Source organism: Curcuma longa, chromosome 1, assembly GCF_044706935.1.
Source record: "Curcuma longa cultivar G26 ecotype Majalengka, Jawa Barat chromosome 1, ITB_CL_G26_1.1, whole genome shotgun sequence".
Classification (NCBI taxonomy): domain Eukaryota; kingdom Viridiplantae; phylum Streptophyta; class Magnoliopsida; order Zingiberales; family Zingiberaceae; genus Curcuma; species Curcuma longa.
The window spans coordinates 27,782,340-27,843,330 of NC_133861.1; the positions used below are offsets into that span (position 1 = coordinate 27,782,340).

Below are 60,991 nucleotides of genomic sequence, written 5' to 3' on the forward strand. Positions count from 1 at the left end.
AATAAACAACATTATGAACATACAGATCATTTACTACCCTTTGCGGAGGTAGATGTGGATATCGACGCCCATGAAGCACTATCGATCAAGGAGGAGGATGGGCTTGACGGCCTTCAGGTGGAGGATCTCTGGCTTCACTAGCTCGATAGGGACAGCATTCACCTTGATCAGTCCATGTCTATGCTTGTAGTGCGTCACTGCCACTATTGTTGCATCATTTTATAATACATCATTTTAGGTCAAATGACGATGTAGGAAACTTATCGGGATGGAGATGAAGAAGAATGATTGAGTGATTAGGATTTTTTTAGGGGAAAAGAAAAAAGTGATTTGGGTTTTTTTTTTTTTTTTTTTTGGTTTGGATGAGCACTCGGAAAGGAGGGATATAACGGAAAAAAGGTATGCGATTTTGAAAAGTTGAAACTTTGATACATGAAATGGATAATAGCGAAAGTTTATCACTCGACTTAATAAATGCCGAAATAATTAAATATTTATTTTTATTTTTTTATTTGATTTGTTTCAGTTTGATTCAGTTCTAATAAAAAAATTAATATATTTTTTTACTTTGATTTAAGACTGAAAGATAGAAATGATATTATCAAAAATAAATTCGACGTTCTTTGATAAATATAAACGTTAGGTAAAGATAATTCGACAATTTTAAGTTTATCTTATAAAGGTATAACGATCGTTATATTATTGTCAAATATAGCGGTTGTTATATTATTTATATCGTTTTTTTATATGCCGGACGGTGGAGATATTTCTTCCTCTCCGAAAGAATCGAGTAGGGAACCAGATGGCTCTCACCGTTAGCTGCTGCCTCCCCTCGGCTCCAAGAAAAATCTCCACCTTCACCGGCAGCCCCAGCAAGCATGGCAAGCCCCTCCTTCCCTGTGTTTCTATGTGCGCGCGCGGCGGTCTAGGTGTTCTTTTCTACTAACCTATCAACTTTCGAGTTTCTTCTCACTGTAAAAGACACTTACTATTCGATTCCGTTTTCACGTCGGTTCTAATTGGTTTCCCCCTTCGTACCAGGAAAGAAAACGAACGAATTGACCGTCGAGTTGCCCAGAGCGTCACATTCCTTTTTGTCGGCAGTTGTGGCATGTAATTTGCTCATTCTTGCGCTTTTTAGTTATGCCTTATTGAACATGGAACCTATTTGAGATAGTTCATCTGCTATATTTTTGTAATTCCTTCTTATCGATGTGGTTTTCTGCAGTAGGGAGCTTGGTTGTTGCAGATACTGCTAGTGCCTTGCCTGAAAAATTCTTGGTAAAAGAACTTGTTTACTCATTCATGAGATACGTCTCCTTCCATTTAACTATGTCTAACGATGGTGTTTTTAGTTTCATCATAATGTAACTTCATTGGTTTCATTGTTGTGGTTGATTAGATAATCCTGATGGCTGTAAAAATTATTTGCTTTCATCCATAAAATTGTATGTGGTATTTGATTCTGTTGAAAAAAATGGTTATCGGTGGGTTGGAGATGGTCATCTCAATTGACAATCCCAAAGTGTGCAACCACTTAAAGCTTAATTCACTTCTACCGGTAGTGTAGAATATAACAAAGAGGCAAGGTACTACCTTAATAAATAAGCAATGAACAATTGATATGCCACCATGCACTCATAGCAACCTCCCTTCTTAAGAAATATATAATGAAAAGAAATAGTACACATGTGTTATGTATAAAGAGTATATGCCCCAATTCTTATCTTCCACGAGATCCTACACGTCATGCTTTCATCAGGTAATAAGTGTTAGATCTTGCATGTCATGCTCTCCACACTCCTCTACACAAGATATCCTGCACATCATGCCCTTATTGCAAGTTGACATAAGAGATCTTGCACATCATTCTTTCGATGCCATTCTAAGCGTGAGATCCACAAGCATGAGATCCAAATAGTGCCTTCAACACTAACCACTATATGGACTTTGTCTTAGCTTGAGCAAGACTTGGATTGTTTCACTCAAGCTAAGACAAAGTCCCCTCTTTGGGCCCCACAATTTAGGAGTCATTCTTCCATTTGGGAACCCCGTAGTAACGCTTCTCTCCCCATTGAGAACTCATAAATTGTCAAAAATACTATTTGGGACAGCCTCACTTCCCAAAAGAACATTAGCACAATGGCACCCACTCTTTGATTTTTCACATCCCTACAAATTTCTTTAAAATATAAACAGTTAGCCTACTTAAAAACAAGACATTGTTGTGACGAGGATGCTTCACAATTAGTCTAGAGTTCAACTTTAGCGACTCTATACAAAAGAGTCCGAATTAAAGCCTCTACATCTCCAATCACTCAAAGGGGGCTCTACTCCGAAGGGATACTTACCACAAGTTGTAAACCCTTTCCTCGACATTGTGAATTCTAAAATCTTTCTCCAAGTTGCTTCCATAAAACATTCAACATTAAATCTTAGCCTCAAAGGTTAGTGATCAAGCTTATTCTCTAAAACATCACTTAGGGAACCTCCATGAAAAGAGACTTCTAGCTAGAAGGAGAAGATGAAGATTCCTTAAATTGAAGAGGGACAACACCCTAATCATTTCCCTTTCTTGGTCCAACACCCAATGGAGATGCTCCTAGCCCTAGAGAGGGGAGGAGAAGGATGTCATCTTAGTGCACGGCTTAGAGAAGGGAAAACCTAGAGGTTCTTTAGGCATTAAGAAGTTGGGAGGAAGAAGAAGGGTAACACAATCATGGAGGACCTTATGCATATAGGGAGATGATGGCACCAAGGTTTGAAATTTCGAGCCGTATCGCGTGATACTACCGAAATTTCTCGTTCCGTCGACGCACCGGCACATCACCGGCACCAGCAATTCCGGCTGGGAGACGTCATGCGGCCATGGCGACGCCTCCGGAGGCATCGCGCGGGCCCGACGACGCCACCGGAGGTGCCGCCCGAGTCCGGCGACGCCACCGGAGGCGCTGCCCGAGTCCGGCGACGCCACTGGAGGCGCCACCCGAGCCCGGTGACGCCACCGGAGGCATCGTGCGGGCCCGGCGATGCCTCCGCGCGCGGGCACGGGCGCGAGCGTGGCACTGTAGTTGTGACTCGACTCGCGGTTTTTTTTTTTAATTTTTAACTTAGGGTTTAATTGAGATTTAATAATCAATTCCTGGCTATAGTTGGGGATAATTTAAATAGGCTTTATTAAAACCTATAAAATTATCTTATTATTTTTTTAAAAAATATTTTATTTTTATTTTTAAATATTTAGATTAAATTTTTTATTTTAATTAATATATTTTATATTTTAAAAATACAGAAACTATACCGGCACGGTACGATATGGTACCGAAACTGTATCGTTCCGGTCTGGGACCGAAACCTCGGCACGGCTCGATATTTTAAATCTTGGATGACACTCCTTAACGATACCTCATATCTAAATTTAACCTTGTCTCCTTTTAACCAAACCAAAATCCTACCATACATCTACCATGTAAAAATTTTATGTTTAAAACAACCATAAAAATTTCTTAATAAATCAAATAAATATCAATTATTAAATTTATAAAAATTGAAAATATTACACAATGCCTCCCAAATCTCAAGCCTAAATAAATAATTTATAACATAACTTTGAAGGTTGTGACTTTCTTAATTTATTTAATGATTTGACCAAGAGTTATGCCACCCAACAAAGTGTTTAGCGACATAATCGTCTTTCTCAATTTAGTTTAAGTCCGACATAATCGTCTTTCTCAATTTAGTTTAAGTTATGTATGTGAATTTTATATATTTAGAAAGTCCAATGTCTTAGACAACAATAACGATAACCAAGCATTTATCTCACTAGGTGGGGTTGGCTAATATATGTTTTTGAGACTTTAGTCAAAAGAGTGGAATATTGCTACTAATATTTAAATGTAGATTGAGATGATATAGAGATGTTCAAGGTGACTGATTGATTGTATAGGTAAAGACTATTGAATCAATTAAAATGGAAGATCTAAATGTACAAGGGAGCCTAAAGAAATTATTCATGTAATTGAAAATAATTTACCTAGACTTGAATATTGCTAATGATATATTTTTGCATAGAGATCAATGAAGGATTAAATACATGTATTCAACCCCAAACAGTTGGGACAAACATGCCTAAATAATGATTGGATGTATGCCTTAGAAACCTTGTTCTATAAATGGTTTAAACCATCTCTTGTGTATGGCAAGGTGATGTGATGTATGTCTTCGAAGTAATATCTCTTAGTACGGCCATGGTTGTAGGCCATCTTATCAGACCACATATACTCTTTGCTTCTCTTGTAAATCTTTCTTTTCTTTCATTTTTGTGCTTTCTCTTCTTCACATCTTTCTTGCTTGTCTCAGCATCTGCATTTGTGTTTGATTCTGAACTTGATGGAGTTTCTTGTGTTTTGTCATCTTTGATATCTTGCTGAAAAGTCTAACACTACTATAGAGCTTGGGAATCTTGTTCTAGATTCAGGAGTTATGTCTATGACTCCTTAGCTTTAAACATACCGCTTTATCAGCTTTAAAGAAATCTACATCATGGCATAGTTGATTAAATTAGTTATTATGTGTCATTACCTTTTGAACTGAGCTTTCTTTTCTGTTTCAGGATTTAACATCTCCAGCCTTTCTTGCTGAAATGAACCTGGGAGACTGGCTTGGAGATCTACTTTATTCAGCTGGACAGCAGGCTAATGAAGCTGTGCAGAGTCAATTGTCAGCTGTCAGTTTTACAAGGTTGCTGTTTTTTACTAAAGACTGCAAATCTACATATTGATCGCCATATCTAAATCTATTTTCACTTTTTTTTTTCAATTTCTTTCATGGCAGCCTGGCAGTAATTTTTGGTGCAGGTCTTGTAACCAGTCTTTCACCCTGCACGCTTAGTGTTTTGCCATTAACTCTGGGATACATTGGTAAGGTTTTGGTCATTAGTCTCTCATGTACATTATTAGTATCGTGGGAAAGAGGATTTAGCAACTTCATATTTACTTCTGTTATCATTTTGTCTAGGAAACTAGAGATAAAGCTCTTTCCATCCTATATGCAAGACATCTTGATCACATTAAAAGAGGTTGACAAACAATGAAGATTTAAGTTGAGGAACATTTTAACATACTCATCAAGCCTGCCTTTGTCTGTTCAAAATTATGTGTCCATGTAGCTGATTAACAGCTTCCTTTTTCACCTTGGTTTCTATCATAACTTAATTGCCTCATGACCTATTTAGCAGTTAGAGAACTGAAATTATTATTTACAAGCTACATTTAAGCCTGTTCTTCCTTTCTTCTCATACAGAAATTGTCCTGAATATTATTATTATTCTGCCCACTCGAGCAGTGTTTTACTGTTTCCTCTTTGTTCTTTTTCTCTAGTATGTATTGAATATTATCATTGAAGAAAAGGAAGTTACAAATCATTTTATTGCTCATATTTGCATTCTATGTTGCTGTTCAGGGGCTTTTGGTTCTGGAAAAAGTCAAGCTGAGGTGATACTTTGTCTTGAAGATTATTAAAAGAGTTTTATTCTTCAAAATTGATAGAATATACTCATTGAAAAGATAGAATGCTGACAGAAAATTGATGACAGTATATATGTCTTAAGTCTTGTTAATTAGGAATTCTTACCTAAAATTTCAAACTACTCATCCATATTAAAAGTAGATGATTCACCACAAATTTTGGCACAAATAGGTGTTATTTGCTGCTTAAGATAGTTGCCATTTTTTTCTTAGATTATCTGGAATTCAGTTTCTTTTTCGTTGGGTCTGGCAACAACATTATCCATTCTTGGTATTGGTGCTTCTTTTGCTGGAAAGGCATATGGGCAGATAGGCCAAGGTCTTCCACTGGCTGCTTCAGGTTTGGCTATCTTAATGGGTCTAAATCTTTTGGAGGTACTCCATTTATTTATTTGCTTTCTCTAGAAAAGAGTTGTTTTTGTGTACACTTGCATCAGAGTAGGATTATGAAAGCATTTTATTTGCTTGAAGCTGATAACAGATGATTTGGATGATAGGAAACTGTTTTATCTTTATTTGCAGTAGCATATGATCTCAAGAGATAATTCTTTATTTTTTCATAACACTATCTATGTTTTGATAGTGAATGTATGGATTTTTGATGTAAAAGAATCAGTAGATACAAATGTTCTTCAAGAGGATCTCCAAAAAGAAGCCTTTTTATGATCATGAATTCATTATACCAGCCAAAGTACAATGGGCAGCATACGCTAATTAACTGATGCTATCATCTTTAAATGAAAATAATTAGTCACAGGGATTGTTAGTTAATGGTTAATATATGACTATTCAAAAGTAGAACTTGACAAACTAATTGTATTATCATCCATATGGTAATGTTTTCGAGTGCTTATTTATAAGATTATTTCTTTGTATGATTATGTGAAACTATTCTATATCATTTCAATTTTCATGTCAATATCAAAGTAAGTTTAGATGATTCAACATCAATTAAGGCCAAGGTATAAAATTTTGAGCTGTGTCAGTCGACACGGACGAAATTTATCATTTTGCCCATCGACTTGTACGACATCGAGCCTAGAACCGTGAGGTTGTGGAGGCCTCGCGGTGGGTCGCTGAGGCCCTGCGATTGTTGTTCCTTTTTAAAAAAATTTCCCTTCTTTTTTTTTTTTACTCCCAAGTTCCATTTTTTTTATTTTTTTTCACATATAATTCTTTTTCGTTTATTAATTTCTTTTCCTTTGTTAATTTTTTTCCTCCATCCATCTATTAATTTTTTTCCTCCATCCATTAATTTTTTTCCTCCATCCCTCAATGGTTAATTCATCCATCCAAGAGAAAAAAACCTCGTTAAGGAGGAAAGATACATATTATTAGGAAAGATAAAAAATTAAATATAATATACTTTCTAACCTTATAAAATATGTAACTACTAATAATTAAATTATTATATATATACATTTAGTTTAATTTTAATTTGATTAAAATAAATTCAAATTAAATCTAGTTTAGACCTACTTATGTCATGTTTATTTGGTGAACTTCAATTAATCTTAAATCGACTTTTACTCAATAGGTATTAAATATTTTACGAGATAATATCAAATCTAGCTCAATAGTGAATATCTAGACCAATCAAATATTAATAAAAATATTTTTAATACTATTTATAAAAGTATCGAAATCGTATCGGCATGACATGATATGGTACTGAAAGCTTATCGGTCTAGTCATAAATTGAAACTTCACATGGCATGAAATTTTAAACCTTGGTTAAGGCTTCCTAAAAGGTTAATTCCTAGTCTATAAATTATAAAATGTGAGTTTAGTCAAATTCCTAAAAAATCAAAACTATTTTGATTAAAATACTATTCATGTCAATTTTATAATCATCATATTCATGTCAATCTCATGATATGTTGTCTTTTACTTATGCCTAGGATTCCAATTGCCCACTTACTCCATTATCTTTTCTTGCAGATTGTTGAATTGCAACTCCCCTCATTCTTTAGTAATTTTGACCCTCGTTCTGCAGCAGCTAATTTCCCTGCTGGTAACTAGTATCATCCAAGCATTCAGATTCCGTTTTTAATTGAAATAAGATCTTTTTTAAGTATTATTGGTACTTTTGTAATTGTTTTAATCTTAGGTGTGCAAGCATACCTAGCTGGTCTTACATTTGCCTTAGCTGCATCACCATGCAGTACTCCAGTTCTTGCCACTCTTCTAGGCTATGTGGCGACATCCAAGGTATTAGAATTTGAAACAAATTATTTCAGGATTTCATAGCTTCAAATTCTAGATTCCATAGAACTTTCTAGTTTGAACATAGTTGGTGACTGAGGAATCCACTTAATAACTTGCTATTTATTATCATCCATGGTTGTAAATTACTACCATCACATTTGTAAAACAATAAAATTCTTCAAAACTTTATATTGGATTGTTCAATTTAATCTTCGATAGAACTTTCTAGTTTGAACATAGTTGGTGACTGAGGAATCCTCTTAATAACTTGGTATTTATTATCATCCATGGTTGTAAATTACTATCGTCACATTTGTTAAAAAAAATAAAATTCTTCAAACCTTTATATTGGATTGTTCAATTTAATCTTATGAAGGTTGCTGCTGCTTGTTTTTTTCCTATCCTACTGTTGTTTTATTGCAGTTCATATATTCAATTTGGGTTGAGTAACTTGATCTTTGAAGCATGTGATACTGATTGACTTAGTTGCAGTAAGATTTTTGACAAGAAAAACCTTGTAGAAATATATTTGCAGAAAATTTTGTACAGTCTTTATTCATTGTGGTCTTTAGAGGGCATAATTCCTAGGAATTCTTGGATCTCACAATAATGGATGTCAAGTTTAATCAATGAAGACTGTCTGCTTGCCTCTTAGTTTAGTAAAGGTCGAGTGCTAGAAGTTATGAATTTCATAAACTATGTAGTTATCACTTTCGAGCCTTGGTGCAATATAGTATTCTATTGACCTTGGTGCAATATATTTATTCTATTGACCTGGGTGACCAGTGTAGGCATTACAGAATAATCTTATTTGCAACTCAAGGATCATAATGACCCTCCCCAGACCCTCCCAGACCCTGCATTGGCAAGAGACTTGTTCTGGGAGGAAGTACACTTTTTGTGAACTTATCATTATCATGTAGACATCCTGAGAAGTTTGATTGGCATGACATAAATAAGCCAAAGGTGTTTTTCTTCATATTGGTTTATAATTTTTCATTCTTCTCAGTGTTTTTTCCTCATTCTGTCCAAAATACAAGGATTCTTTCTGTTTGATTAGATGTAATTGCTTATTTTTAAAAGTGGGACACAATTATTCCCTCACTCAAGGAATCTTCAAGGAATTTTCCCTTCCATTGATTCAAAGGTGTGAAAATAGTGGATGCAATTGTAAAAGTATATTCGTTGTATTGCAAGATAACAACAATGATTTCTCTTGGTTCTATCATTATATCTGCTGTTAGTAGAAGCCCTAGAGCCAATTATGTGATGATTGACTAAGGATTTTTTGTATCATATTCTATTATTAATAAAGGTATGGTTTTTGGTTATTATACTTACTTTGTATTAGTGCCAAATAACTAAGTATAATAATGTCCTTGGGTAGCTAGTTCTAATTATCATATCGATTATTTGAATCGATAGTGAGATGATATAGAGAACACTACTCTTAATCATTCCTATTCAAACATTAATTTTCAGGGACGATGTTAATGCGTTGAGACTAGCATGTAGGTCAATTGGATGACTTAATCTTACAAGTCATTGATATGGGATATCGAGTTGACACATGAGTATACATTAGAGAATGTATACTGAATTGACCCGCCATGAGAAAGTTTCATGGATCGTTATATGAGTGTCATAAACTTTCACATGTGACTATTGGTATGGATAATCTTTAGACCTGAAGTCACTACGGTTCCTTACATAAAGAGTTATGTACTTTGATATCGTCAAACGTCACCCGTAACTGGGTGGACTATAAAGGCGATCAGTGGGTATGTAACAAATTATGCGGAGGGATGTGAGTGATGTAGATGGGATCTATCCCTCTCATATAACGGGAGTGATATCTTACGGCCTCTTGATAGAGTAGGACCACGAAATGCATGACCATGCTCAAATGAGTCAATATGAGATGTTGAGCTCATTTGCTTGAGTGAGTCTACTTGGGGATCAAGAAATATAAAGATTGATAAGAGGATGATACGGTCTATGCCTCATTGATCAATCTAGATATCGAGGATAGAAGGACATGATCATATATTATCATAGTCACGGAGGTTATGTCGGATCTCGACATTCTTGTCACTTAGGTAGCAATGATTCATTGCTAGATGCCGCTCATTGCTTATGTTTCTAAAATAAGTTTTAGAAACATTGCCAACGTTACAAGAACCTATTGGGTCACACACAAATAATACTCTATTTGGAGATGAGTTCATTTTAGTTTGACTAAAAGAATAATTAAGCTTATTGGATGACCTAGACTTGAGTTAGACTCAAGTTGGTTGAATTTGAGTTAGACTCAAATTAAACCAAGATGAATTTTGATTCATTATGCATGATTAATGTGGATTAATCATGCAATTAAGAAGAGGAAGTTACATGCATGAAAGTTATCATGCATGAGTTGAATTTGAGTTAGACTCAAATTGGATTTGATTTATCATGCACGATTAATGTGGATTAATCATGCAATGAAGAGGAGGAGGTTACATGCATGAGAGTTATCATGCTTAATTAATAGGATTAATCATGCATTGATAAGAAATACCAAAAGCCTAAAACCTTTGGTATTCATGGCATGAGTATAAAAGAGTTTTCTCTTGCAAAAACTTTTGGTTGGTTCATTTTCTTCCTCCTTCTCTCATTGTGCACGAAATTCCTCTTCCCCCTCTTGGCCAAAATCCACAAAAGTTGCTAGCACAATTACCTTTCTCCAATAGTGAGTGTTCGTGTGAATACACATAGAGACACGGACATTTGAACGTGCTAGAGATCCGACGACCTTTGGACGAGCGGGATAAGCGAAGGACACGCATCAAAGGTATACCCTATTAGATAGGACCTTATTTTATAGTTTTAACTTGTACGAATTTTTCGCTTGGATCGCTCGAGGGATCCTATTTCCGCTGCGATTTTATTTTTATCGCATAGGATTCTCAACATCTGCATCATTGCTACCTAAAGATATGCATTCATTTCCTACAGCATACAAGATTCTATTAGAAAAAAAATGATAATCCCAGTTAGTCGCATTGACTCAATCCTTGGGGGTGACCGGCCCGGTCCCACGGAATACAAGATTCTATTAGAGCTCTATCTCTAGGATTAATCTGCTACCAATTGTAATCATCTGCTATAAGACTGACCCAAGGTTTAAAATATCAAGCTGTATCGAGGTTTCGATCCCGGATCGAAATGATACAGTTTCGGTATTGTAACGTACCATGCCAATATAGTTTCAGTATTTTTAAAATATAAAATATATTAACTAAAATAAAAAGTTTAATTTAAATATTTAAAAATAAGAAATAAAATAATTTAAAAAATAATAAGATAATTTTATGGATTTTAATAAAGTCTATTTAAATTATCCCCAACTATATCTAGGAATTGATTATTAAAATCTTATTAAAACTAAGTTAAAAAAAAATAAAACAAAAACAAAAGGAACCTAAGTTATTGCTCTTTCCAACTGAAGAATCTTTTTAGCCTCATAAATTATTTTTTTGATAATTACAATGCTCATATCATCCAAGGTCATGAGAGTTATTTGATAATATAAAATCTTTGGGCATGTAGTAGATATCTTGGCCATAGATCATCTTAGGCTAGATATATCATCCGAAAACATCTTAATGTCAAACAACTTTCATATGATTTGATGCAAATTAAAGCTATTTATATCTCCTTCAACTTGAGAGGGTGTTAAAGGTAAGAGATTATTTTGTAATTTTTTTTTCATTTTGAACCAACTTCACTTCAAAACATTTCTAATTGTATACCAATTTACCTACAATATTCTTCCAATTTACATTGATATATATTTCTATTTAGCATATTGCCTCATATGTATTTCCCTTAAAGTTATGTAGTAATCTATGTAAACGATCAGATTATCCACTTTTACTCTAGCAAATGAAAAAAATAGAAGGGTGAAACATTAAAGGAATAAATAACTTGTATGTTCCACCTCCTCAACTTATCCTGCATGTCTAGATTACTAAAGTTGATGGGTTTGTTTGAACTATTTGAACCACCCGACTCATCCAAAACATGCATAGCTTTTTGGAGTGACCAAATTACCCCTTTCACACTCAACTTGCCTGCCTTGCTAAGCCATGGGTGCCTGACCTGCTTGTCCTGATTGACCCTATCAACTAGATTGCCCTGCCCACGGCATAATCAAGCCACATAGATTGATTACCATCTAGCTTGATCAACCGACTCAACCCATTTGACCCATTTCGTTAGTTTAGCTCCTTTACATCACCAACCTGCTTTACCCGATTAGCCTGACCAGTTAGAATTGGTACTCACGAGTTCAATGTTGGAGTTTGATGATCTTGTATCTGCCAGTTTGTGTTTCGTAGTCACAAATGAGTATTATTTCATAAGAAATCAGGTAGATGCTATCTTATAAGGAGTTACGGATGGACATGTTTTGAAGGCGAATTTTGGCCAAATTTGGATGGAACCAAAATGGTGAATTAAAAAGATCTCTTCACATCGTTTTTTAATTATTTTCCATGTAATCAATAGCAAGGATTTTTTGTTTTTTTGAAAATCATCATATATAGTTTATCCTCCCAATTTTCCATTCAAGTAATCAAGCTCTAAAACTTATATTGAATGAAGAATGATTTTCCAATAATTTTTTCCCATTTAATTATAAAGTCTAGGTATGCCCTTTACTTTCTGTTATGTTGTTTTCTCTTAATAGAATCTTACTATGTTTCTGTATAGTTTACCCGTTGCTTATCCAAAATGTGTTCTACTAGGATCCTTTGATAGGTGGAGGCTTACTATTAACATACACAACGGGTTATGTGGCTCCTCTCCTTATTGCAGCTTCTTTTGCCGGTGCATTACAGGTTTTCAACTGACATTGAATTCTATTTCTTTCTTCTCAATTTGTCTTAAGAGCAGGTTATATATATTTGTCTATGTGCCCTTGGGCCAATTTATGATATAAGATAATGTGATTATGATGTTATGAATCAATGAGCAATAGTTGACATCATAATTGAGGGGCATAAAACTTTGCTAGCCAACTTGTGAGAAGTTTCTGAATAGAAACTTGAGGCTTGATTCCTCCTTTTAACAAAGAAGTTCGTTAAAGTAATATTTTATCAAACTTAAGAAATTTTTTGCCTTTTTAATCATCTTTATGAATATTTTAGTTGTCATTGCAATCATGTGATAGTTTACAACAGTTCTACTTCTGTTCTATATATTTTTTGGAAATATGAAATTTCCATTTCAATTTTCTTGCTAGTGGATCTCTAATTACCTATTATTGAAAACCTTATGGAACCCTTGTTGTGGGAAAACAATCACGTTGATTTATATGTCATTAAAAATAACATTTAGGACTTTTTATCTGTGATTATTAATTAGTTCAATTTAAGTAATAGTCATGGTATAAAATATTGTGTTGCACTTATCAGCATGGGTGGAATTTTCCTTTCCGCTTGCGAACTAGCACCAACACGATTCTCTGCACCACCATGGTCCTTTGCGATATCGCGGCGTCCTCCATTTTATTTATTTATTTATTTATTTATTTATTATTTATTATTTTTTAATTGTTAATTTAAATTCCTTCCCTTATTCTTTTCTCTTAATTTGTTTCCTTCTTCATTGTTAATTTTTTCCTTCCATTTGTCTACGAGGGTAAACAGAGAGAAAAAACATCTTTACCTCTTTATCGATGTTTTTTTTTCTCCATCCATCTATGAGTTAAACTGAGAAAAAAATCCCTCTTAAAGGATGGATAATTTTTTTCTCTCCAATTATTCACAAGTAAATAGAAAAAAATAAACCTCTTTAAATCGGAGGGAATATATTGTTAGAATAAATAAAAAATTAAATATAATATAATTTTTACCTTTATAAAATACACTTCTCTGAATTAAATTATTACATATATAAACTTAGTTTAATTTTAAACTGGTCAAAATAAATTTAAATTAAATCTACTTGATCTTGCCATATCTACTTAGTGTTCGAGATAGCTCCTCCCCTTGCTTCTCTAGCTTCTCGCAGGTCGCCTCCGCCTCTCGCTCCAATGCAGCCAGCTTGCCTTGTACCTCCAGAAGGTCTGCTCGGAGCTGGATGACCTCTTCATCATTTTTTGAAGCGTTGGCCCGCGCCTCGTCGCGCTCCCGGAGCAACTCGGAACCTTGGGCTTTCAGTTTTTCTAACTCCGCCTTCACGGCCACGAATTGGCGGTTCAGACGGTTCATCCTGTGATGCACTTCCAGGTGCTCAGCCCACGACTGTGACCAAAAAGAAAGGTTAGTGTAGTTCCATAGTTAACACCGAACGGGTCACGAAGTACTTACCCGGAAGAAGTGAAAATTGTAGCGATAGCTGAGCTCCGCGGTTGTAGCCCCGGCAAAGGACTCAGTACCGAGTCCGGCCCGTATCAGGTTCATCACGCCCAATACAACGTCGGGCGAAAGCGGCTCGTCGGCAGGCACATGCGTCAGTTGCATGTCCCGAAACTCTCGTCGAGAGGAAGATGCCTGCCCTCCCTCCGAGGATCTGGTCGGACTGGGTCCGGACGGTCCTCGAGCAATCGGAGCCGACGGTACTTCCACCTGATCGACTTCAGCTTCTGATTCCGGGGGAGATGTCCTCCCAATCTCTTCCGGGAGGTTGGCCGACTCCATTAACGACGTCTCCAGCTCAGGTGGGGGAGCCAGTACTGCCTCCTCCGTAGGCTATGGTTGAACCTCCTCACCACCCATAGCCTGTGTCTGCCGAGCCGGCTCCCCCGTCTGCTCGACCTCAGATGGCGCCAGCTCTTCTCCCCGAGAATGCCGCGCCGACTTGCTGCCCTTTGGCGCCTCCGGCTTCTTGGAGCGCTTGGCCCGGTCTTCTTCCGAGGAGCGGTGGTGGTGTCTCTTCTTGGGATGAGACTTCGAGGATTTGTGAGAACGGTCCTCCTCCCTCCGCTTCTGTCGCGACTCCGACACCGACCGAGCCGGGTGGCTTTCCTTAGCGATCACCGGGGTCTCAGATGCGGTAGCTCCCGTCGCCACGACCGTTGTTGGATCCTCTCAGGGAACCGCCACAGTTGAAGTCCCTGCACTGGCGCTAGGCGTCAGGAACGCCCCGAGCACGGCTCGGTTCCACTTCAGGTGCTTGTTCAAGGAAGCGTCCATCCAGATGTCAGCTGCAGGCAAATAAAAACATTCAGTTAGTTATTACAAACGAACTAGGATGCTCGTTTCTTACCGAAGGGCCGTGTCAGCTCGGCAGCAATCGGGCTCAAACACCCCGATAGAGCTGGCCTTCCTCGGCCAACAGCTTCTGGGCATCGAATCGTAAGCCCTTCACCAAGTCAGTTATTGCCTGGACTTCCGGATCGACTTTGAGGAGTCAGAGCCGAGGCGGAGAGGGGAGCTCGCCTTGCCATTCGGTAGGAAAAGGAATAGAGCTCGGGAAGTGAACGAAGAAGAACTTCTTCTTCCATCCCTTATGCGAGGTTGGGCAATTATCCAGAAATTTGATACCCGGCTTGACGTTGAAGTAAAATACACCATCTTCTTTCTTCTTCGGATAAAAGAATAAGTGGAAGAAAGGAGGACGCAAGGAGATCTGATACAAGCGAAAGATCAGAGCCACCCCACAAAGGAGGCGAAGAGTTGGGAGCGAGCTGGTTGATAGGAATGTGGAAGTAGGTCGAGATGGCCGTGAAGAATTCCGGAATCAGAAATCGAAGACCACCTTCAAGTTGACCATAAAAGAAGGCTACACTACCGGGAGGAGGCAAACTAGGTCTCTGGTCTGGGCTGGGAGCCAAAATCCTAAGGTTGGCAGGGATCTCATACGTTAACCTAATGGTGGGGATGGTGGCCTGATGGAAGGTGGACTACATTGACTCATACCAGGGAACTACAGGGGTTTCTGAAGTGCTATCTGAAGACATTTCTGCAGAAGAAGAAAAGGAAGCAGCACTTATGTGGTTTGAAAGAGAAGGGGACGAACGGAGGAATCGTCGGAGGAGAAGAAGAAGAAGACGAAGAACAGACGAAGACAAGAGACGAGGAAGAGAAAATCGCGTGGCCGCCACACGAATGACGGGCTAGGCTATATATCTGATACCCTAACCTCGCAGGACCGTCCAATCAGGCGGCGGAGCGAGAGCGGGAATGCTTAGCTGCCGTTCGATGGGCTCAATTCCCTAAACCGATTTTTGACGCCATGATGACGATTTACCCGTCCCATCGGACATCTCGCTAGCACGCTCTCATTAATGGCATATTGGGAAACGATCCGCCACATCATCAATGCATCAGACCGTTACGGGCTCGACGAACCATGTAGATCTCTACGCATGCGTCTCCCCGAGGACAGAGATTACCCAAGAAGAACTGAGGTTATCGCACGCGAGCCCATTGCCACACTGGTCTAGTCAGTCCAAATCCCTTCTCCTTCGACTAGACTAGAGGGGAGACTTGTGTTATGGGTGTATAGGTCAAGCCCTGTTAGTCGAATCAGACGGAAGGGGTCGGGTGCGAGGCCTCGGGACTGGATGTAGGGACCGAACCGAGTCCTACGAACCCACCGAGTCGAGTCCTCATCCCGAGACCGGACGTAGGGACCGAACCGAGTCCTATGAAACCATCAGGTCGCACCCACCTTAAGCACCGAGCCGAGCCCTCATGCGAGATGCGCTGTCAGGACGCTGGTGTCGAATGTCAGGACGCTGGTGCCGAACGGCCACCAGCTCACTCGGCTCGGATACTGATACCCGTCCCTTCACATTAATTAAGCAAGATCACTTCGGCCCTCACTCTCGAAGCAAAGACGCCACCTTGTGCGTCGAGGGGATCCAGGCGGCTCGGCCCCCTCTGCCTAGGACATTTCCTCCTTACCCGAGTGGGCCCGCTCGGCTCGGGCAAGGAGCCTAAGGCTGAGCCGAGTAGCTTGTCCGAAGACCCCTCCACGTCACTAGCCTATTCTAATCCTGGAAAAGACCACTCCCCTATCGTACGGTTATGAATGTTCCTCTGACATTCCTACGTATCATTATGGCAAATCTTCAGTAGATAGCGAAACCTACTCTCTTAAATACTAATCAGCGATGAGACATTAATGTTGACCATACCCTATTTTCTGACATATTCATAACGACGAAAGGACTTGGGCCATGTCTTGATGTGACTCCACGTCGCCCAACTATATAAAAGGTCAGTTGGTTGTTTGAAGGAGGTATGCAATCTCACATCTCCTGCTCCTTTTTCTAGTTTTCTCTCCTCTCCCTCAAACACTGACTTAAGCATCGGAGTGGTCGTGCTAGGACACTCCTGGCCTTCCCTCTCACGTTCTTCTTGTCTGCAGGCTCTTCTCCCCCAGTTCTCCCAAGCCTTCTGAGGTCCTGGTGCTGAGAAAGACAGTCGAAGCTTCCTGAGGTAAATCTCAACAGGAACATCAGTATTAATCATTTTATGAATCTTTTGCTAATGAATAAAACTAGAATTCAATGAGAGTGGGATTGTAATCAATCCATGTTTACATATCGAGAGCAAGAATAGTAGTGAGTGTGGGAATGAAGTTTTTCAGCTTATTATATTGAATGATGCATAAGTGGTCTTTTCGCTTATTGTTTTTCCATAGTTTACTTGTACTACTATGAAGTCTAATTGGTCACTCAATATATGGCTGCAATAACATCCATGGACTGGAAAAAAAGGTGAGATGATCCTTCAACAACAAGCAATGATCAATGACCAAAGATAGATGAAGTTACATAGAAACATCCAAAGAAAAAAAAAAATTAAACAACAATGGATGACAATGTTATAACAAAGGTTTGTTTCCTTGAAAATTCATCGAAATAGTATGAAAAGAATTTTAAATTGAATAGTAGATCGACAGCATAGCGGAAAACAGGCATGCCTAATGTGTTAGCTAGTGGTTAAAAATGTAGCAGTTCAGCAGAGCAGATGAACTAACAAGGCAAAGTGAAAACTAAAAGGAAAGAAACTTAAGTTAAGATTCAACCAAACTCACCTTTCCACGCTGTCATCCACATTTCCAGCATGATCTGCAATGGCATAGAACACACTCCTACCTTCAACTTTGTGCAATGGAGTAGAAAAAGAATCTAATGACTGCAAGAACAACAAGAATCAAACTTTCTTTTAATACATTTGCAGTTAGAAAGGATGGCTTTCTTAGTAACTACATGTAATATGAGATTTGGAAACTAAAAAAAGACTAGAAACACTCTGAAAATTAACAAAAGGGAAACAACAATCATCCAAGGCAGTCAAAACATAAAAGAGCAAATTTTGTTACTATGATAGAAATTTTAAATCACATTGTGGTTAAATATGCAGAATATAGTCCTTGATATTGGAAACGAATTATAGGGCAAGCCATATATCATTAAAAAGTCATGGATGTCTAATTTCTAATAAAAATGGTGCTCAAAAATAATATTCCTACAAGAAGTTATGATCATTTTGACTGAAGTCTATTAGGTTGGACATGATATTCGAGAAAAATTTATAATAGTGCTCAGGAAAGGTTCAAAATGGTGCACAGGAAAGTGTGCTTGATGGTGCTTGGGGAAGATTAAAATGGTGTTGGGAAAGATTAATCTACTCAAGAAAGATGAGTCTACTCGAGAATTTAACATGCTACTCAAGAATTTGAAAGGTTCAATCAACTTTTGGTATTCTTGATGATTTTCTTCTTGGTACTTGCAATGGCGGAGCCAGATTTATACCTGTGTCCGGGCTAAAATGGTTTAACGAAAAATCTACCTGGGCTATAATTGAAATTATTATTACTTTTTTAATTTTTTCACTTGCATCCTCTCTTTCATATAATAGTACGCCCTTGGGTACTTGAAAGTTGATGAGTCTTTAATACCTTTGCATGCTTGTTCATTGTTAAACTCAATTTTCATTCTCAAGGCCTTGGTAAATAGAAATTTCATTTAATGTATTTTCACTTATCTTGGAGGGTTGTTCCAAGTCTTGCCTATAAAGGCTATCATTTGTATTGTACGCAAAGTTTTTGAGTTTAAAATATATTCTGAGCTTTTAAGATTGTTAGAAGATTTATCTTATTATTATTTCTCTAAACTCTTCGGTGAATTCCCTAGAGTGGTGAGGATTGAGTTTACCTTGTATTACCTCATATTTCTCCTACACTTTCTAGTGTCAAGTTGGTATTAGAGTTTTGGTTCACAATGGATGGCCATAGAAGACAAAGGGCAAATGGTGATTGCCCTGTAGCTCATCAAAGAGACCTTCATGATGTCGAGTTGGATGACTTAAGGAGACAAGTGCAACAACTCGAGCAATGTCTTGCATGAGGCAAACCTTTGGAACATGATGTTGAGGATCATGATTCAGAGGCAAATTATGAGATGGGTTTTAATCCATTTTATGACAATAAAAATAATAATTCCAGTAATAATGCATCTCGGGGTCAAAGATATTGAAGGAATAATATTCGTGAGAAATTTTTTGATTTTAAAGTTGACATTCCAGATTTTGATGGGAGAAATGATCCTAATGAATTCATAGATAGACTCAACTCCATTAAAATAATCTTTGAATTTAAAGAAATTTTAGAAGACTGTAAAGTGAAATTTGTTGCTATCAAGTTGAAGAAAAATGCATCCATTTGGTGGGAGCAACTCAAGAAGCAATGAGCTCATGATAGAAAGCAAAAGATTCAAACGCGGGACAAGATGAAAAAGGAATTATGTAGGAAATTTTAGTTGGATAATTATCGTCAAGATATTTTTCTCAAATATCACAATCTCAAGCAAAAGGATCTATCCATTGAAGACTACATTGCTGAATTTGAGAATTTCATGATGAGATATGATATTGTAGAGTCGGAGGAATAGTCTATTGCTCAATTTCTTGGAGGACTTCAATATGAGATTGAAATGTTATCCAACTGCAACCATATTGGACTTATAATGATGCCTGTAAGTTGACTCTCAAGGTGGAAAAACATAAAAAAGAGTCCAGCCGATTTGGTGGGCATTTGTCTTCAAGTGGTGGTGCTTCTTGTTAATTCGAGAGGTGTCCTAAGGCAATCGCCTTACGGTTATACTATTTATTGGATAAATAGCAATTCACTAATTGAGTGCACATTCCTTATGTGTTTGAGTGGATCTTAAACTTGAATACTGAATGTCCGCAATACGATTCATACGTAAGAGAATTTGTGATTGGATCACAACTAGTGAGCATTTCTACTCGTGTAATTATGAATGTATTGGAATTATCCTTAGTCAAGGAATTGATGAGTACGGACGTCATCAATTTTGTCGAGACTAGTACGTTTTGAACTCCTTGGTTAGCCAAGCAGCTGATCTCACTGCTGGAGACATTCGATGTTGAGAGTTAAACGTGGATGATAGTTAAAAGTAACCAGTTCATTAGAGTGACCTGCCATGAGACTTCATATGGCTCGATTCATATGTTAATGAAGATCTCAATGCAGCTTAAGTGCGAGTTTATTTTGACTTGCGGTATTCAAGTCACCTTGGTCATGGAGGCTTATACTTTGACATCTTAAGCAAGCATCTCCGAGGAGGTGTGGACCCAAGATGATTGGGTATAAGACGAAGTGCCCGAAGGTGTTTGAATAGCCCACAGAGGATTCACCGCTCCTTAGAAAAGGAGACGTATACCTTGCGGTCGCTTGTCAGGATTGTTACTAAAAGTCTTTGGCCAAAGCATTACATGTTAAGAGTACGGTACTCTTGGATACGTGTACGAGTAACTTGAATCCACAGAACAAGAAAACAGCTTGGGCTAGGTGTGACGTAGTCAGCCTAGTGGGGACCAACACATAGAACATGTCCTGAACCAAGCGGGTATAAGACGATGAAAGGAACGAGGCACGATTCAGTGTAGCTGCTGAAGGGTTTAGAATTGTTCTGGAATCAATCGTTGATTTTTTGATCAATTAGGGATCATGATATACTACTAGGTGTCACTCATGATCGTTATATAATTAATGGTTAATTACGGACGACCAACATAGCCGGGAACCTATTGGGTCATACGCACTACAAGTTCTCCGAAGGACTTAAAACGAGTTTGAGAATTAGATTCTCAGAACAAGAGAGATAAAGTCTGGTTGGACCAGACAATGGACAAAATGATGAAATTCGTCTTATGAAGACAAAATGAATGAAATTGATTTCGTTCAAATCAGAGCTCGTTTAGTTAGTGAACCAAATGATTCAGTTTTGAACTGAGTTGAACCAACTTAGTTTGATCCACGATGGAAAAGATTTTGGCAGAATGAATGTGATGAAAAGATTCGTCTTGCGAAGATAAAATGAACAAAACTAATTTGGGTCAAATCGGAGTTCGTTTGGTTAGTGAACCAAGCGAACCAAAGTAAATCTGATTTGCTACAGTTCAAGCCATATCAACCAGTTCAACCAAGCCTAATTAGGTGGTCCGGTTCAGGCCATATTATCCGGTTCAGCTAAATCAAAGCTTAGGGCACTGTAGCTTCTTTTAAAAGCTTGATCGCGATTTTGGGTCTCTTCCTCTCCCTGTCTCGAGTCGACGGCTTCCTCTTGATGCAGCCACAACCTTTTCCTCCACCGCTACAAAGTCGGTGTTGGTTTCTCCCTCGCGCGATCGCCGAAGCTTGGTTTCTCCCTCGCGCGACCGTCGGAGCTGGATTCTCCTTCTCTCGCGACAAAACAGAGCAGGGAGCAGCGTCGCCGCTTGCGAACGCAATCAACCTCTCTTCTTCCCGAGCACCATCCACCGGAGAGAAGGGCAGCGCCAGCCCAAGCCCTAGCTCGCTGTTTCCCTCTCCCTCGCATTGCCTGCCGGAGAAACCTCAGCGCCGCCTGGGCTCTTCCTCTTCCTGATGTCGGGTTCTGCATCTTCTCCCTGAATCTGACGGTGGCTAACTGTGAGAACAGAGACACCGGTGTCACTCATGCTCTTCCCTATCTTCTCCGGCATCAGTCTCCTTAACGCGGTGGTTTCCCTACCTTAAGCATGATTCTCCGAGATTACGCTCCCTCCTTAGTGAGGATTCTCGGTGAGGAGCAAGTTGGGTTGCTGGCCAAAAGGAAATTGGAGTTCTGATACAGCATGTGAATTCTCCCTTGTGAAGAAATTGTGATTTTGGGAAATCAGTGTTTTCTATCATGCTGATGTTCTCCCGGTTAAAGTGAGAAGAGGAGTTCGTGTTTAGCTGCGCGGGAGAAGAAGGTTAATGGAGTATAGGACCGGATTGATCACCAGGAGCTTATGAAATTATTCCATCATTCCCGGAAAAGGTTTTCGGTTGTTTGTCCTAATTCGGCGGTCAAATATTGACCACCGAAGACTACATCGAGAATATGATTCTCGGTGATAGTTAGAAAGCCCCGAAAACGATCGTGACAAATATTGTTGCGTAGTTTTCAGAACAAGACTTCTCTCGATTCGATCGTCGTCGATCATAGGCTAGTACCGAAGACGATGACACGACTTGTGATTTCCGAAGTCGTCCAGATGGAGCTTGGCGTGGATCACCAGTAGAGGTGGGACTCCGACAAGGACCGCTCGATTGATGCCAACACCACTCAAACATCATTAAAGAGGTACGCTTAGAATAATTTTTTTTCTGTAAATTTAATTGTGCAAGTAGAATAATTTTATTATTCAACAAAAATTTTAAATTCCTGTCATGCCTTGTACATATTATTTCTTGCTTTGCATGTGTGTGTTGTTTAATAATTACTGTTAATTATTTATTTTATTTCCGCTGCGTACGTTTCCGAAATATGTAAACACGCGCATTGGACGATCCCAACACTTATAACCGAGGGAGTGCATCTACTTTAAAGAACATATCAACATCAAAAGAGGCAAATCAAAAGGTTGTTGCACACAAGGAGAACAATGCAGGTTTTGTTAAACCAATGGTCCTAAGAATCAAAAAATATGTTTCAAATGCAAAGATTTTGGACACAAGGACTTCTCACTCACCTCTAGGACCCTTGATCAAATTCCCTTACACATATTATTCAGACCATCAAAAACTTAGAGGTCAATTGCACCAACAATTACCTCATCATTTTGTGGGTCTAACTTGGACTTGGATCCATGGTATGACTCAGACTTGGCTACATCTTTTTTCGTCATTATAGCCATGAAACTCATTTGCTTCAGTTCCTCTATTTTTGAATCTTCTGAGGATTCATCCCACATGGCCGTCTTCTTCCTCTGCTTCTTGATTTCTTTTGAATTAGGGCATTCGGACTTGTAGTGACCCTTTTGATTGCATCTGTAGTAAGTTACCTCAGCCTTGGCTTTAGTAGTTTTGCTCGGACTCGCTTGTTGCCTTTATCTTGGATCACCTTCTTGATATCCCTCTTGGTGAAGTCCTTCTTCTTCTTGATCATTTTTCAGACTAGATTAATAATCTCCAAAGTTAGCTCCTCGTTATCTTGGTTTGAATTTGACTTATCTTTAGATTTCGGCTCCAGTCGAAACATAGACTTAGCCTTTTTACTTTTGGTTTGACTTGCAATCAAAGCAATACCTTTGTCAGCTTGACTTGAGTTAGTCTATTCATGCAATTCAAATTCATAAAATATCTCATCTAATTTAATTGTAGAAAGGTCCCAAGTAACTTTGTATGCATCTTTCAAAGATGTCCACAAAGTATTTCGAGGGAAAACCTTTAGTGTGTACCTTATTACTAATGGGAACATGAAATTTTGCTCCGTTGAATTCTTGCCGGATAAAATTTTTTTGGAAACAGAATCTTATCAAGTAGCCCTCATATTCGATCAACTGGGAGCTTGATCGATGCATTAAGATCATTGGACTCTTGTGTTTGGTATTCAGGATCCATATTTAAGAAGAGAAAATAATTTAAGCAACAAAATTAAATTGTACCTTGCTTCTTGTAGGAGATATTCACCTGAAGACCTCTTGATCTTCTGTTGTATTCTTCTCCTCTTCTTGGACATTGTGTGGGCAACGATCCTCCAAGATGAACCACCAAGCTTTTTTTCCTTCTATCTGATGGCAAGCAAGCTAGAATCCTTCTTCCTCTTTTTCCTTTTTCCTCTTCTTCTTCTTTCTCTTTTTGGCCACCGGCCCTAACAAAGAGGGAGACCTCTTATGTGCCGGCCCTAGCAAGGAAGGGAGGGGAGGAACCTTGGGCGAAGGATGGAGGAGGGATTTCCAAAAGGGGAGACGGCCCTAGCACTTGGAAGAGGGAAAGGAAGGTGTGCTGCCGGCCTTTAGAAGCAAGGAGGAGAGGCTTTATTTGTTGTGTCCTTTTCCTCTTGCAAACCTCCCCTTTTATAGCTAAGTCATCTTAGAAATTTTAGAAAAAAATCTAACAACCTTTCTTATCTAGATTTAGTTAGAAAAAATCTAATAAAATCTCTTGATAAGATTTTGTTAGTTTCTTAATAAATTTCCTTGTTTAAATTTTGTCTTTATCTTAATAAAATTTTATTAATTTCTTAATAAAATTTCTTAATTAAGAAATTTTATTTTCTGACAAAATATCTTAACAAAATTTTTATGAAAAAATCATAATAAATTTTATCTACGGAAGAAATAGAATTCTTAATAGAATTTCGTAACGAAAATTCTTAACAAAATTTCTTAACAGAATTTTCTCCTGAAAAAATTCTTAACAGAATTTTAAAAATTTCTAACAGAAATTCCTAACAGAATTTTTTTCTCCAGAAAACTTCTTAACAGAATTTCCTATCTTAAACTTTTACAGAATTCTCTTAGGTGGATTCGAAGCTTTATCCAGAGGCTACAGCAGGGACCTAGAGGAGGAATTGGTTATGACCTCCTGATGGGCTTGGGCTTCCTATGTTCTCCCTGAACACTCAACTCAAGTCCATCAATAATAACTCATATCACTAAAGGGTTATTATTGAACTACCGCACCAATCTCATATTATAATTTGGGCTCCTTCTTACCATGAGTGCATTAATCTCCCTGTGTTTAAGATATCGTATGTCCGTCAATTAATTGAATTACTGACAACTCAATTAATTAACTTCTGAGTCCGAGCCACTCAACCTTATTATCATGCGGAACTAAGTCCACCTGTAGGGTATACATGATAATCCTTATGAGCTCCTCAAGGGGACATCATCAACCTAGATTATAGGACACAGTTTCATTCTATAATCAATAACACACCATATACATAGCATTATCTTCCAACTCATCGGGCCTCTTGATTTAACGAGATAAATCTCATTCTTTGATGAATTAAAGAAATACATACTAAGTATATATGATTGTTATTATATCGGGATTAAGAGCATGCACACCCATGATAACTAAGGTCTAGTTCGATTATATAGTCAGTATAAATCGAATGATCTCAAACGGTCCTGCTTAATACACACAAAGTGTACTAGTGTAATTTAATAGTCAAGATAAACTAATACCAATTACACTACAACCACTCCAATGGTTTGTCCCTATCCATTTTAGTTGTGAGTTACTATTTATAATTTATAAGGAACCGATAACATGATCTTCTATGTGTGACACCACACACCATATTATCTACAATATATATAAATTAAGTGGACAACTGCATTACATAAGAAATGCAAACATTCTGATCAAGATGATTCTCATTTCAATATTATTGCAAAATAGATATTTATACAAAAAGCAAGACTTTATAGTATACATCCCAACAATTACCTCTCGATTTTTGATGAGTTGCTTGATGTAGTGAAATCCATTCAGGAAATCCTTGATCCTTACGTGTAGTTGGCTCACGGACTCACCATCCTGCATTTTATAGTTAAATTATCTATTCAAATATAAATCTCACTTCGTTATCTTTGAGTTGTTGGTTTTCTCATTGAGCTAGACATGTTTGTCTCAAAGATCCTTGGCACTGATGAATGATCTGACTTAGTTGTGTTCTTCTTTGGTTAGACTGCATTGTAAGGTTTGTGTAGTCTTGGCATCAGCTTCGATTTGTTTCTTGATGTCGGGGATCCATTTTTTACATCCTAGCTTTTCTCCAACTTCATTGACTAGTAATATGATCCTATCTTTATAATAATCAACATTTCAACTTGGGTCTTCATGTAGTATTTCATTAATCCCTTCTAGTAGTTAAAGTCATCACCACTGAATAGGGGAGGACGAATAGTGTTATATCCCTCTTGATGGGTTATTTAATTTCTTGCAAAAACAAGAACAAAAAAGAATGATCCAAGACTTTTGATGTCTTGGATAAGTAGTGCAAAAAAAAAACATATTTGACAAAAGCTTCAAAAAATTATTTAAAGAAAAGAAATAAGATTTTAAAACTCGAGTGGTGGATAAACCATTTTAGAATACCCCCGCTCTGATATCAATTGAAGAATCGTTGAAAGCGATAGGGGGGTGAATATTGCTCGTAAAATTATCATTTAAAAACTTTTCTTTTTGAGAGTTAGAACATAGCAGAAATAAGAAATAAAACACAACAAAAGAATACAAATTTTATTACTTGATTCACAACCCTCAAGATTGTTACTCCAAGGCCTGTGATCCGATCGTGGATCACTTATGAGTAGGCAAGCACTAACTTTCTCCTTTTCGAACAATTATGAGTAAGTCTCATAGTTACTTTCCGAACATCATATCCCTATGCCACCTCAGCTTCCGATCGATCGAACCTCACTGTTCGATCGTTCGAACCACTCAGTCATTCGAATTGTTCGATCGACTGAACTTACTTTTTGGTCTACTAAATCTTACAAAATAAAGTTAGCACAGAGTATAATAATTTATAAGATATGAATGTTCTAATTGAGATAGTTAAGTAATTATCTAATCTCGACTTCAATATTTGAATAGGATTCTTAGTCGGATCAACGCCTAAATTTGCCCCCTCAATGAGGACACGTCCTCACTATCCTTCTTTTTAGAAGGACCTATCTTCTCTAGGAATTACCTTTCTTATCATTTTGCCACATATCCGATCAACTAACCTATTTGGACTTCCTCTGTTTAGCGTCTAATCTCTTGATCCACGAGATCTTCCTTTGACTCGACGTTTGATCTTCTAACCCATCAAGTCCTTCCTATCAGATATCTGATCCTGCTGACTTATCTGGACTTCCTCTATCTGATATCTAGTTCTTTTGATTTGCTAGACTTCTGTTGTCTAGTATCTGGTACATCTGACCTACTAGGGTTTTCTTATTAAGTCATACACACTTAACACAGCTATCAGATTACAAAGGCTTAACTTTAAATCTCTGTTAACATTAAAATACAAGTTTGATTATCTAGTCTTCCATGCATCAACACCTAACAGTTGCAGCTCTGATATAAAGTTGTCAGTAACTACCACTAACAAGACCGACAATGACAGATAGGACTTGCAGCTGCCATCGGACGGTGTACCTCTAACACCAACATGGCCTTATACCCCTAGCAATTTGCAGGCGGACATGGTAGCCCATGTGGACATCGAGACTCGACAAGACGATATAAAAGGGTAGGTGAAGGTGGCCGAAGATAAGTATTTTTGCAAGCATAGAACTCTCATTGTGCTTTCAATTTTTCCTTCTTACGCTAATGTTGACTTGACCGTCGGAAGGATCACGCCGACCACGTCGGCACCCGTTGACGCATGTTGACATGCAGACATAGAAGTCACTTGGGTAAAAGGAAGTAGAGGTTCTACCAATCCGAACTCGCAAAGAAGGGTGATGTCAATATCTTTAATTGACAGTTACTCGATTAGACAACAAGGACTATCATAAAATTACAACCAAAATAGTCACAAAATATATATGTAATTTTAATATATCATGTCAGACATATTTGAACAACTAGATAGATAGCAAAGGAAGGCAAATAATTGTCTCCGCGAGTATGATACAGTAGTAAACCACTTAGGGGAACAAATAAGAAGATTAGAATTTGAATTTCAATACAGACGAATATTCTGGAGGTTGACCTCTGAGTGTGAATAAGTTGTGCTCTAAATTTATCCGATAGACAAATTAAGGGGGAAAGGTTATCCGATAGACGAATTAATCGAATGAAGTTTAGACATTTAGATTATAAAAAAATGACAAAAAATCAAGGAAAAAGGTATTTTAGAAAACGGGTGGATGAATTAATAATTTTAAAAATATAATATATGATTTAACTATTTAAAAAAATTAGAATTTTTTTCTACATTTTGAACCGCTGCCAAGACATCAATTATAGACTTGGCTCATCCAAGTTGTCTACCATGTCGGAATCAGTGTAAACCTCAAAAGCTGTCCTCTTACATATAAAGAAGAATGCAGGAATGTTTACTGGTTTTTAAATTTGGTAATGATTCTGAAGGGACAGTAAAGCTGCAAATTACGGTTAGAGTTGTTTTGCCAAATATTGAAAGCCTTGGTTTCTTAACTGATTCACTACGCTTCAGTTGCTACTAACCCTTTTTCCAGGAAGAGGGGGACGGATACATAATGACATCTAACGAAGATTTGCAAGAACATTGAAGTTCAAGTTACAACGTGACAGACATTATAAAAAACATGAGATTTTCTATGGAGTGGTATTCAACTTCTTCTCCAACAACTCAGAACAGATTTGTCCCATCATATCATAAAAGGAGAGAAACTCAGCCAATTGTTCTACTGACATGTTTTGCATTACCTTCCTGGCCATCGCTCCTCTCTCCTTGGTCATCTTCATCTTTTGCGCATAGGATGAGGAGTTCCTCACAGTTGCCCCCATTTGTTTCAACCTTACCTCTTGCTGCGAACTCAACGCCATGTTTGACTGATGCAAAAAAAAAAAAAAAAAAACTTCTCATTCTCATAGTAAGCCAAGAGGAATGTAAGCAAAAAAAAAATCATAATCAAACTTTATACAAATTAATATGAAATTTAATTCAAACTCATCAGTATTCCAATTTATTTATTTAATTATTGAATGAACATAAATGAGCATCGAACTTGTTTATTGATTTACAGTCTTGAAGAAAGGGTTATGCCATTCTCATATGATAGAAAACTGGTTGTGCAAAAAGCAATGGGATAGAAAGATACAAGAGAGATATAAACTTCATATATCATGATCAAGCAAAAGGACTAGTGAGACTAGGTATTAAGAGTATAAACTATACCGTGTGCATGCTTCACATGCTCTTTTATGAGTGAAGATATTTATCTCATCTTATAGCAACAAGCAAATGTGTTATCAAGAGGATTAAGTCAGTATTCCTATTATCTTAGCATCTTGTTGGATAAGTACCTCAAGGAAATCAGCTCCAGCTTCAAGATCTTGCTCTTTGGAAGGTGGCATATCGTGCCCAGCAGCATACAAGTTCTTCGCAAGCGAGAAACTCCTCATTATGATCTTCCTTTTCTTTTCCAGTTCTTGATTAATCTTTGGGGCATGGTTCAGATTTGCATAGCTATTGACCTTCGTTTGATATGCGACCACTGCCTTGACAAATTCCTATATAAAGAAATATCATTTTAAATGGATACAGGTCCTTTGCATAGAATTTCAGGATCAAATTTCCTACTTATAAACACGAAATACTTTCATTTCTATTTCATATATGCCTTTCTTACAGCATTGCTAACCAGCCGTTGTTAAGTTAATTCTAGCACCACAACAAAGCAGTACACTAAAACATTCAAACTGTAGACGTATAGCTTGTCCAATTCCTCAGAAAATGATACCAACACAATCGATACGTTCACCTGTTTAGAGCCCCATGATAAAATACTATATTCCAAACACAGCAATAAATAAACTTAAAATGATTTGAAAAGATTCATCCTACAAGCATTCAATGATAATATATATGTATATATAATAATTCATTTGTAGAAAGTGCGTCTGATGCAACAGTGAGACCCAGCAGGGCAGACCATTAGTGTAACCCAAATGAAAAAAAAAAAAAAGACATTCGGCCCCTTTATAGCAGGCCAGTCATCAGCGCACGGAGTGCGAGGTCAGAAGATGAGTATAGGCCTAAAGGGGAAGAGAAGAGAGAGTTCGGCGGTGGAGAGAGAGAGAAAGCAAGAGAGAGAGAGAGTGTGAAGAATGGAAAGAGAAGAAAAAGAGGCTTGCAAAACAGGACAGTGAACAGAAAGGAAGAGAAGTGGGAGCTGTTGAACTTGGAGAAAATTTTCTAGCATGGAGGGCAAGAAACCTGCATAGAACATTGGAAGAAGAAGAAGGAGAAGGAACTGGTGCAGTTGATAATTAGAGAAAGAAAAGAAGATGTATGAGATATTGAAGCATATCATGTTTAGTTTTAGAGGCGAAGTGAAGATGTTTCTTGGTACATTCAGAATGTATCCCTCTTAACTAACTATTTATTATAGATTTCAATTGAATATTGGCTTTATTTTGTAGCGCAAGATTAGTTAGGGATTCATTGGGAGATACTCGGGAAAATTTTCTGAATTTTTTTTTCTATAGAGCAAGAGACTAGTTTAACACAATATCATGATTTGATTAATACAAATGCTTATTTTATTGATTAACTAACTAAAATATTAAATAATGTATCTAGCGTGAAAGTATTATGTATTATTCATTAGTATTGGTTATTTTTAGTAATTTAAGTATTCAGTTCTTACAATCTGATTAATTCTAACGATCTGGTCCATAGAAATTTCCCATTAGTCACTAAGTAAATCAAAGAAATACTCGTGGAGGCCCATCTAAATGATCAACATTCTTAGATCTGTTTCTCATTGGAGGGAAACTCCCTTGTAATATATCACAGTTAAGATTCATAATTTAATGGAGGATTTAACTGCTTGTTTATTGAAATTAAAAAAAAATCGAAAACCTTTTTGTTTGATTATCTAGTTTCAACGTGCTATATATAAAGTCACCCACCTACCAATGGTTGATTCTATATTGGTCATGTCATACGTTATTCTACAGTTCTATATAATTAGTGCCAACTATCTACTAAATGACTTAGATTGTGGGGATTAGGTGAACGCATATTTTCTGAGTGATACCACTAGGAGCAATCACATCCATAACCTAAAGCTGAGCGAATATTTGATTAATGTTCTCCTCCGAATTGATGTTTATTAATTTACTTCTTTATAAATGATCATGAAGTCGATCGTGTGAAACCGCTAGTATGACAGATTCTATTTTTTACTGAAGAAGAGCGAATATTTGATTACTGTATTGAATTTGCGATATTATTTAGTTTGCCCCAACTGATTTATAGGGAATAATATAAACAAGTAGTACAATGGTTTCTTATTTGCTATGGTATTCTACTGCCTTATGATTGAAAAAGGTCATTGCAGAGTGTGGGTGAAGTGATGCATATATGATGACCAATAATAAAATTCTCTTTATCACGACTAATATTAACTATTTCATCTTGTTTGTCTGCCTACGTCTCATGTTGATAGTAGCATTTTCCTAAAAATTGTTAATCATGAAAACTATATGAGATATAAACCAGGAAAAGGGAAGTTGCAATCGATGTAAACAGATATAATTTACAAAATAATTGATGTACCTGATAAGCTTTAGGGCAACCAGGGTAATCGAACTCTTCGGATCCGGGCCGACGCATCCGCTCCGGGTGAAACTGCAAGCCCATGATGAATTTGCCCTCGTCCGGATTGTACGCATCGGGGTCATAGAAACCCTCCGCCAATCCGTCCGCCGCAAACGCCATCGGCACGAACCGCTCCGCCAGCCGCTTCACCCCCTGGTGGTGGTAGCTGTTCACCGCGATCGTCATCTCCTCCGGGCTCAGCGATTCCCTAAACCACTCGTGCAGTGGCGTCCCTTCCGCCACTTTCACCTCGTGCCGGTGTCCGTCGTAGTCGCCGTAGTTGATGTGCTCGACGACGGTCCCGACGCCGCTCTTCCTCTGGAGCTCCTTCTCCACGTCCTGGTACAGGGATCCGCCGCAAGCCACATTGAGGACCTGCGAACCGCGGCAGATGCCGAGAAAGGGGATATTGCGCTCGAGGCAGAGCTTGGCGAGACGGAGTTCGATGGAGTCCTTCTCGCGGTCGACGGTCGCATCGCTGGCGTGCAGGCTGCGGATCTCGTCGAGCTCCTCTGCAGATAATCCCCCGGAGGCGTCAGCCGCGTAGTGGGACGGGTCGATGTCCTCGCCCTCACACAGCAGCACGCCGTGGATCGGCTCGAAGCTCTCCAGGAGCGTGTGCACGCCCGCGACCCGCGGCACGATCACCGGCACCGCGCCGTATCCCACGATCAAATCCAAATGGTACTCCCCTGTTTCAAGATCGATCCATCTCAATCTTCTCATCGACTCTGGGCGAACAAAATGAGATCTGGAAAGCAGAATACTCACCGACGAAATCGACGAACTTGTTTTTGCGAACGCAACGGCGGGAGACGATGAGGACGCGTGGAAGGAGTTTGGAGAGATCGGAATCGGAGGAGGGCGCCATTATGATCCTACCCTGCTCTGCTGCGTCGCCTCGCCTATTTATTGCTTAATTATAACGAATCGCTTCTCGCTTGGTCTTCCATTGAGATTAGGGTTCGTATTTATAGGCTGAAGATGAACATTAGAATTTTCGTATTTAATTAATTAATAATAATTTTAAAATTCCACCTCCGGTTCTTCCCACGTCAAGCCGCCGCGTTACACACAAAAATCGAAGTTCTAATTTTGATTGCGAACCACGTGAAATGCGTGGATGCGGGATCACGGAATGCGCTGGAGAAAAGTCAAAACTGGAAACTGTTGTAGTTGGTAATTAAAGTGATTTCATTAATTGATAAGGACAGGGTGGATGCGATCAGGCTGGTGAGGAGATGCCACGTGGGTAGTCGTTATCCGGGGACGGTCAGACAGTTGATGCGCCACGGAAGATGCGGTTTGGGTCGCTCTTGGTGTTCGGTGAGTACGAAGGCAGTTGCCGCACATTGATCGCGCTAATCCATAAATAAAACGTGTTCAAACGACGTGTGCTCCAGTTCAGCCATGAGTTTCGTTCCTTTTAATCTCATTCGTTTATGAACGAACGACTGATATTAATTCTTCTCTTGATCGGACGGCTCCTGGCTTCTTCTCGCATAGGAAGCCAAACGCCAGCTAATAGGAGTGAATAAAAATTTAATTAAACTGAATAAATCAAACGAACTAATCCAATTTAAAATTTTAACTTGATTATTTTAAAATTTTAATTTTTTAAATAAAAATTATTTAATTTAGTTTGATTTTAATTTTAAAATTTTTTAATCGATTAAATTAAATAAACTGAATTAAAAAAATTTAAAAAATAATTTTTAAATTTTTAAATAAATAAATTTATAAATTTTTAAGTAAATAAATTTATAAATATGTAATGAATTGATAAATCTCTCGTAATATTAAAAAAATCAGTTATTTCGATTAATTCGATCAAAAATCGAATTAATTGATATTTATTATTCAATTTATTTATTTTTTTATTTAAAAATTTGATCGGTTCGGTTAATTAAAAAAATTCGATTCAATTTTAATTAATTTGATTCGATTTGATTCGATTTTAATCAAGTACTCATTTCTATTGGCTAATTTGATCTTTTTCTAAACCCAAATGTAATGGGATCGATTCATCGTATTGAATTTGAAACTTGACAAGGCAAAAGAACGATGCGCAATTGTTGTTGATTTATCATTAATCTTCGGATCAGATCCGTAAACAAAGGTGCAGATAATAATGACACAAGTGCAACAGATTAATGTTCCACATCAGACAGACATTTCTCCTATACTTATCTACACATTGAAGTTCGATAAACAACTCCTTTGGACATTAGGCCCTCGGCGAAGATAATCTATTATATTTTTGTAGAAAGTAACTAAAGATAATCTACACATTATTAATGATGTGACGGATCCTGAGTCATCCTGCATGGCAGTGAAAGTCAAGAAGCCAACGAAAGTCAAGAAGTCGGTCGATGTATCATGTCAGAAAGTCAATAGTTAATCTTAGATGGATTATCTCAACCATCTCAGTCACTCGTTTTCTCTCGATCATCCCGATCTCGACCATCTCAGTCACTCAGTCTTTCTTTCGACTATTCCGATCTCAACCATCTTGGTCACTCACTATCCCTCTCGGTCATTCCGATCTCGACTATCTCGGCCCCTCGGTTACCTTGACCTCAACCATCTCGCCCTCTCGGTCCCTCGATCACTCCGACCTCGACCATTTCGGCCTCTTGGTCTCTCGGCCACCCGACCCAGAAGTTGCCAAAATCTCTCAAGCGTGCAAGCCCCTGCCAAAGGATCAGGACGGTTACGAGGTTGGCAAACTTTGTCTCCCAAATGCTGCATGTCAAGGCCACATGACAGTGATTGATATAACTTATCCCCTCGGGCCCAACAGAGGTCTGTCCAAATCGACGTAGATATTCCTTCCTGTAAATATATAAATTCTCCCGCAGATATAAAACTTCATACACTTCTCTTTCTCCTTTCTTACTGACTTAAGCATCGGAATGACCTGTCAAGAATTTTCAGCATCTCGCTAATCTGTTCGTTCAGTTCCTCCTCAGGTTCCTTTGCTGGTGGGAGCAACAGAGTGTGAGTTGGCAGTTTGTTGACTGATAGTTTGACTGTCTATGACATCCGACCGGAATTATTAATATTACCATGATGTAGGAAACCAAGGCAATAAATAAATAATAAAGTGGTGATAATTTGTTTACCTTCAAACTATTATATGTTTAGTTTTATTGTTTATGCTGCTATTGAAAAAATAATTATACATGATTTTTTTTCATCTTTTATAAGTATAATCTTCCAAATGATTTTGGAACTGCTTCAACTAATTATTCTATTTAATTTAATGGACTTATAAAAAGAAGATTTGTCCGTTAACTCTTATCTCCAATTGACTCAGTACATCTTTAGTCAATTTAAAATTAGATTCAAAATTCATCAGTCAACTCGGATTGTGTATATATCTTTCAATTGATTGTAATTTCAATTAATTCAAAATACTTAGAGTGGACTCGAAACGAATTCAGTTAATTTAAAATTATCAATAAACTCAGGTGGTGGATAAGATCTACTCAAATAATTTAATTTTTTTAATTTAAATAATGAATCAGTCAATCAGTTAGTCAACTCAAATTATTTAAAGCAATTTTATTTTATTTTATAGAAAAGAATGAATGTGAAAGTTACTTATAAAAAAAAATCCAAATACACAGAGAATCTTGAATATCTATTTTAGACATGGCATTCGGTGTTCAAAATGAATATTATATATTTTTTTAGACTGATATAAATATCTTTACCTATCAATTTAGTTATCTCATGTGCAATTTTATAGTTTTCTTTTAATGTGCAATAATCCGGTTTGAGATCAAGAGATAGGATGACTCAGCAAAGTAATCATGATTGAGTAGTTTCGATCAGTTGGATACAAGTCGAATTGGTTTTCTTCAATAGATCAATTTCTTTCCAGTCGAGCTTTAGTAAATCGACTTCTTTTAGATCCTGCTTCTTTAAGTCACCTTTTAGAATGTTAGAGTAGCAAGGATGGTAGAGATCTTATGTGAAAAATCAAAAATAAATATAGTAAAAAACTCGATCCCTCTAGAGATGCATATGAATACAGTATACATATTTGTTATTAGTTATCACTTTTGTTGCATGTACATAACAATCTTGGTAGCAATTTTGATTCAGCAGATTTTAGCACGATCAAAATGGTCGCACCTCTTCGATATCCATATGAACATGTCCTTCGTTCGTCGGACGAATTCAACTTTCAGAGAAGAACCACCTTCATTATACTAGCAACTTGGATGATTTTGCCAAGAGGAGAAGAAGAGGAGACTTGAAAAAAAAAATCATTCGTGAAAATGCATCAAAAATAACTTTTGTACTCATCCAATGAATACAAAAGGTTTTTTGCCTTTTGCTCTCCTTTTCATTAATGTTCCATTAATCTCTATTAATGGACATTAATTCTCTTTAGTGTTTGATTCTAATCTAATGAATCTAATTCGAATTAGACTCAATCTAATAGTTGGATTTACTTGAGTCTAACTCGGATTAGACTTAACCCTATAATCATAGGGTTCATCATATTTAAGTCAAACTAAAGCTTCAAAGAAATCTAAACAAAAATTGAAACTTCAGGAATGAACTCAGAAATGCAGGAAATCGCATCCACGACTTCCTCTTCTTCATGTCTCCTCAGCTTGGTGTCAAACAAGCTGCCGGATAACCAATGTTGGCACCGAATATCCGTTTAGAAGCTGAACACAATCAATTGTCCCTCCTGCTCGGAACTAAGATTCTGATAAATTGAAGAAACCCTCCTCTATTTAATAGAGCCCTGTGTTCGAGTCGAATTCGATGTTTTAAACAGGAATGATGCTCCTCTCCTCGTGCCAATGAAGTTGTTGACACCTTGAGCTTGCTCCGCAACCTTCAGAGAACCCCTCTTCCAATTGCGAAGGCTGAAGATGCTGTGACTCATCGAAATGGCATCAAAATAGAGGATCCCAGTGGCGGAGAGACCCTCACCATCGCTTGCTGCCAGTCACCGATTTCCGTCCAACTGAGCTGTTCTAGCTTCCTCGAGGATCCAGCAGCACGAAGGAATCAAATTGGGTGGATGGGGCTTGGCCAGGAGTTACGCTCCTTCTCAGGGGAATCACGATCGGGAACGATGAACAGTGGCGCGCAGCCACTGTTCATCGCATTTCTGAATTCCTTTTATCCCAGCCGCTGATCTTGATCACAGTCGTCCATTTCTGATCCAGTGGAGGAGCTTGATCTGGGATTTTAGGAAAGCCTAGGGTTTGTAAAAAAAATAATGGATCTTGATCGGACTTAAGTTAGGTCATGTCCTAAATGTGGCTTGATCAATTTGGGCAAACATAGCTCGATTCGATCGTGGTTGAACTCGATCTGGGTCCAATTTGAGCCCTACAATCAATTAAACTCAATTAATACAAAATTTGCCAATAAAATTATGAAAATTATAATCCAATCTCAAATTATACGATATAACACAAATATGATCGAATCGATTCATTGTGCAATTTATTTTCATGCAAAAACTCAAAAATGAATCGATTAAAATGTATAAAACCCTAACTCATCACAGCTACAATGAGACGTGTCTCGTTCCTTTTATCATCTTATACCCGCTTGGTTTAGGACATGGTACTATGCCACTCTTAGCCCAAACTAGCTTTCTTGTCATGTGGATTCAAGTTACTTGTACATATGTCCAAGAGTGTCGTACACTTGACATGTAATGCTTTGGTCAAAGACTTTTAGTAACACTCCTAACAAACGATTGCAAAGTATACGTCTCCTTTTCAAAGGAGTGGTGAATCTTCTGTGGGATATTCAAGCACCTTCGGGTACTTCGATTTATACCTAATCATCCCGGGTCCATACCTCTTCGGAGATATTTGCTTAAGATGTCAAAGTATAAGCCTCCATGACCAAGGCTACTTGAATACTACAAGTCAAAGAAAACTCACACTTAAGCTGCATTGAGATCTTCATTGACATATGTATAGAACCATATGAAGTTTGAAGGCAGGTCACTCAAATGAATTGGTTATCTTTAACCAGCATCCATGTTTAACTCTCAACATCTAATATTTCCAGCTAGTGAGATTAGCTGCTTAGCTAACCAAGGAGTTTAAAACGTATTTGTCTTAACAGAATCGATGATGTCCGTAGTTATCAATTTCTCAACTAGGGATAGTTTCAATATATTCATAATTGCACATGTAGAGATCCTCACTGGTTGTGATCCAATCACAAATTCTCTCATGCTATGAATCATATTGCGGACATTCAATAAATGAATTTAAGATCCAATCAAACATATAAAAAATGTGCACTCATATAGTAAGTAGATATTTATCCAATAAATAATATATTTGTAATGCAATTACCTTAGGACAGCTCTCAAATTTAACAGTTTCAGTATCAATATACCATTTAGTAGATAAAAACTCCTAGTTTATCAAGAGTAGGCATGGACGAGAGCACTTTAGAATAAATATGTGAAATACTTGATTGTCTTAAAGTTGTAGGACCACCGACAAAATTTGTGTCAAATCGTCTAGGACATTGAGTACCAATATATCCAATTTTAAGATAAATTTGATATCTAGCTACTTCGAGTATTCTAAAAATAAAAAAATAAAAAATAAGGAGAAAAAGAAATAAACTACGATAAAGAAAGAGAAAAAATAATATGTGTACTTATAGCGGTGATAGAAGAAAAATCACTAAAACGATGATAAAATAAAAAAAAATAGAGAAATAGTATCTTTGATACTATGTTAGAGAAAGGTAATCGAACTAGAGAAATAAAAAGATCCAAGGAAATAAAATTTCTTCGTTAATAATTTATTCATGAGAGATATAATTTATAGAGATATTAGTGTTCGATCAATTGATCAATTGATAGATTGATAAAAAAATTATCAATTGACATATTACAAAAGAAAATTTTTTATTTAATAATTTTTTTTTTTTGTTAATCTCTTCTTATTTAACGTTGTGTGCAATAAGTGGAAGAAACCTTATATCAATGTTTATCCATGTAACTTACAAGTGGGAGGTGACTGGCCCATATAGTCTCACCTCCGCCCGAAGCCCAAGAACAAAGTCTCCTAGCCACGGCCGTTCAAGCTAATTGGATATCTTTATTGACACTGCCGGAAGACCAGTCAAACAGACAAACTTGGCGCAGTATATATGTCTATATATATAAAACCTAAACGACATTAGGTTTATTCTATTTTCGCCGCCAATAGTAAGAATCGAATATGACAAAGTATTACGTGCCCACCCGTGTTTAAACTTATCGACCTACGTAGTGGCAGGGGTGGCTCAAGTCTACACGGGTCCTAGGGGAATTTTTTTTTTACATAATTATTATTTTTAAAAAAAAAATCTTCTCACTCTTTTTTATTCGGATTTGAGACCGACAATGATGAGTTTAAATTTTTTTTAAAATAAATTAAAATATTAATTTTAAAAATAAAGTTTTTATATAAAATTAAATTTTCTCAAAATTATTAATTAAATTTTCATATTCAAATTTTAATAATAACTTTTTTTCAATTGATAACATTTCTAAATTATTTAATTTTTCTTGAGACATAGTTGAACGTAAATAAGACTTTATTAATTTTAATTTTAAAAAACTTCTTTCTGCTGAAGCTACATTAACAGGTATGGTCAGTAATATTCTATAAGTTATCCATGCATTAAGAAAAAAATTTAATTTTTTTATAAAATTTAATACTTCAAGTGCTGTTTTTAATTCTGGATTTATTATTTCATTTAAATTTTCAATTATATTATTTTCTGAGTTTTAATTTTTATTATTAATAACAAATTTATCAAGTGCGCATTTTTGAGATTCATTAAATTCTTCTAGTTTTCTTTTTTTTCATACGTTTTATATATTCAGAATTATATTTTTTAGCCATATTTATATTCAAATAATAATAATAAAAATATAATTTTCTACTATTTTATGGAAATAAAAGTATTTTAGAATTAAATAATAATACAATCTAATTTATGCGTAGCAAAAAGGAACAGATTCACAAAGGGAGTGCTTGGTGCTTACCACTTTTCTTCGGTCCTGCTCTTCTTCAACCGCGACGAGCCGACGAGGTCTAGCGAAGGGGCCTTAATTTTGTGTACTTTCTTTAGCTTCCATGTCTTAAAAAATAATCCCTCAAGACTTCCAACTTTCTAAAAACTTTTCACCCTAAAGAAACACATACATTAATCATTAATCAGATACATTAATTTTCACCCTAAAAAATTATTTAAGGGGCAGAAGAAAGATCAATTTATAATATTTTATTTACATATTCTATCAATATATATTTATTTCTTAATTCAATTCGTTCATGAACATGAAAACTATATTTTCATTCCATTTTTCAATCAGAATTATCTCGTCATTGATCAAATTAAATGAAGTAATTAGTCTGATTGTTTAATCATCAAAAGATGCCAGTAATTTAATGATGAAATAAATCATAATAATATAAGTCATTTGATAAAATAATAAAGATCATTTAATAAAAAAATCATTGCTCACCGGCAAAGGCGAGAAGGCCGAAGGGTTAGGGCGGGCGCGAAGGCGAAGGGCGCGCAGGGCCGGCTGAAGGCGAAGGGCGCGCAAGGCCGGCTGAAGGCGAAGGCGCGGCACTCGGCCGAAGGCGAAGGCGCACTGGCGCAGGGTCGGGGTCGTCGGGCGAAGGGTGCACAGGGCCGGGCAAAGCTGCGAAGCTGTGAAGGCGCAGGGCCGGCTAGCCGGGTGAAGGGTGCGCAGGGTCGGGTGAAGGCGAAGGCGACGGCGCAGGGCCAGGCGAAGGGCTCGTAAGGCAGGGCTAGGCGAAGGCGCAGGCCGCAGGGCGGGGCGAAGGCGAACGGCGACTTGGAAATTTCGGTTCAAATCGGGGATTCAGATTTCAGAGCGGAAAGAAGGTGAACGGTTTTTAGGATTTTCTGAGCGTTTTAAGGGGTTTTCGGGACTCTAATCGATTAAACCGATTAATAAATTTATTTTAATATTTTTTATTTTTTAATATATATATTGATATATTCAAAGTTGGGCCCTAATTAAAATGGGGCCCTAGGCATAGGCCTTAGTGGCCTATGCCTAGAGCCGGCCCTGCGTAGTGGTCGGGGCTGTTCTCCCAAAAGGTTTAACATTATATATCCGCTTGTAATCGAGTCATTTATTTTTAAAAATCTCTTACATTTTATTTGAAAGGAGGTGAGAGAAGGAGAGGGGAGAGTAAATAAGGGAAAAGAAAATTTACACCTTTGTTTAGGATGGAATGAGTTAAGAAGGAAAAGAGAATAGAAGGATAAACTTTTCCTTTCTATGCTTATAAATCGTTAGAATTTCTTACATTTTGATTTAGGATGTAAGGAAAGAGAAAGAAAACTCAAAAATATTTTATTTCAATTTTATCCCTATTTTAAAATATTAATTTATAATTTAACTCATCTATTTAGATATTTCATCTTTATATCATCGTTCCTTACACAATACGTGCCGTTATCGTCTAGTATTAAATCGCTTGCACTCCATGACGTCTGCTCTCGTCATAAATTTTTTCGTGGACAAGACTCAAGAAGACAAAGATAGATAACCCTAATCTTCTTCTTCTATTCCAATGATAAAAACTTATCTAAAAAACATGCATTGTTTATTTTAGAACTTTTATATTTTAATTTTTATATGCAATATTTACATAATTGTACAGTTTCCTATTATCCTCTATATATATTATCTTTTTTAAGGAATTGTATTTTTGTAACTTTATATATTTAATTTTTATTCCTCTTCTTTTCCTCCCAAATAAGATAACATTAATGAACCTTTCATCCCTTTCAAATAAAAAGAACATAAATACTTTTTTTACTTTCCTCCTTTATTCCTTCCCTCCCTTTTCTTATTTTTCCATTAATACATCTTCTCTCACCCCAATCAAGGGTAGAGTTAGGTTTGTCATTACCCAGGCTATAGCCCGAGAGGCAATGGCGTAGCCAGGATCTGTAACTGTCCTAGGCTAAATTATATATAAAAAAAATAATGCATACATGTATAAAAGAATTTTTTTCATCAAATCATATAAGTAGAGTTTTTATTAAATTTGGATTGTATTAGTGTTAATTGTTAGGTTGGATTGAGTTGTTATACTGAGCTAGATTGATTCCGTATACTTAGACTTTAATTATTGGATATATTGGCTCTTTGTGGAGTTGCACTGGGCTAGAGCCCAGTCCTGCCTACGCCACTGCCGAGAGGTCTGATGGCGACGAGAAAAAAAATAGATTTAAAAATGAGAGAAAAAAATTTAATAAATAACCCACCCGAGGATACACCGTCGATGTAATTCAAGAGTTCAGAGCAACCCGGATAAATCATCCAGTTGGTTCCGCCGTTGACCCCAATTAAACATAGCGTTAGAAATCATGCTGTTCATCCGTGCTAAGTTATCAATGATTGTTTATTTAGTTTCGTTAAAAATAAAAAGCATCCTACGAACGTGAAGAGATCCAGAAACTCAATTGCACTGTTCGGGAGATCGACTAACAACCAAGATGAAGGCCTAAACTACCGTCCTGTAGCCGTCACATGTGGTGTGCAGTATTGACAGATGCTAACGACAGTAGCCATCACCATGCAGCACATCGTAGAACAGTGGTCGTCCCTCTGCTACCTACAATACTGTACATCCACCCCCCATGTATTTATGACGGCACAAGAGACAACAATACAGCGGCGTGAACGAAGCAAACCTGGCGATCAGTACACTCCTCACATGCCCACTAAATCCCCTCCGCAGGGATCTCACTGAATTCTCAGCACATTTTCGCATTATTCTACTGGTCCTGCCTGCCTTTTTAGCTGGCAGGAGGAGGATTCCATCTCAGCTTCTGTAATTCTGCGATTCTTTTCTAGCCGCCTTCCCTTCTGTCTCAGTTTCAGTAAAAATAAAGTAGAATCATCCATCCATCACAAGCAACGTCCGACACCGAGGGCCCATGCTATAAATGCTCCAACCGCTGTATCTCATCTCCACCGTACCAGATATGCGTGAACACCGTCTTCTTGTCGCTCGTTCCACGAGTGGCACGTTGCATGAATGCTCAGAGTCGGTGCGATTTGTTTGGTCAAACAAATTTCGAACTGGAATTCATCAGAATTGAGAATGATAAAACGCTCCAAGATACAGAGCAAAATGCAGTAGAAATTGTTTTTATTTAATACCAAAATGAGACGTAGTAGAGCTACAATTCATAAGGACGGACAAATCCTGATACTGTCAGGAGCAGGGGAATCACTTCGACACGACGAGACGAGCAATCTCTTCATTCGATGTGATGGTGTCGCTGAGGAGCTTTAATGGGATTGATCGCGATGGATTTGGACTAAAATTAACTCGAGATAAAACAATGGAGTTCTGCGATATGTTTTACAGTCGACCGGTCAGGTGGCGTCGGAGGTGGAGACGGAATCCGATGCCGAGTTGTGAGAGGGCGAGAAGCCGCCGCCGCCGCCGCCGCCGCCGCCGCCGCTGCGAATTTCCTCGAGCATATTCACGACGTTGCACATTTTGGGTCGTTGGTCCGCCGCCACCACCGTGCAGCTAACCGCAATCTGCAGCATCGCCACCATTTCCCCCTCGATTCCCTTGTACCGCATCAGCTCCAGGTCGAACACCTCCGAAGTCCACTCCTCTCGTACCACCGACCGCACCCACCCCGGTAGATCGGCGCCCTCCACGACCCCGTCGCCGACCACCACTGCGGGCTTCCCCGTCAGCAACTCCAGCAGCACCACCCCAAAAGCATACACGTCCGCTCGCTGCGACGCCCACGAGCGCCGCCTGTCGACCGGCGCCTCGGGGGCCCGGTACCCGCCGGTGCGGCAAGCCGCCGATGATGGACCCAACGACGACAGTCCGGCGTCGGAAAGCCGCGCGTTGCCAGCATTGTCGAGGAGAATATTGGTGGACTTGATGTTGCCGTGGGCCAATTTAGGCGACCGAGTCGCCCCCTGGTGAAGGAACGCTAATCCCCTCGCCGCCCCTACTGCAATCCGCACTCTCGACGCCCAATCCAGCGTCATCCTGCCCGGCCCTCGGTTGCCTGCGATTAAAAATCAAATTTTTAGCACGAAATTCTCAATTCTCAAGGCAAATGGCAATGGCGGGGCGCGGCATTGACAGACCGTGGAGAAGAAAGAAAAGACTGCCATTGGGCATGTACTCGTAGACGAGGAGCTTCTCGTCGCGGGCATAGTAGTAAGCTTTGAGGGAAACAAGATTCGGATGCCGCAATTGGCCGAGAATCTCCAACTGGCTCTCCAAATCGCGTTTGTGGGTTTCACGGAGACGCTTCACGGCGACGACGGTGCCGTCGTCGAGCACCGCCCTGTAGGCCGTCCCATATCCTCCCTTCCCCAGTATCTCCGCCGAGGACCGTAAGAGGTCTTCCAGCAAGAACTGCTTCGTTCCTTCGAAAAAAATCATTTTTCCCCTCTGGAATCCGCCACCGGTGGTGGTGCCGGCGGCGCTGACGTGGGATGACGCGTAGGGGCTGGAGTAGACTATCTTTTCCCCCTCGCGAAGGCTGAGGGGCGCTCTTCCGGCGAACTTGCGCCAGAAGTAGCAGAAGAGGAGGCCGCAGACAAGGATGAGCACGATGAAGTCGCCCACGACGATGGTGACCACCACCACTTGATTCATCTTCATCCCCTGGCGATTAACGCCGCCCGCGGTTTGGCCAGGATTGACGAACTCAGGTTTGGCATGGGGAGCAGACGCCGCGGCGGCCGGGGGGACGGTGTCCACCACACCGGCGGTGGGGCGGCAAGGGAAGAGGGGCTTACCGCAGAGTGCCGGGTTCCCCCCGAAAGCGGCAGCGGGGAAGGCCGCAAATGAGGGGGGCACAGCGCCAGAGAGAAGATTCGACGAGAGGTTAAGGTCCTGGAGGCGAGGGAGGACGAGACCGGGAATGAAACCGGAGAGCCGGTTCCGTTCGAGGCGTAGAGTGAGGAGGCGGCCAAGCCGGGCCATCGAGGTGGGGATCGAACCAGTGAGGTTGTTGGAGGCGAGGTCGAGGCGGTAGAGGCGAACGAGTGAGGATATCGACGGCGGGATCGGACCGTAGAGCTGGTTGTGAGAGAGGAAGAGGAGTTTCAGGGAAGATAGCGGGGCGAGGTCGGGGATGGCGGAGGCGAGGCGGTTCGATTTGAGACTGAGGACGCGGAGCTGGTCGAGGCGGGTGACGGCAGGGAAGCACGCCGGGCCGGCGAGAGAGAGTCCCTCGAGGACGAGGCGGGTGACGCGGCCGCCGACGCAGGTGACCCCGTGCCACGACGCGCACGGCGACGGGTCGGAGGAGTTCCAACTCGCCAGCCTCCCGAAGGAGTCGCACGCCGCCTTCAACTCCAACAGAGCGCTCCGGTCTGCTTCCAAATTCCCCGAAGAAGAAGATGACGATGATGATGAAGACGAGACCACCAAAGACGGCATTTTGAGAAGAAGAAGCAGCAGTAGCAGTAGCAGAGCTGTTTGAGGTAAATGCAGGGAGGAAAACAACTTCTTCTTCTTCTTCTTGTTTTCCCCCATTTTCCACCGCCGTCTTCGAAGAGGAAGACAATGCAGAGAAAGAGAGAGAGCTAGGAGAGGAGTCTGGCAGGCCCAGCAGCAAACTTGTTTGCCATTTTATTGATCTTTCTCATTTCTACCTCCATCGCTGGCTCCGTGGCCGGTGTTCCATGGTCAATGTGCTTTTTACAAATGAAACAAAGAAGTTGTTGGCAGAAATTTCTCGGCTTGAGCTTTGACTGAGCCGAGCCCTTCAAGCGGCATTTACGCTTTGGGAGGAGGTGAAGGAAGGTGAGGGGAGGATGAATGAGGTGAAGAAAAATTTTAATCTTTGTTTTATTTGAAATGGAGAAAAGAGGGGAAAAGAGAGAGTAGGGTAAATTTTATCTTTTTATATTTGATCCGGGACATCCCTCATCCAGGGAGGGATATGAATAGAGAAGGGGTAGAAGCCCGGAAGGGTATTTACTGAAGACTAAGATAAGATAGGGAAGATCAACATTCCTTAACACAAAAGATACAAACCTCATGTGAACGACCTGGACCCTCTCTCTGCCATATCGAAAGTTATTTTCTGACAATAATACACCATTTCATAGGCCTACCTCCGGACCAGGTACTGGCACCCCTTGCCTACCTCCGGACCAAGTACGGGCACCGCTGGCCTACCTCCGGACCAGGTATCGGCATCACATGACTACCTCTGGACCAGGTATCGGCATCACACGCCTACCTCCGGATCAGGTATCGACATCATATGCCTACATCAGGACAAGGCTCCGGCACCGCAGACTTACCTCCGGATCAGGTATCGGCATCATATGCCTACCTCCGGACCAGGTATCGGCATCATATGCCTACCTCAGGACAAGGCCCCGGCACCGCAGACTTACCTCATAACCAGGTATCGGCGTCACCTGCCTACCTCCGGACCCGCTGCCAGCACCACCTACCTACCTCCTCGTAAGGTACAAATTCTGGTAGGCCCGCCTCACAACAGGATCAGAGCATCACAGCACATCCTACCGTCGAGCAAGACCCCAGCCAAGATCGCCGAGATCCCCTCGCTAAAACAAGGCCGCCAGTACATGGACACTCTAAGCACGCCTCCCCAAATCGGCCACTCCTGACCTTAGCCCGCAGTATGCATACTCACGGGGCACCCTCCCCAACCTCTCCACCATAATCGGCGGCTCACCTGTGAGAAGAAGAACATAGACCAAGTTCCCTACTTGGCCCGGTTTAATCCCAAGGAAGATACCCCACGTGGACGCAACCGTCGGTTAGGGATATACAAATCCAAGCCGTCAGCCTTCGAAGATTATCCTTACCACGTCAATAGGGGATTGATAGCCAATCACCGACACTTAGATCCTAAAATATCGCCCCCCCCCCCCCCCCCTCAACTCTACATAAGCTACACAGGTATGACAATGAACTCTGAATTCTTTTCGAATACACACTTCTTTACTCGTTGCCTGACTTGAGCGTCAGAGTGGCCACGCCGGGATCCACCGGCGCCCCGCTGACCCGTGCGTTCATTTGTCGTCCCCTCAGGACTTTTCTCCTCGACGTGGAAGTGCAGGTTGACACGGCCTCCTATTGCCTGGTGGTGAGGCTAATAGTCTTTTATATGTAATAATTTTTATTAAGCTAAATCGGTTTGATTTAATACAAGTAGTGTCATAATTGTTATAATATTACTAATAAAAGTAATTCTAGTATGAGAATTATATTGGGTATTATTTTATTTTTTTTTAAAAGTCATCTTTTTAATAAAAACATTAACAAGAGCGTCCTTTAATTTTTGTCCCCCTAAAAAATTTAACATTTTCTTAAATCTAATTTCTGTATTTTTTTTTAATATTTAGCATAACATTTTATATCGGCTAAATTTTTAACTATTAGTAATTAAAATAATGAGAGAGGATTTACTTTCAAAGTGTGATACCCATAGGAATCTAACCCTTATCCAATCCTACAAATCTACTTCTCATGAACCAACTATGTTAAGTCTTGGTAGCAACAAAGATTAAATAAAGATATCAACCCTTACTAAATCTTGCAAATCTACTTCTTGTGAACTAACTACGCTAAATCTTGATGGCAACAAAGATAGATGACGTTGAGGTGGAGATTATTTAACCCAACATGCATAAATTAAAAAGAGAGCACTAGAGTTATCAAACCTAGACCTACCAACATGCCGCAATATGATCGGGGCTACAAGAATAGTTGGTATGACTCGTAGTGTCAAGAGCAAGTAGAATGGAAGGTCATGTTTAGGTATGGTTCCAAACAGCCTCAAGAACATGGGACAGGGAGCTCAGAAAACTTGGAGAGAAGAACTCGACAAAAGAGAGCTCGATGGGAGTTTGTGTTGCAAAACTCAAGGAGTTATAAGTGCTTGAGGACCTTTGTGCATCTAGAGGAGGAGCTCAAGGAGCCTTGAAAAGTCGGAGTAGAGCTTGGGAAGCTCGGGAAGCTTTGAATAACTAGAGGAGAGCTCGAGTAGCTCCGTGGATGCTATCCATTAGATTTAAGATATGCTGACATGTAGAACTGTCAAACAGGTCAATTCATGACGAAGCGGACCAACCCACTAAAAACACATCATATGGCGGGGCAGAATGTACCTAACCCATCAATTTGACGAATTGAAAAATCAATCCAACCCAATCCAAGACAGGTTGCGGGTTAAATTGGCTAACCTACGGGCTTATCAAAAAAATTAAAAATTTTTAAAATTTTAAATTTGAATTACCGTTTAAATTGATCAAGTTAAAATTTTTAAATTTGAATTCTAATTTAGACGGATCAAACCCACTAAATCATTAAATTTTCTACTTTAATTTAAAATTTTAAAATAAATAAATAAATTTTTTCAACCTGGGAGCCAACTCAAATCTGTCCAGGCCTAAACAAGTAAATCCATTTGAACTCATCTTAAAATAGATTGATAAAATTTTAATCTAATCCCTCTAAATTGTTTGACAGAATGGACATACTGAATTACTGATATGTCAACCTGAAATGCGTAAAGTCAGCCTTTGATCACTTGCATTTCAGCTATACCAGGTCTTTGAACATATAAACAGTGAGTTGCCTGAAATACACTTGGATATGACTTGTTAATCCGAAGTTCGATCCATGTGAAGGTACGAGTCACTTTGCTCATTTCAGCTATAAGTTTTTTAAGGTTAAATTCGTGAAATTTTAATGGATGTTACATTTTAATATGATTTATAAATGTTTTGCTTTTCTACAGAGAAAAGTGATTATATTATTTTGTCATCATTTTAAGTTTCCTAGAACCAAATATTCTGTTAATTTCTAGCTTCTGTGATTAAAACAACTTGGATCACAGGCAATGAGTTCAAAGTTGGTTAATAAATGAGTTCAATGTATTAGTTGGAAGGAGCATTGCCATTTGTAGGCATCAATCCAGTTCACCACTATCACCAATCTATAACATAAAGCAACGACTAGGTAATTGCCAAACAAGTGCAAATCCACTCACAGCTACGCAAGAACAATTAAATATGAGGATATTAATCGAAACTAACATAAATGAGTTACAATAACAAGCTAATCCTTGCTACATCCAGCAGAGAGATTTATGACTAGCATCAGCATGCACCTAGAGTCAGTTGATTCAAACCACCAGTGTAGATCTTTATGCCTACCCAACATCTGTACAATTGAAATCTGAAAGCGTGGACATAATAAACTATAAATGTTGTGAACATTCTGTTTTGAACAATTTAAAAAAAAATGAGGCAATTTTTATTAACCAACTTGTATTACTAGATATTTCGGCTAAAAAAGGGACAAGAACTTACTATACAAATTTTCATTTGCACTCACTAAGCAGGTTCACCAACTGTACTACATGAACAAGAATGTGATGGGCACAAAATTTAATTGAATGCCCAATTACAATGCATAACTACAAAAGCATTTTGGCTTACAATGACAGGCATTTCTGTCCTGCATGCTACAGGCTTTTGATGGAGTTGCTGTGTGAAGCCTACATTTGAGAACGCAAAGATCAAATTGTACCTGTCCCTCAATAAACTGAACACAAAATAAGAATGAAAGAGCATAGGCAGCGTTCCTCATCCTTCACTACCTGCAAATCTACAAAATGGAGCAAATTTACCAGTCATTTAATTGATTCACGTAGCAGACAACTAAGATAAGCCAGTTTAGGTAATACTTGATTTATGTTAATTTAAAATCATACATAGTTGTCACATGTATGCTTGAATTAACTATACCATAAGTTTTTTTTTCCCCTGAAAGCCGCCAAAGTAATTAACTTCATAGGACAAACCAAGGACAGTCACTCATGGCAAATCTCCAAGTTAGTTAATCAACATTGATCAGAAAACATGCTAAACCAAGTTTTAAAGAATCCATAGGTATCTAGAAATATGGATGGACTGGTAATCCCTTTTCAAATGCATTCAGCATAATCTAGCAATATGGATGGACTAGTAAAAGTAAATCCTGCCTCAACTGATTCAGGTTCCCATGCACACAGCAAACCACTAACCATCTGTGAACAACCATTTCACTGATGTGTGCAGACCTCAATAAATCATGCTTAGTGTAGTCATGGATAATCAAGTACAGTATGAATTATACTGTCCATCAGCAGACAATTCTAATGAAAAGTATCACCCGAATACCCAATTAAACTGCACTGGATTGCCAATCTGGGCTGCCAGTGAGTTCAACAGCTAAGATGTAACAACAAAGCCAGAGGCAAGTCTAAGCATAATGTAGCATCCAAAATCAAATGAGTAACAAGAAAAATACCAAAGGGATGAACTAGTGGAATTCGCAAGAGCATGAACAGCAAACATTCTTATCACTGGAAAATGAGTTGGCATATTACCCATGATATTTAACAAGAAAAATATTTGCACTCGCCCAACAAAAGATGCACCTATTTGTGTAATTACTTTCTCCAATTATTTTCTATAATTGGATAAAGAAGTGTGAGGTATAAAGGAGGGATAAATTCTTAACAAAAAGAAATTCAATTACCCCACTGAGAACAAACAGCATGGCTTAGTATATAATATCTGTAGCCACAACCCAAAACAGTGAGGATGTATACTTATGATTAGCTGTATTATTTGAGTTCTTTACTTCTTTCACTATAACAAGTATACAAGATAATCCCATTAGTATTGGCTTAGGATTATTCATCTTCAGTTATCTGCTCCATCTGTTAGAACATTAACCTAAGAGGACTGAACTTCATGTTATGAGCATGAACTCCTGCATGGTTTAATCTATTATTGACTACCTAAATCAATAGGATGACCTACAATGTTTACCTGTACACTAGTGCTACATGAGGGTTGGAGATCGTCTTGGAAGGGATGGTCCAAGTACTAATACTCAATCACCCAGCTCCCAAATCTGAATTCCGAGGAAGCTGTTGCTCATGCTGCAGCTGAGGTTGATGTTTTAGTTGTTGCTGCTGCAACTGCTGCTGCTGCGGTCGCTGTCCCCCATTGGTATTACCATGCACTGACATATCTCCAGATAATTGATGTGATAAACCCTGACTTGAAGAAGGCACTAAAGGGTCACTGGCCATAACAGTTTCCTGTGCTGAGCTAACCACATACCTTGTTGGATTAAGTGCATCATCATCGTATAATGGCTCTGGATTCCACCGAGTTGACAACGAAACCACAGCAGAAGTTGAATCAGTACACTGAACACTTGTAACCACCTGAGCAACTGAACCCTGATCAGTTGATGCATGTGTCCTATCAGAGTTGATGTGACGATTTTGCTGAACTGATATTCTCTGAATGCCGGGTTGAGATTGATTCAAGTAGCGATGCTGAGGTTGTTGATGTTGTTTAACTAGAGAAACAGATGGTGCAGGAGCTTGCTGAGGCATTAACATGCTATGGCTAGGTGAATTTTGAGTTGAGCCTTGATTGCTTGTATCAGAAACTGGTGATGGTTGCTTCGTAGATTGTGGAAGTGGATGAAGGTAGATATTTGCTTGATTTCCAGGTTGGTTCGAAGTTGGGTTCAAACCTGAGCTAGCAGGGAAAAAACCTTGGCTTTGTTGCAAGATGTTTTTATCAGAAAGTTGATTCTTTGAAGCTGTTGAAAAGCCACTTACATGAGAGGAATCTGCTGATAAGTTATGGTTAATTAGCATGCCTCCTCTGCCTAGCCCTTTCATAAGTTTGGCCTGCTGTTGTGAGGGTTGTCTTTGCTGTTGTTGTTGTTGTTGTCTTGGCTGATTTTGTTGAACCTGTTGCCTTTGCCTTTGGTTTATCTGATTTGATATTCCAGATGATGGATTCCTTGATATGTTTTGCTGTTTCTGTTGACCTTGTGAAGAGACTGGAATCACAGGAGAAGATGACTGTGACTGAGATTGGACTTGCGCATTAGTTTGAGTAGGCGGTACTAAATTTGGTCCAGAGATATGACGTTGCAGTTGAGGTATCATCCGTTGATGTAGTTGCCTTTCTTTCGCAGCTCGCATGGCATATGCCTGTTGATGAGAGCTTGAATGGTTTGTGCCTTGGATGAGGGTGAGGGTGAGGGTGAGGGTTACCAAGCATGTGGGGTTGTTGCTGCATCATTTGATGAGGCTGTTGGTGTTGCTGAACTGGAAATGTTTGAGCTGAAGCAGGAACTGTTGTTGGATTAGGGAAGGAGGCACTAATACCATTGAAAGGAGATACAGGCTGCCCATTTGTCTGTGAGGATTGCATCTGCATTTCTTGCATCATCATCTGTCTGTGTTCATCAGGACTTTGACCGGGCTACACAAAAGAAAATTGTAATAGTCAGGCTAATCACCATCAATCAATAAATAAATGAATCTCTACAAAAAAAAAAGGTTAATGATATTTCTGGAACATTTTCTACGTATATTGAGATGCCAAATTTGGTCATTATCTTGGAGGACTAGTTATTCACTGTTTTGCACATTTATTATCCTTATACAGTAAAGGAAATGGTTCAAATTAAAAAGTCGTAAGATGAATCTGAGTTATGATGACAAGTAAAATATTGCAACTAATTCTTGAGCTAGCATAAAACCAAGTCATCATGATGCGCATACCTAATTCACAACATTAATAGTACAACAAATATGTTTCAAGTTGTATCTTCGCATACATTGCTTTATATAGCCTTGATCATTTTCTTAACTTGTTGAAACCACAAAAAATCCTGTATCGACACTACACAATTATGCATCAATTTTATATAATCTCATAATTATTTTATATAATATTATTTGTTTTATTTCTTTTTCTTACTTTATATGCAGATCTAAATGAACACAGATTAGTAAAGGCTATTACAATTTACTGTTATGTACAATCCAACCGTGTGCAGCATATCATTCCTATATATATATATGTATATATATATAATAAAATTTTTATTTATTTATTTATCAATCTCATTTTTTATATTTTAAAAAATTTTAAATTAATATATTTTATATTTAAAAAATATCGAAACCATATTGACACGATACAATATGGTACCAAAATCATATCGTTCCGGTTATAAACCAAAATTCCGATACATATCAAGATTTTAAACCATGCTCCACGTGTCATCTGCGGCTCAACCTTACTTAGCAACAAAGGATACCCAAAAATTTAAAAGCGAAGAATATTGAGAGTTCCTTGTTTCAGTTTTGCCTTTATAAAGATTCCTGAAGAATTATCTAATTTGCAAGTTAGAATATGAAGTACTGCAATTATATGGGCTTAAGTGTAGCATTATCTTTAATGTATTTCAATGAAACACAGACTATGACGATCTGTATGGCAACCAGATGCAAAACTGTCTGAAATTTCCATTAATTTTTTTATAAAATGAAGGTATGCATAAATAAACAAGTGATAATACGATGGTGTTTAATAGTCAGCATGATTGCAGCATAATTAGAGACCTAAATTTGATGATGTTCAATAATCCACACGATTAAGCATAATTAGAAACCTAAATTTAATAACTATGATCACTAATTGAATAATGGAACAGAAAATAACTTGTTGAATGTATACCACTCAAATCAAATTTTAAACTGAAAAATTGTGTTATGTCTACTAAAAGAGTAATCTTAAAACCTGTTTGTCCTTTTTCTTATTTTTCGATTTTGCTTTGTTTCCTGTGAGAAAACAGAAGTCTTTTCAGGACAATAAATCATGTCCAATAGAAATATGAATTTAAAATGATGAACAGAATAACTATAAAGTCGACACAGAAAAGCATTATATTTGACTGGAGATTGCCATTCATATTGGAAACCAGTTGTTTTTGTCAAATAAGTCTTTGGAAAGGGTGTAAGCAACCGACAGTGTAGAAATGCAAGTAATACTAAAACTCCACCTGAGATAAATGGAGAAAGCCATAATGGAAAATCTCACCCGTATCATTTGCAAAGGATCCCGTGGCCGCATCGTTGAGTTTCCTTGGGTAGATACAGCACTTGGATGAACATTGACTGAGTTTTGAATTCCATGTGAACCACTTGAAATCATGTTTCCACTCGTGACCATGTTCAGCATGCCAGGGGAAGTTATTCCTTGAAATGTTGGCCTTGGCATTGGAATTCCTCTCCCAGACATCAGCCCCATACCACCAGGAACAGGCAACATCCGAACACCACGGTCAACTCCCATTGGTAAAGTCCCAGGTAACACATTAGGTTGCTGATGATTTCTTCCTGGAATCATTTGGCTATACTGCTGCATTCTTTGCGGATCATCAACAGAAACTGCAGATGGTCTTGGCACACCAAATCTCTGGGGTTCCCTATAGCAACAAATATAATATGATAAGTACCAGAAGTACAGATGAATGCACATAAAACTCAAAAGAGTTCATAAGCACAAAAACAATTCTAATTTTCATTACCTAGAAGAGGGATTCGATGGAGCAGATGCTAAAGGTAAGCTACTACTTAGGACAAGACCAGTAGACCCTTGTAACATTGTATTAGCACTTGATGTGGCAAGGACAGAAGTAACAGGACCCTGATGGCTTGGGACCGTTAAGCTACCAGTGTGAGTCCCCTGATATGCAAGTGAAAAGACTTCTGGGCTTGAAGACATTGATTCACAGAAATCAAGTGGCCTATACACAAAAAAAAAACAGAAAAGAAAAAAGAGATCTAAGAAATGATTGAACAAACAAATATCCAGATAAAAAGACTGAATAACATCTAGCAAAAAATGACAACCATAAAGGCAGATAAAGAAATTAGCTTACGTTAAGATCCCTCCATTCAAGTTGTTTGGGCATACTTGGGAAAGAGCAACTACATGAGAACTATGAGCTGCAGTAGTTTGTTTCGTTTCCTGATTACCAATTTTCAAACAAAAACATAATATTTAGATAGAATGCTTTTGCAAAGTAATAGTTCTATTGAGAAGATGAACATAAAATTGGAGAGTTTGCTATCAGGTTTTATAAATACAAAAAATCAGAAAAAACACTTCAAACAGTAACTCATCACCACTTTTACAATCCAAGTTGCAATAACTTGGGAGAATACTAAGGAAATCTCATTACATAACCAGTTAAAAAGGGAAACAAATGTCTAAGTTATTGATACAAAAATTAAAATGTGATGAATCAATATAAAGACCTGGCGACTACAGGAAGAAAGTTTCTGCCTGTGTGAAATAATCTTCTCAAAATGTGTCTTCAATATATCCTCTTCCATTGGTCCCTGAAGACGCTGAAACAATTGCCGTGCACTTCCCTGATACACATTGTAAAAATTAATAATGTACTGTCTGGGGAAAACAGAAACATATGAAAGGATAAGCAACCATAAGCCTGCCTTTGGAATGCCTGGCAGAGTGGATGGATAAGGTTGTGATGAGCCAGAATCTTCTGCAGAATCAGCTCCATCACCTGCACTTTTGTCCATCAAAAATTTGTGTCGTTCTTTGCATTCTTTGGGTTTCCGGAATATACACTGATACATAAAAGCATGAGTATCATCAATACAGTGAATAAGGTGGGCAGATTAAATATTCCAAATGAAAAAATTTTCACCGAGTAAAATGAATTAACCAAACAAAGTGCTCATATGGCTCGAGCAACATATGGCTCAACCTACCACAAAGTGGCAGATTGCAGAACTCATTGCAGTAAGAAAAAATACGCATACACCATAAAAAGGTAATCAGGCAAGAAATAAATAGAACAAATGGAAAGTTTCAAGATATATATATATATATATATATATATATATATATATATATATATCTGGTTCTTGGTTAGGAAGAACTTAAAGCAATACCAGCAAATAAGCACAGAACAGAAATAATAACTGTAATAGCAAGAGTATAGGCCCATGAAAGTTATTCCAAGCAAGGAACATAATTAATGACTACACCTTGAACTGGAGGGTGCTGTTCATTGCATCACTGACTAGCTCCCAATTTGGACCCAAATCATGGACAAGGACAACAAGTGCCTGTAACGGGCATGAATTATGTACTGTTCAAGAAAAAGGAACAACATTGTTACAAGTAGAAATGACAATTCAAATAAACAAATAGCAACCTGATCCTCAAAATTTGACCATGGACTTCCAGGTCCAGATTGTCCAGCAGCCATCTGCCTCATGGAAACAGTTAGTTTTTTAGTAACAACAAAATGCTGATGTCAGAATAAATATGAATGTACACATAACTTCAAGGCATATCTCTAAGTAACTCTTAGAAAATTAGATACCCAGGGAAACAATTTCAAAGAACTGATGAAACCAAAGATAGCTAACGAGCTTCCAAAAAACAACTTATATATAATAAAAATACTCAGAGTTCCCTAATGATCTAACTATACTATATTTCAAGTAGAGCTCGCTAAAAAGATCAAAAAAAGAAAATATTGTACCTTTAATGTGGTACTCTTTCTTGCACGATCCCGACTAGCTATGATTTTGATAAGCTTATTTGAGTTGGACATATTACTCATCTGGGAAGCAACCGGTGAAGGCAATGACCCAGCAAAAGGGACAAGGCCATCAGGAGATCCCTCAATCATTTGCTTCAATACTTTAGATTTCTTAGCAGCATGTTGCCCAAAAACTATTGCAATCATGAAATAGTAAATATCTTTTATGGAAATTCACATTCCAAAATTTTAAATATTCAGTTTAAGGAAATCAAAAGGAGCTACCTGTGTTTACATTTGAATCAAAATTTTGAGATTCCATTCTCCTTTTAGAATTCTGTAATAAACATGAGGCATAGACAATTAGTGTAAAAATGCACTACAGCCATGCAATGACTCAATGGAAAGCAAGAGGTTCAGTAACATTTTATGGATGCTAGGGAATAGGAATAATTTCAAGGCTCCTCCTATACGCTACATATTTAGGCAAAAAAAGAAAAAGGGAAAAAAATGGGTGGGAAAAAGCATGAGACTCCATAATGGAACATTATTGGAGAAGACAAAATTCATATGGATCTCATGTAATGATCCTTCAATTTTCATTAGACAGCATCATGTAAAGCATACCACATAACATATTCCCAACGCACCTGTTCACGCTGAATTGTAGGGTCAGTTTGCAACCTTTGCTCATATGATGACCGAATTGAACCATGCTATAATACATGCTTCTAGGGCACCGATTTGAGGTGAGCTCTTGATTCTAGTTAATTGTTTGGATTAGCTATGGAATTGAATCTGTTGGATGGGTTGAATTGTGACAGCAAGGAAGAAGAAGTGAGCTGGGATTTAGAATTTTAGGGCTTGATCAGTATTTAGCCTTGAGAGAAAATCTAAAGTCTTATTTGCTATGGATCTAATGAACCTGATAAATTCCGATGACTGGTTGGTTGGAGTAAAGTAGGAAATTTAATTACGGTGATTTGATACAGTATTGCCAAAGTAAGTACTATGTTGTTGTTTATTTCAGGACTGTGATTAGAGTTGATTGGTTGCGGACATTATCAGATTCGGATTCTTTGCGATTGCTCGCAACCAATCGAAAGGCGGGTACCTTGACTTATCTTTTACAGATATGTCTTTAAGATATGTGTAAATTGCTAGATATCAGTAGTTTATGTTCCTGCTCATATTGATTCACATGCTTCTTGGACCTGATTCTGATATTGATGTGCTTCCGCAAGTGCACGGAATATCGCCAAGTAATAAAAAGATCGAATCCACAGGGACCGTGGAACTACTTACTAAATCTAGCACAAAAAGGTGGAGAGAATATAGATCATGAGTTGTGTGGGGGAGAAAGGAGTGTTTTAAAGTGCTTTATCCTAAAAGTCGGAGAAAGGGATCGACTGTGACACTGATGGGTGAAGCGATCCTAGGATTTCGGACTCCTCAGAGAATGGATTAATTGACTTGGATCCTCTACCTTTCCTCAATAACTGTTCAATTGTAGGAATGTCAACCAAATTATCCAATTCAACCTCGTCAGGTATCCTCGAATTAAATCATTGGTGTTCTTACGTCACTCGTTATTGGTTTGAAACGGTTCTAGAAGCCCGGTTCAAGGTCTGCCCGTGTCACTCAGGCGCCCCGGAAATACTAAAAGAACCTTATCCACTGTCACTAGATACCCTTTTACGGATCTCTCCCCAATAACGAATGACCGCTAACTATTCCTCATAAGAATTCAACTATGTATTAGAAAATCCTTCGGAATCTCGCCCGGTTCAAGGTCTGCCCCTTTTACAGAGCGCCCCGGTATACGGCCTAATGATTCCCCAATTCATAGTAAATCCCTACCCTCATGGATTCACACACACACAATTTATCATCAAGTACAAGCATAAATCCACAAAGCAATTCACAGTATTTCATAGAAAACGGTAGATTAATCAAATCCAAATACAATCATCCATTACATCTGATTTATCCTACATCCTAGAATCTAGGGAAATCTACTCCATATCGAGGAGAATACAATCCAAAGGAAAGAGAGAATACATCTTGTTCCCAAAGATAAACAAGAAATGCAGGAAACTAGACTTATCTTCTTCCTCGGAGTGAAATCTCTGCGTAGATGAGATGGAAATGGTCTGGAGCAGTCGGATCGGTGATGGATCGTCGAATCTCTCTCCGAAATAGGCGTCGGCGGCTCTAGAACAACTCCGGTGGCTCTCCAAGGTCTCCCCCCTTGCTAGGTCTCCAAAGAGGCCTATTTATAGTGCAGGGTTCGGTAGCAGCTCGCCTCCGTGCACACGGCCGTGCCTGGAAGGCACGGCCTTGTGTTGGCTTCCGGCACAAGGTAAGGCACGGCCGTGCCTTGGGGGCACGGCCTGAACTTGAGAAGTCTCGGATCAGGGGCACGGCCGTGCCTCTTAGGCACGGCTCAGAGTAGTCCTCCTTCTGTTTGATGGCACGGCCGTGCCTGGGAGGCACGGCCACACACTGGCTGGAGCTGGATGGCTGGACACGGCCGTGCTTCTGAGGCACGGCCTGCTGCTTGGGCTCTTCTGTTCTTGCACACGGCCGTGCCTGTGAGGCACGGCCTTCAGCTGAGGCTGGCTCCAAGGTGAAGACACGGCCGTGCTTTGGAGGCACGGCCATGAACTGGCTTGGTTCTGTTTTGAAGCACGGGTGTGCTTTTGAGGCACGGCCTCTGGCTGATGCTGAGGGGATTTTGGCACACGCCCGTGCCCATTGACACACGGCCAGAAGTTGAATAGACATGGCCGTGCCTATGAGGCACGGCCCTGTCTTGCCTGATCTTCAATAGTACTCCGTTTTGCCCGTTTTCGCTCCAATTTCCACCCTGAAACATGTTAAAGCACGAGCAGATCTCCGAACTAGGAAATGTAGAATATATGCCTAAATGCATGAATAAGGGATGCAACATACATAAGAATAAAGCAATAAGCTCAGAAAGATGTGCAAATAAAGCATGAAAACAGGTATACATCCTACGCACATCACCCGCGAGCCACTAGCCGCCGGAATATACCCAATCGGCCGGCGTTGGACTCGTCGTGGATCAAGGATCACAATGGGAAAGGTTTGGGAGGACGGGCCTGGCCTGGGAGTTACGCTGGTGAACAGGGGAGGAGTTACGGTCGTAGGTTTTGGGACGATGAACAGTGCGGCCAACCACTGTTCATCGGGTAATATTTTTGATTTTATACTGCTGATTAATCACTGCATCTTAGCCCTTGATTTTGAATCCGATGGTCAAAACTTGATCTCTATGACAGCTTAGGGCTTCCAAAAATTTGAGGGATCTTGATCAGGTTTGATCTAGGTCATGTCCTCCATGTTGGCTTGATCAATTTACGCAAATTGGCTTGATTTGGCTTGATTTGATGGCGATTGAGCTCGAGCTTAGTCTGATTTAAACCCTACAATCAATTAAACTCAATTATTACAAAATTTGCTATTAAATCATAGAAATTATAATCAAACCTTCAATTATACCACATGACACAAATATAATCAAATCAATTAATTTAACAATTTATTTGCATGCAAAAATCAAAAATTGAATTGATTAAAAATTTATAAAATCCTAACTCATCAAATTCCCCCACACTTGCCCTTGAGCGTGTCGCTCAAATCAACAAAATAAACTAAGGTTGTACCCCCTAGATCATTCTCAATCATGATTAGAAACAATTAAAAGGGAATTATCTAAGTTGTAAAGTCTCAAAAGCTTAAACCCATGGATTAGACTCTTGTACTTGATTAACCGCATAGTAAGTTTCACCTTTCATGATTAATTGAGATAAATGTATCACACTAAATCTCACGAGGTTATTTTCAGTGAATAAAATCAGTGGCTATCATCCTAAATTCTAATTCATGATCAAAGTGAAATGGAGCTCACTCAAGCAACCCAAGTTCATGCATTACCATAGGCTTGTTTATTTTCTACTCTCCACCACCATTCATGATTTGGAATCCACATATACTAGGCTTATTCAAGACATAAAGAGATCATGAACTGAAACAAATGAAATAGGAATTTAGAAATGAAAATCCAAGAGAAAAGAAATTCAAATAGGAAAGTGAACGAAAGTAGTAGACATAGGTATAGTTAAATGCTAATCAATGAACCCTTGCCCTTTTTCTGATTTCTTTCTCTTGTATCCCATTTGTTTAAGTGTGTTTTGAAAATCCATGAACCAATTCTGATCTAAACTCCTTGAATTTTCCTCCTTGATACATTCTCTTTACTTCTTTCTTCATTTTTGCTTCAATTCTCACAACATGTGCCATTTTGCCTTTTCCTTTCGAATCAAGCCCAATTTCTTCACATCTAGATTTTACAAGAGATAACAAATAACATCTAATCATCAGAAACCAAAATTCACTTCACATGAAACCATAATTTCAATGTATCATTGGCACGCTTAATTCAAAAAATTACTGAAATTGAAGTTGAAACTTTGCTTGTTCTCTCTTGTTTCTTACTGTTTTGCCTCCATTCTTTTTCCATAATGAAGCTTGATTGATAATGCTGATAACCATGCAAATTTTTGTGCAATTCGAGCTCAGATCAGTCCCCTGAAAAATTGAAACTGCAAAAACTATTTCTTTCTTCATTTTTTTTTCTGTTGCAGCTACACTTTGGACAACTTGATATCTGAATTTTTTGTTTAGAAATCAACTGAAATGGAGTAGGTTTTATTGTGGTCCAATCACTGATCAAATTCTTGAAACCTCTGTTAGTGCAAGAAGCACTAGCAGATCGAACCAGAGTTTTGATTATAGAATTAGGATCAAGTTAAGTATATGGTTTAGCTAACCAAGTTAAATTGAGCTTACAGGAGACAGGTTAAGTCCTAGTGCAACTAGGCATGAGGTCTTGGCAAAGTCAAAGTGCACCAGGTGAAGTCTGGGCTGGTCAGGAGGACTACGCCGCAGCAGAAGTCTGGGCTTGGTCAGGAGGACCAAGCAACAGCAGAAGTCTGGGCTTGGTCAGAAGGACCAAGTTGCAGCAGAAGACTGGCTGATCAGGAGGATCAGTTGCAGCGTAAATGTTGGGGGGCAAAGACAGAGCCGAGCACAAGTTCAACGATTCAGGAGGACTCAGTTGGCAATCAGGTAAATTCTCCCGAGGGGAGTGGGTGAGGACGCAT

General features: G+C 38.7%; 4 protein-coding genes across 5 annotated transcripts; 1 reads left to right on the forward strand and 3 right to left on the reverse strand.

The window, feature by feature from the left end:
* Positions 1-781: 781 nt before the first annotated feature.
* On the forward strand, positions 782-12,842 carry LOC141832355 (cytochrome c-type biogenesis ccda-like chloroplastic protein 1). 2 transcript variants are annotated; one of them, XM_074719868.1, is made up of 10 exons: positions 782-929; positions 1,042-1,113; positions 1,229-1,281; positions 4,613-4,740; positions 4,834-4,919; positions 5,461-5,492; positions 5,739-5,900; positions 7,467-7,539; positions 7,636-7,736; positions 12,524-12,841. In XM_074719868.1, the coding sequence occupies exons 1-10, from the start codon at positions 803-805 to the stop codon at positions 12,626-12,628; spliced, it is 939 nt and encodes a 312-aa protein (XP_074575969.1). In that variant the 5' UTR covers positions 782-802; the 3' UTR covers positions 12,629-12,841. The 2 variants fall into 2 exon arrangements, with proteins under 2 accessions (XP_074575969.1, XP_074575963.1); XM_074719862.1 differs by having other exon boundaries at positions 790-929; positions 1,232-1,281; positions 12,524-12,842.
* A 15,250-nt stretch (positions 12,843-28,092) lies between these two features.
* On the reverse strand, positions 28,093-32,243 carry LOC141838338 (putative glutamine amidotransferase GAT1_2.1). The gene is made up of 4 exons (XM_074725784.1): positions 32,086-32,243; positions 31,273-32,006; positions 29,013-29,219; positions 28,093-28,538 (listed from the first exon to the last, which is right to left on the reverse strand). The coding sequence occupies exons 1-4, from the start codon at positions 32,183-32,185 to the stop codon at positions 28,302-28,304; spliced, it is 1,278 nt and encodes a 425-aa protein (XP_074581885.1). The 5' UTR covers positions 32,186-32,243; the 3' UTR covers positions 28,093-28,301.
* A 10,270-nt stretch (positions 32,244-42,513) lies between these two features.
* Positions 42,514-44,959, reverse strand: LOC141821260 (putative leucine-rich repeat receptor-like protein kinase At1g68400). Its single transcript, XM_074708669.1, has 2 exons — positions 43,496-44,959; positions 42,514-43,413 (listed from the first exon to the last, which is right to left on the reverse strand). The coding sequence occupies exons 1-2, from the start codon at positions 44,895-44,897 to the stop codon at positions 42,752-42,754; spliced, it is 2,064 nt and encodes a 687-aa protein (XP_074564770.1). The 5' UTR covers positions 44,898-44,959; the 3' UTR covers positions 42,514-42,751.
* A 3,702-nt stretch (positions 44,960-48,661) lies between these two features.
* LOC141821250 (chromatin modification-related protein EAF1 B-like) lies at positions 48,662-56,517 on the reverse strand. The gene is given in 13 exon segments (XM_074708659.1): positions 48,662-49,016; positions 50,228-51,453; positions 51,455-51,691; positions 53,318-53,705; positions 53,808-54,026; positions 54,162-54,250; positions 54,541-54,657; positions 54,739-54,876; positions 55,300-55,380; positions 55,470-55,523; positions 55,803-55,996; positions 56,088-56,139; positions 56,453-56,517. Coding segments are annotated over 11 exon segments (2,712 nt in total). The 5' UTR covers positions 56,125-56,139; positions 56,453-56,517; the 3' UTR covers positions 48,662-49,016; positions 50,228-50,295.
* Between the last annotated feature and the right edge of the window lie 4,474 nt (positions 56,518-60,991).

Bases quoted from the DNA above. Each gene is read 5' to 3' on its own strand.
- LOC141832355 (XM_074719868.1), top strand. From the start codon at position 803: ATGGCTCTCACCGTTAGCTGCTGCCTCCCCTCGGCTCCAAGAAAAATC. The intron at 4,920-5,460 runs GTAAGGTTTTGG...GTTGCTGTTCAG, and splicing joins ATTAACTCTGGGATACATTG to GGGCTTTTGGTTCTGGAAAA. The intron at 5,901-7,466 runs GTACTCCATTTA...CTTTTCTTGCAG, and splicing joins TGGGTCTAAATCTTTTGGAG to ATTGTTGAATTGCAACTCCC.
- LOC141838338 (XM_074725784.1), bottom strand. From the start codon at position 32,185: ATGGCGCCCTCCTCCGATTCCGATCTCTCCAAACTCCTTCCACGCGTC. The intron at 29,220-31,272 runs GTACATCAATTA...TTCTTTATATAG, and splicing joins GTTGCCCTAAAGCTTATCAG to GAATTTGTCAAGGCAGTGGT. The intron at 28,539-29,012 runs GTACTTATCCAA...TTTTTGCATCAG, and splicing joins CTGGAGCTGATTTCCTTGAG to TCAAACATGGCGTTGAGTTC.
- LOC141821260 (XM_074708669.1), bottom strand. From the start codon at position 44,897: ATGGGGGAAAACAAGAAGAAGAAGAAGAAGTTGTTTTCCTCCCTGCAT. The intron at 43,414-43,495 runs GTCTGTCAATGC...TTTTAATCGCAG, and splicing joins TCTTTTCTTTCTTCTCCACG to GCAACCGAGGGCCGGGCAGG.